Source organism: Centroberyx gerrardi, chromosome 10, assembly GCF_048128805.1.
Source record: "Centroberyx gerrardi isolate f3 chromosome 10, fCenGer3.hap1.cur.20231027, whole genome shotgun sequence".
NCBI lineage: Eukaryota > Metazoa > Chordata > Actinopteri > Beryciformes > Berycidae > Centroberyx > Centroberyx gerrardi.
The window spans coordinates 30974980-31030500 of NC_136006.1; the positions used below are offsets into that span (position 1 = coordinate 30974980).

At 40.3% G+C, this 55521-nt stretch overlaps 1 protein-coding gene across 1 annotated transcript; it reads left to right on the forward strand.

Moving 5' to 3' along the window:
* The first annotated feature begins 9961 nt into the window (after positions 1 to 9961).
* On the forward strand, positions 9962 to 43369 carry lypd6 (LY6/PLAUR domain containing 6). Its single transcript, XM_071912621.2, has 5 exons — positions 9962 to 10047; positions 31739 to 31915; positions 36864 to 36962; positions 37702 to 37832; positions 42065 to 43369. The coding sequence occupies exons 2-5, from the start codon at positions 31798 to 31800 to the stop codon at positions 42236 to 42238; spliced, it is 522 nt and encodes a 173-aa protein (XP_071768722.1). The 5' UTR covers positions 9962 to 10047; positions 31739 to 31797; the 3' UTR covers positions 42239 to 43369.
* Positions 43370 to 55521: the final 12152 nt, after the last annotated feature.

Here is a 55521-nt window from a genome sequence, read left to right on the forward strand (position 1 = left end):
GTAATAACTGATTTTACATTTTCCAGTAAGGGCCTGGACTTCACCGAATAATTAGGTTAGACTCAAATGGTGCTGTATTAAAATGGTCTAGACAAGATATCAGTGATGAATACATTCATAGTCAAGGCTTTCTGCTGTCCTGTGGCAAATTTGCCTATTTTCTCCTCTCTTTGAATTTCAGCACTCTAGTCTGAATGGATACTTCAGGGTTTTAAGATGCTCATTTGGTTTGGTGGTTCTGGGCTCAATGGATAGAGCATGGCACTGACGGATTGTGTGGTTTCATTCCCACAAGAGCCAACCATAATAAGAAATGTAGGCACTCATGGTACTGTATTGCACTTTTAATGAAAGCAACCACCAAATAGCATATGATCATGGTTTGCATAATTTATCATTAAGTGGGAAGGAATAATAATAAGAATTAATTATATTAAATGTTTTTGCCAGTGAGAAAATATAGCCTAAATGAGTAAATGAGGTGAATACTTTTACAAACTATTTTCATTTTTAGAACAATTTAGAACATTTTTCTGTAATTATAATTTTATACTTTCATATTTATGTTTAAGTTTATTTATTTATATAACGCAACTCAAACACAGAATGTAACTCAAAGTGCTTTACATAAAATGCATTGATTAATGGGTTAAAACCATTACATTGCATTACAATAACATTAAAATAAATTAAAAAATTAAAAAAAAAACATAGGAATGATGCTCTATGCCAATGGCAATCACATTTAAATTCTTAAATTTCCACTCCATTTTAATAGAAAATATTACTTTTGTATATTTTAGACTAAAAATCCCAAACAAATGTAGTCTGAACTAATTCTGCAGCACAAGAAAATGTACATAATGTCAATTGGGGTGAATACCATTTATAACCACTGTAAGAACATTTACTTGACAACATTTCTGAGTTAGAAAGCATTGGTTGCTGTGTCTACCCAACATGGGTTATTGTCCTGCTGTGTTGACACTTACTTACTTAATCCTCTTCGTTCCCTGTGGAACATAAGGCTGAGACTATCTGCTTCCTAGTATTTGCATTTGTCGTAGTTTCTGTAACAGGATGGTTTTTTACGGGGTGGAGTTGTTAGCCCCACGCCCAACCCCCAATCTGGAGGGCCAGGGGTTGCTTTTCTTCTGGCCTCTACCCTGAAACCTGCCCGGCTTGGTTGGACCTGCTGGGGGTATGGCCCCCGCCGGTAGAGCCTTCAGAGTCACGGAGGCACACAAGCCTCCCCACCGCGGCAAGGTAACAACACAAGGGGAGGGCTGTGTTGACACAGCAACAGCCAATCAGGGATTAACATTTCACTCCAAGGTCGGAGTTCACTGTGCTAATTGGCTGCACTATTTCAGAGAGAGATCCCAACACTTGGTTTGTAAAAGGGAATCTTAGTCCTTCAAATGTGGTTAAGCCTAGACTTCAAAGGAAGGCCAAAACCCAGCAGACCCCTTAACAAAGACAGGACAGGAATTCCAATAAAAAAAAGAAAAGGTCTGGTTGGTTTCAACCAAGAAGATTAACACCATAACGGTGTCAAAGCAAACTGTGTTGAATTCATCTGTCTATAAGTGGAGAACATATGTCGGATGTGTATGCTCTTATCTCTTCTGTGAACTATACAAGATTTGCAGAAATACACAGTCTGGGTTATAATGAAGCTTGACCAGTGGTATACTAATGTAACTTCCCTGTCTCTTCTTTATGTATTATTAATAGTAATGGTGGAAGACAGTGCTCTTTCAACCTAATGTGTTTTCCAATTCACGCCCCTCTCATTAAAGTTTGATTTGAGTATGAAGAATATGGGTCCATCAAAAATAAAGAAAGGCAGTCCCCCATTTCCACTACTGTACAGCCTGATACAAAATGCTATAGAAGTGATATTACAAGCTATGGGATGAATATCTGGCTTTTTGTATAGTCATTCCAGTAGAGTAAGGTTTTATATTTTGATTGATTGTACTTTTGGCTCGGTAAGTGTGAACATCTGTGTGGATACTCGGTAGATACACTTTACACGAATGAGTGTTCATGTGAAGTATGTGCAGTGAGCATTCAACTTACATGTTGGCACTCGGCATCAGTCAGGCCGACAGGACTAGCATGTTTGATCAGGTTTTACAGGTCTTCCCCACTGTCACCAGTCCCCTGCCAGGTGTGCATGCATGGTGTCTGGTTTAGTCATCAGCACTCACTTTGATCTCAGGCCTCAGACACAAGCGACTCTGAGAGACCCAGAGAGATCCAGTGAGACCCAGAGGGATCAAGAGAGATTCATAGAGATCCAGAGAGATCTATAAAGATCTAGAGAGATCTAATGAAACCCAGACAGAGATCCAGAGAGATCTAGAGAGATCCGAAGAAACCCAGAGAGATCCAGAAAGTTCCAGAGAGATCCAGGAAGATCCAAAGAGATCCAGGGAGAGCCAGAGAAATCCAAAGAGATCTAGAAAGATCTAGACCAATCCAATGAAACCCAGACAGAGATCCAGGGAGATCAAGAGAGACCCAATATTAAATATATCAGGAGAAATAAAAATAGGAAAAATACAGAACAATATAGAAACTCACACTTCATCAATAGAAAATCCAATGGAAAAGACGTCACAGTACTGGACACACTGATTGACAGGTGATCTCTGGGAAGTGCAATGCAGAAACACCACAGCAATGAGCGCTTAGCACCAAAGATGGAGACAAAATAAAATAAAATAAAATACAAGAAACTTGAGGATTACCTCTTTGAAGATGATGAGTACAATCTTAAAACCAATTCTTCACCCCACTGATAACCAGTGGAGAGATATTAAAATTGAGGATGTATGTCCTCTCTGTTGGGCACCAGTTAAAATCCTATAGCTGCTGCATTCTGCACAAGCTGGAGACGGAAGAGTAACTGGATGGCTTCCCTTGGAGTCAAAGGAAAACACTTTTTCTGGCCTGTGATCTGCTACACAACCTGCCATCCTGTCACAGCAGGGTACTCTTGTGGTGGTGAAAGGCCTGCTGGGATCTCACACCTCCAACTCTCCTGGGTTAGTGGTAAGAGTCTTTAAATTTCCATCAGTAAGTAATGGAACTAACAGGGTTGCTACTGGTCTGTCCCCTTCAAAGAGTACATTTGTCTCAACTGGCTTTCCCTTCATTTCTTAATTCTTAGGCATGGACAGATAGGCGGGCACGTAGTCTTCATCTCACAGACAAATAGCTGATTGAAAAATGGGATGGGGAGTGTTGAAGGATAAAGAATGAACTGCCATCAGTGTTCCTGTATGCCGACTTGCAGATGGTCCAAGGCAACTGGGTCCATCTCTCTTATAGCGTCTGAAAAAAACCTGATGGGGCGGAAGGCACATTTTTCTAAGAACAGTTGCTGATAGATCAACTGCACCCTCCAGCAGATTTATCTTCATCTTTCATGACTACATCCCACTTTCCCTCTCTCTATCTGTGTCTGGGTGTGTATGTGTGTTACATGAAGTGGCATAAAATGACTATCTCGAATCCCTATATATCAGACCGTAGAGTATGCTTTCTGCTACCCCTAGGCTCCAAAATTTGTTTTCAATCTTAAGTGGCTGAGCTCCGAGCCAAGAGATGCAGTCATTTATTAATCTGATCTTGTGACTAAAGGGGATTCTACAGCATAAATTTCACATGATTTGTTAGACAGCATTCTTGACTCTGAGACTTTCCTATTTGTCTATTTAAATTTTATTGTCTGTACATTATCCTTTAGCCATGAGCTATTTGATTTATCGATATGGTTCAAGTGGCATCAAAATTACGACCAAGGTGAATCGGAATTATGTCTCCTTCCATCTTCCGTCTGTGTCCAGCTCTCTCTCATGTCTCGGCACCCAACATGTCTTTGATGTACCCAGATGCTGGCCCCCCATGTTGAGACCAAAGGGTGGCATGACCCTCCTACTGATCCCGGTCACAAGACAGGTGGCTCGTACCATTCACAGTCCGGAGGCAGTGATTTGTTTTGACCTCCGGCTCTTGATCTTGTTTGTTCTCCCAAGATGTGACTGAAGTCTGGGAAGGTCACTAAGACATTAAAGTGCAATTCTCACTGTGAGTACTGACAGTTCAGTTTCTCCAGATGACTTTTATGCTATTTCTATCTTATTATATTCTATAATGACAGGAAAATTGAGAGTTAGGTGTGACAAAGGTTGTAAGCAAAGATTTTAACGCACAATGTAGCAAGTACATGGTACGTATCTTGTCAGTCATATTGGATTTACAGTGAATACGAGTTGCCAACAGGGAAAACTATTACAAGGGAAGTAACTATTACAAGTAATATGTGCAAATGTTTTTTTATAAATAAATATTTTCATATGGAGAGAAGTGTGCAACCTTCATAATTACTTATTCTGACTTTGGACCGTTGGTTTGAACCTTTTTATGGGTGTGCTCTCTACTGCTGAACTACTTGGAAAATACCTTATAACAAAAAGGAGTGCCACAACAATTGACCTTACCATTGCCATCTTTGGATGTGGGCATTCCAACACGTTAAACACGTGAATGCTGCATCTTCTGATATGACATGAATGCAGCATGAGCCTCAGGGTGCCCCCTCTTGTAGTTCATACAATGCACTATACTTTCCTTTACACCGTGTTATCAAAGAATTGGTTGTAAAATTCCATGAAAATTAGCCATTAGATTTCCCTATCGTTTGAGTTTGACATGCTAAAAGATGCATGCAGATAAAAGAGAGAGAAAGATATAGCAAATGTATATCTTTCAGTGTTTAGGATACAGAAGGCTGCATTTAGCTCAAACACGCTCAGCTTTTTGAAGTGTTGACAGACGAGGCTGGTGGTGAAGCAGCGGCCTCCTCGCCCGCAGCCTTCTAGCTGCAGCAACACTCTGATGTGTGGACAAAACACTTGTAGGTTGGATAACTATGTCGACACACAGGAAAAACACAGGCAAACACGCTCACATGTGAAAGAGTGCATTCACGCACACCCTCAAGATCAAATTTGTTTTTTGGTTGAAAAGATATGTCAGTGACAATACCTGTATTGTATTATACATTATGTTGAAACACAAAATTTGTGATCACAGACAGTTATGGGCGACAGAAATTGCTGGCAATGGTGAGAACCAAACTATACCCTGCAGAAGTATAGAAGCAAGACACCATCAAAATTCTGTTTCCTTGTGACGTATTTTTTAACCTGGAAGTCCCATTGAGATTAAGAATCTGTTTTTCAAGAGAGAAAGTAGCATTAGTATGTGCATAAACACTTGCCTTTCACCTGGGAATCCCAACAGCAAGTCAAGTGTCACCCCCCCTTCATACCAGCAGTTGTTCTCAGAGCGCTCTTCAAATGGGAAGGATGAGCTCATGTGTCCTGTGTTCTGATAATGGCTGTAATGTCTATACTGAAGACATCCAGAAAATGCACTCAGGTCCTGTCTTTAAGTGGAGGTTTGGACCTGAGTCTCAGTCTCTGCTGTATGACTGGAGTGTTGATGTCCACCGCCATGTGAATGGGCCCCTGTATGCGGTCCAGTCCTCCTCACTATCCCCATTGTCTCCTTTGATTGACAGGCAGGCCGCTGATAAAGCAAATGACCATGGTACCCTACACTACAGCCCTCCAAGAAGAGCACCAGCTATATTACTTTACCATATATTTGGATTTAGAAAAAAAATGAATGCGGCACTTGTGGCCTAAGCCACCTGTAAATGCTGCTTGGAAGTCGTTGAATAGAATTACGTTTTCATGGTCTAAAACTGAAATATTCAAGTGGTAATCATCTAAGTTAAAGGAAAACTCCCCTCAGATCCTCTTACACTGTTAGATCTTATCAATCTGTGATGTTCAGTACATTCCAGGAGTTATTTGGTGATGAAGTGTTGTAATTTAATATTTTGGTACACCCACTTTCCCTCATCTACTTCTATTTCAGTTAGTGATTTCCTACATTTCCCAGAATGCCTTACGACAACCCCCAGAGAATTGTGAACTTGTTGCTTTCACTCAAAGGTGGGCTATGATCATGGCTGCTTCGCCTACTCAAAATGCAACATGTCTTGGCTGCTTTGCATTCTGGTCTATTGAGGCTACTGTGGGTGGAGAAATTAGAGATGGATTTCTCCCTGTATGATTGTTGAACGTTGGTGCAAAATGGCGGCTCTAGAAAGAAGCCCTCGCTCTTTGATTGTGAGGGACTGACACCAAAACCTGACGTTTATCACTGATGTTTTAGATCGATGACACTCAACATTTCCTGCTATCAAACTCCATTGTAGCTGCTGGAAATCACCGCAACGTCACACTGTCTACATTTGGCCAGTTATCCATGGGAATAAGAAAAATACACCAAATAACAAAATGGACCCAGAAATGCAAGGTACATCACAATAGCTGTTAAAAAGTGTTAAAGGAGATTTATCTTTTAATCTGTAATTGTAGATAGTTTCATGTATAAAGTATTCTGGAATTCTGCAGATGCACTATCCTATAGTAAATTTGCTTAGGGACGCTGTGTTTGTAGTTAAGTGATGGGAGATTTTCCTTGCTCTTAGTCAAAATGACACAGCTGAGAAATCACTCTTTTCTGCTACTAGACAGTAGCCTATACAGTGGGGAACTAGTCGAATTCCTCACACAGCAGCCCACACTGCATGACCGTCTGCTATTGGTTTAAAATACCACCTGATTGGTTGTATTGCCTTGTAGAAAAGCGTCTCCATTTCCTTTTCCGGTTCATTGCCATTGTTTTCATCTCCATGCTAGCATCTCATGGTCAACTCTTTTGGTTTGTAGTGCTGAAATGATAAGTCGATTAATTGTTTTAGTCATTTATCAAGTAAAAATACCAAACATTTGCTGGTTACAGCTTCACAAATGCTAAGATTTGCTGCTTTTCTCTGGTTCATATCATTCAAAAATTAATACTTAGGGGTTTTTTGGCTGCTGGTCAGACTAAGTAAGCAATTTTAAGAATCACTTTGAGCTCCTTGTCTTTATTTTTGACATTTTATAGACTAAATTAAACGAACAATACAAAGCACAGCGAGTATACAAATTAAATTGTATAAAATCTGTTGTCATCCAGAATTAATAAGGCAAATGAATAAATGAATGAATGAAAGCTAAAAATTGATAGACAGATAGATAGATACATAGGCTACATACACACATTTGCATGCAGCAGCGTGTTTGACTGTGTTTCTATTTCAGGCAAGTTGGACTTTGTTAGTATCACTGCCTTAACTCATCCTCTCCTGCTCCTCACATGCATTATCTCTTCCTCTCCACTCCCCGAGCTCCCTCCCTATCTCTCTTCTCCCTCTTTTATCCTCAAGTGAAGTCATCCTTATCTGGAGGCAGGGGCCCTGCGACATCCTCAGTCCACCATTAGGTGCTACCTGATCCCCTTTGCCAGCGAGGTTGTAATTATGGGAAATGGCTGTTTTTAGATCTTAACTTCAAGTGCAATCCAGTCATGCTTGAAATCTGTACATAGATCCGATGATCCGTCCAACTACTGTCACATTCTGTGAAAGTGAACCAGCGCAGAAGCAGAAAAACAACTCTGTTTTTCAGCGTGAAATGATCTTTTGATTATAGTTGGGAACAATCCCTCTCTAATCTCAGCCGTGATGATCAGTTTTTTCTGCTAAGCACTCATTGCTGTGGTGTTGTCTCCATCTGAAGTTTGGGTTTCTGTAGGTGGCGCTCTTTTCTTTGTCTGTTCAGCCATGGTGGCTATCACTGCTCATGCTAACTACCCAGTTCTTCTTCTTCTGTTTATTCCAAACGAGCCGGAAACATAAAGCATATCACTTCCAGTGCGGCAGAGGAGTTTTCCCAGGAAAGAGCTACCAGACAGCGGCTGTTTAGAACAGCAAATGTAAAAGCTTTCATGAACTGGATATAGGTTGAATAACTATTGTGTTATAGCAATCAGTGATAGAGAGTAACACAGTGGACATTTATTTGTATGAAAATGTTACAGATTATTACTTTAAATTAAATTGCATAAAATCTGTTGTCATCCAGAATTAATAAGGCAAATGAATGAATGAATGAAAACTAAAAATTGATAGACAGATAGATAGATACATAGGCTATACATACATACATACATACATCCTTTATAACATGCATTGTGCAAGCACCCCACCTGAACCTATTGAATAAAATATGCAGCATCTTATTAAGCACATTACATCTCTAATATGCTGCAGATAGAAGGCATTTACAAGAGAACATCCTCCCTGCTCTTACGGCCATCTATCTATCAACGCTCCCACAAAATAACATGACTTTTACATTCAAGCAGTTCCGTTCCTCTGTCTCCAGTTGTATCTCCCCCTCGACACAAATCAAATCCAAATTCCGAGGTAGGCGCGTTCTTTTTGAAGTGTGTCTTCAGGCTCTGTGTTTTATCTGCCCCGTGATTTATTTATTCATCAAGGCATGGTGCCCTCCCTTTAATATCACTGAAGGAAACTGTTTAAAGATAAATTAACAGGCATGAAGTCACACCTCCAGCATGTTGCCGGTGGTAAAAGCTTTTCTGATGTTAAGATGGTTTGAGGTTCTGGATTCTATTCTATTCTATTCTATTCTATTCTATACACTTCGACACACACACACACACACACACACACACACACGCACACACACGCGCACTCACTCTTTTTACATGAAAGAAACACTATGACCAGCTGAGGGCGTACCACCTGAGTGAAAATTGCATCAGAACAACATTTTGTATTTTGCGTGTTTTCAAGTAACCTGATCACTGCCAGCATCAAATAAAACCACGTAAGAGAAAAAAAAACATCTAGATCAGTGGCTCCCAAACTGTGGTCCAGGGACCACCAGTGGTCCTTCAGGGGTTTCTAGAAGGTCCCCAGCAAAATGGAGAACAGTTTAATTTCACTCACTAGAAATAAGTACAATGAGAAAATTCATAAAGATGCTTTTTTTGTTCATAGGTTTCACTGTCCACTGTTACTCCCCGCCTACACTATAGACAATAATGTCATTCTGTATAAAGTCATATCTAACAAAAATGCTCTCAGATGGGGTCCCTCTTATCGAATGTAGGTTTGTGGTCAAAATCATATTTTTGGAGGTTCTTGACATGAAAAAAGTTTGGGAAAGCCTGATCTAGATCCAGGGATGTACTAACACCTAACCATGGGTGTCAGTTAGATATGACAAGGTGTTTCACTCGCCATATCTTAGCCTGATTGCAAATTTTGTATAGCTTTTGTCATTATAATGAAGAACAAAGATCAAGCAAGAAAAGACAGAAGCCATATCTATAAAAAAATAAATAAATAAATAAATAAATCTCCATCAGGGGAGCATTCAGGACCAATATCTGGTCAGTCTTACCATCTGATAATATTTAGTTTCTAGGCCTACATATATAGATATAGCCTAAATATAAAATGCAGGGACTTAAACATAAGTTATGGTTTAGTGAATTGACGTTTTTAGCCTGAAATAAATCTTTATGATATAACTTCATAGTATAGGCAACATCATGGTAAGTATATGAAACTGATATAAGTTACATGAAGATAGGGTCTTCCATAGGGAAAAAAACAAAAGCATAAATCAATGCTTTCCTGAGATTTTAATTAATATATGGGTCTATTGGTGGCTGCTTTCCTGAAAATTATCATAAACTGGAGTTGATCTTTAGCGGCCCTGTGGCCCCGGCAGTCCCTCATCCCAGATCCTGAGGTGAGACCGGCGGAGCCGCCCATCGGGACGGTCCCAGCCGGAGAGAACCCGCCTACCGCGACCTCTGATAGGCGCGGAGCCGCACTTCATCCTCCACAGCCGTCAATGTAACGTATTTCCATTTCCAAGACGCTCACAGGGTGATAGAGCCAATCCGCCGATGGGACAATAATCCTCAAAGCCGACGAACACGAGAAGTGAATGCGCGTTTCCAGGCTGGTGGACTATTCCTCAAGGCTTTCGGAACCTGAGCAAGTTTGACAGCTGGAGGATTTCTTTTAAAGTAAGTGCTTTTATTTGAGCCACTGACACAATACGGACAGGGATCAATAAGGCGACAAAACAAGGGACTGCGCGGTGGTAAACAGGCAAACGGAGCTTGTCTACATGGAAAATATCAGCCGGTGCTATTTCATAGATTGTTCTGAGGTAGAAAACGCTTCCTGGTGAAATCTGGAAAGCGATGTGTAATGTGATAGTATTCCGTGGTGCGCACCTTCTGTGAATTTCCTCGAAAATGCTGCTCTTTGCTTGACCCACTTTGACCCCCCATTTCAGCTCCATGAAAAAAATAACCCACAGGAATAAAGACATGAATAAATGGCTATAAGAAAATCACTGAAGAACCTTTTCTATTTTTTTTTTAAAGAAAAAAAAAAAGTTACATAAATTAGACGACTGTGGGTTTGTCTCAGTTTATTTGAACTGCATATGCAAATGATAAAAGATGTTTTCGTTTCAACATTAATAAATAAGACCGCAGACAAAGAAGGGATCTCCTGTTGTGAATATTGCTCATTAATTACTTATTTACTTCAGTGTATCAGGTGGCCTATCTCTTAATTTTTCTGGCACAATTGTTATTGTTTTTATTTAACATTTTTCTCTACTGTAATAAAATGTAAAGGAATCCAAGAGGACAAGCAGTGTTAGTCTACATCTGGATCACACCTCCTGTCACAGCTACTCCTGTTAGCTGTTAAGCATGTACATCAGTATGCTATGTATGCAGGTTGAGTTTCACACATTTGGACAGTGTTACAGGCCCTGATCCCCAGTGGAAACACAACATGGTGTGGTTGCTCAGGGTGTGAGCGTGAGTAGCAGGTGCGTCGTTCGTTCCCCCCCAACACACAGCAGACAAATGCATGGAGACAAGATGTTTTTGGGGATGGGTGCAGCCAGAAAAGGGGCAACACCCCCCCATCGGCGGGCTTTGTTCTAGTGGCACGCTGTTGCTATGTGGATTTTTAGTGCATCTGTTTGGGAGTGGTTGCTTCATATTTGCCAGAGGTTGCTCCGGGGGCAGAGGCTTGCCCCCCAGTCTCCTGCTGTCCTACTCCCTGGCATGGAGCTCCTCTCCGCTGGGTGAGGCTTGATCTGCAGAGCCCTTGTCACTTATACACACAGAAAAATAAAGGTGCAAACTGGAACCGAAAAATAGTTCTTTGGAGTGATGCCTTAGAAGAACCATTTCTGGTTCCACAAAGAAGAACCTTTCAAGAACCTTTTAATATCCCATAGAACTATATCTGGATCTTTGGGATATTAATATATTCTTAATTCTTAGTTAGATGGTGGGTGATGGCATAAATGTGGAAAACAACCAAACCCCTCCATAGTATATATTGAGGTTAAATGAGGCTATACAAGGGCAGATAAACAAAAACACAATGCGGGTATCTAAGCAAAGGAGTGCAGGTTCTTTGTGGAACCACAAATAGTTCTTCTATGGCATCACTCCGAAGAACCATCTTCGGATCCAGTTCGCACTTTTATTTTTCTGTGTGTAGGCTCAGATCCCAGACCAGTGCATTTGTGCCCATTCATCAGTTACGCATGGAATGGACTAGACATGATGGTCTGAGCTCTGCTGGTGACCACAGGCTCTGTCCAACTGTTACTGAGACATAACGCTGAAACAGCAGGATATGGCACCCGTGCAGCATTGGTCTGAAAGTCTGTATGTGTGTGTGTGTGTGTGTGTGTGTGTGAGCGCGTGTGCGTGATAAGCTCAAGACACAGATGGAAACGCGAAGAAGGCTATTGCCGTGCCATGACTTGGAAATCCCCCATAGCAGCTGACCTCACTTCTGAACTGCTCTCTGTGATTTGAATAGAAGAATAAGTGGCTTTAATTTGCTGTGAAGCCCATCTGTAGTCTAGGCTAATATTGATAATCAGATGTTTGAGTTTGCCCCTTTGTGTTCCGGGCCCCATCAGCATAACAATAGCAGAAGAAGAAAAATGAGTCTGTGGAGATTATGAAAGAAGAAAAGAGTGCGGCGGTAAACTATGTGGCGTCTGTGGGCAGCTCCACTGTTGCCTGGTGCCCACGCGTGGCACAAACAGCCAGTAGGTCCCCAGGGCCCCATGCGGGTGCGGGTGGAAGGGCCACTTCGCTGCTCATCTTCCCAAACAGAGGCTGCTGGAGCTCTCGGGAATGAATTCAGATGTATATTCAGCTTCTCAAAGGTTAAGAAACATAAATGTGGACCCCAGTCTTCTCGCTCTGTTAGATGGTTAACATAATAATCTGCAATATTTTCATATAATTAAGTGTCCTATCACAGATTGATGCAACACAATAGTGATTCATATATAGCCAGGTTATGAAAGCATTTACATTTGCTGTTCTGAACACCCGGTGTCTGGTAGGTCTTTCCTGGGAAAAATCTTCTGCCGCATAGGAAGTTATGCGTTTTTACATTTCCGGTTTGTTTTGGAATAAATAGAAGAAGAACGGGGTAGTTAGCATGAGCAGTGATAGCCACCATGGCTGAACAGACAAAGAAAAGAGCGCCACCTACAGAAACTCAAATTGCATCAACAGAAAATGCAAGCTCCGCCCACACTGTTTGATTGACAGGTGATCTGTGGGAAATGCAGTGCAGAAACACCACAGCAATGAGCACTTAGGACCAAAGATAGAGACAAAAGAAAAAAGAAAAAGAAAACGAGGATCGCAGATTACCATTTTAAATCAATAAAAGTAAAAAAAAGTTGGTTTTGTTTTAGGCTTGTGCAGTGAAAATCCTCTTAGTTGTCCATTTATGAATTCATCATACATATAATTTTATACAGCTATTTTAATACACCCCCTCCTCTAAAGCTGCATTAAAATTGTATTACCCCTGTATCGTTGATGGATAGGTGCTTAGTGCCACACGCCCCTGCTGTGTGATGGATGATGTCTGCAGCTGTGACCGGACTGAGAAATGGTCTGTCGCCTGTGTGAAGAAAACTCTATTCCCCTTCATTAGCTTTAGACACTTTCCATTATGTGGCTCTGTGAAGGAAAGCGCTCCCACATCTGTGACTGTGGTTGGCCCAACGCTGTGGGATCGGACACATCCAGGTGTGTCATCAAATAGCAAGGACAAGGATGCCGGCATACGGGCCATTATACTCAGTCACAGTAGGAGCAAATAGGGGAGGATGGGGGTAACTTGCATGATGATGGTATGAGCATGAAAGGAATACAGTTAGAAAATATTAAGATTCTGTGACCGTATTTCCTGCATTCTTGTGACTTTTTATGTATATAAAAATGAAAATATAGAATGAATCACACATTTTTTAATTATTAGTTATTTTATTTACAAAATGTAAGTCAGTTCATAAAATGAAATATCATTGCACTATTTACATATAACATAAAGTTCTATACATATGCGCCTGTAAGTTGTATATTTGGCTCCAACCACCACTGAACTAATAACAAAGATCATGAAGAAGGAAGGAATTTATCTCGCCCATGCGTATAACTGTCTAAAATTGCAATATTACCATACTACACATCTGCTAAACAAAATAGTGTTTTTACCATTTTAAAGACCCATCTGGATCTCATACTGCTATCCGTAGCTTAAACATGATGCTGTTTTACCTAAATTAAATAAGCTTCTTGCAGAAAAAAGATAGTGGTCTAAGAGAAACCCAAAAATTCCTGATGGGATTTTCACCTGTATAGTGTCTGCTAATAACGTAACCATGGAGACTGCATTTTTGCTGTAACGTTGCCTGTTTTGTTGATGTTTAGAAACAGCATTGATAGTATAGGGCCTAGATTTTTTTTGTTACTGGTTTTAACAAATATAGTAAATAGACAGATTGTGGAATTTGATCAAAATATGTGAGAAAATCATGGGATCAGGGGAGAACACCAGGAGAGCGGTGTGAAAACCAGGAGTCTCCTGGAAAAATCAGTCAGAATCAGAATCAATCACAATACAGTGTGAAAAAAATCACATACGAAAACCAACATGTGTCCAAAAAGCAGTGGGTTTTCACATGTGACTTTTTTGTAAGGGATAATATTTCATTTTTTTACATTTATTCTACAGGCAAAAACAAGTAAAAACCAACAACTTTTTATTACTTAAAAGGTCACTCTTCTTTTTTGGATAATGCTAGTTGCCTACTATCACTCAACATAGTGTATGCTAAAGTGTTAGCATGGACGCTACAATCACTCACTAGCATGGAGCACTGCAGCAAACAATCTACCTGGGACACATGGATGATTTTGGTGTCTATGTTCTCATCACTCAGTGGGGAAGTTAAAGGGACAATCTGCCAAAAACCTAGTAAATTCCTTTAAGATGCAACTTGTCCCTGGCGTATTGGGCCACCCATCAGGTGCCTCCCTGCTAGGTTTGATAGATGTCCTGTGTGGTGCACCTGTCTGTCCTCACTCCATAGATTTTACATGCTAGCATTTGACAAATGAGTCCTGTTAGGGTGTAAGTGCTTTGAGCTCAGTGAAGTAACAAGAAGTAACAAAAACCTGCCTGGAAAGTAAAGCTGGAGCAGAATAGTGATAGTGCAGTCACTGTGTTTTTTTAATCCCTATCTTTTCCTGTCACACACACAAGTGCACACACACACACACACACACACACACACACACACACACACACACACACACACAAGGTCTTGTTATGGAACCGGCTGTCCCCCTGGTTTCCTGACAAAACTGGAGAGCAGACCAGAGCATGTCTGCTAGTTAATCAGCAGGGTCACATGAGCTTTTTTGCAAAAACACAAAATGGTTTTCTGAGATTCCACTGAAAAACATATCCGATTTTACTGTATAGTCTTTAAAATGTTATATGTCTTTGTCTTTTACATCAAAAGAAAAAAAAGCTCCTTTTGAAATTGCCTCTCAAACCTCCTTTTTTAGGTTCATGTTCAACTTTGACACAAGGTTCTGTTTTTTGTCTGTTTGCCTTTTAAAGCCACTTTCTGGTTTTTGTTCTGTGTTTTCCTCAGACTTTCTGGCCTGTTGAGAACATTAAAGGGAAATACCCCGCATTTTTATAAGGAGCCTCAGAAGCCCACACAGCTGCCCTCGGTCTGCTCTCACAAATCACTGTCGCGCCCTTGTCATCGCTAGACTGTTCAAGTGGGTCACTGATGGTGGGTGAGCTTGGGTGGCGATGTTTCAAACCAGTCTGAACCAGTTGAAACCCTCAGACCAGAGAGCATCTAGTCCTGGTGACGCATTCCTTTACCTCAGAGAAGGGTTATCCAATTTGTATTGAAATTGCAATATTAAAGGATCAATATCTACAACACAGAAACTGCAACACAGAAAAGTCTCTGCCAAATGGAGCTCCTTCAGGCTAGTCAGTGATATTAGATAACGTCCAGAGAGAGATATTCCCAAATCTATGTTTGTAGAGCTACTGAAAGTGTTAAAAACTCCTTCAAAAATGCATACTCAAAGCTAGAATTATTATAAAATGTATATCAAGTGCATAATAGTGAGTTTCCCCACTGGGGTTTAATAAAGCTGTCTAATCTAATCTAATCTAATCTAATATGTCAAAATAATCACAGTTTAGTATTTTATCCATATTATGCCACCATATTCTAGTCCCTTATGATGCAGGATATCCCAACATAGAACTAGAGTTATAATACGTAACTGTTGTTCTTTATAAAACCTCAGGTTGACGTGGAAACAGTCGCAGCTCTATATCTGGTTTACATTTGATATTCCCATATTAAGTATCCTAAAAATATGAATGGTGTCGATATCATTCTTCAAATTGAATCAGAAGTCTTCACAACTTTGTAATGAGAGGCCAATTATTGGTAGTGTGTAGAAACGTAAATTGAGGCAAGAGGAATGTTGGATCCATTATCAGCTTATTAGCTCCATTTTAGTCTGCTGTACTAATCACAAATGAGACGGCTTGACTATCACAATTTCACAAGCTCTTCATCCAAATTATATTATCTACACTTTGTAATGACATTTTAAAATTGTTTACATGCTAGCAAGCCAATGCCATCGCTAGAAAGATCTGTGTCTCAGAAACAAACATAATTCTGCACAGTCACTGAACTTTTATTTATTACATCGTATGGTGCTTGCATTGAATCGTGAATCCTATATTGCGTATCAAATCATATCATGAGATAAGCATATCATCCCATCCCTAATATATTCCACGGGTGTATGGCAGAGGTATGCTACTTTAAACAAACATACACAGCTTTATTCAGTCTCAGATAGTTTTTATAAATCAGGCGTAAGCACAACTTGAAAAATGATCTTAAGGTTACATTAAAGAGTAGATCCAAGTGCTGGGCTGTGGATGGTTTGGCACTGAGGAGACCCTGTCAGGAGGATAAAGGCCATGGCCTGATACCTCCTGTATCCATGCCTTAGTTGTTTTAACCCCCGGGGCATGTCGCATCATTCATAACTGCATTGAACTGGGACGACAGAGATGTGGCTTCCTATGTTTTGTTAAGAAATCGATGTAACTTGGGGGCAACTTGGTGATATGAGGGGGTTTCCCTGTCTGACATACTTCTAATGCTCACTGTGAATTATTCAGCAAAGTTTGCGCAAGCTTAAACGCATGGATGACTTCGGTAAGATCTTTATGTTCGGTCAGTGCATTAACACTGAAAAGGCACTGCTTAGCTGTCAAAGTCTCATAGCTTTAGACAGGGGGCTGGGCGTGTGCAGTGTAATGTAAGCAGAGTGACGTTCAACTGGGCTTTTGCAGCTATAATGAGAGAGGGAAGACCTTACAGAAAGATTCGGTGACTTATATAGTCCTTTATGTTGCCTTTATTAAGCTATTTTTCTGACTTGCTGGTTTAGTGAGTAAATATATTTGATTTGTCTACACTGCAGGACACATGCTTCTCCATGCCAGAGGCTTGTATCCTGTCCCTTCTGTTGCTTTTTTGTCCTGAAATATTGGGGTTAAATGCTTGATTTGCATAATCTGCTGAGCCACTGGGTGGCATATCCGAAATATCCCACTTATTTGAATATTTATTTTGTGTTGCTATGTCAGGCTGAAAGCTTCTTATTATGGAGCCTAGATTGAATTTTCATTGATGTTGCGTGCTGTGTTGTGCTCACAGTGTTCATTGTTGAGATTCCGTCGACCTACAAACACAGATCAAAGCAAAGAGAATGTTCACCCTACGGAAAATGAAGGCAAATGTTTAACACTGAAAACCCTTTGAATGTTTTTCCTGAGGAAATTTAGATTTTCAAATGTATAAAATACTAGAAATCCCTTAAAATACCCTTACATTTACATGAATTCACCCCTTCATGCAAAATCCCCTTAAAATGAGTTACGGGAGTTATTAATTGAGGAGACCCCATCAAAACCACCTTAAACACCCCTTAGGTGTTTGAGTGCTTACTTTCTAATTTAGAGTAACACGAATCAACCCATGAATAAATCCCTTGAAAACCCATGATACTAACCTTACTTTTTAAAAGCTATGTTATTTTTAATGGATAATTAATGTTTATGTAATGAGAAAGTAAGGACATTTCAGGGATAAAATTAAGGCGTTTGGTTTCGTAGCGATAAGAGATATTCGACTGAATCCTCTATTAATCCTTTCAGAAATGTCCTTGGCATAGTTGAATTCAGACACATACAACACACACACACACACACAACATATTTCTCTCTCTTCCTCTATGTGTCTAGGCTATATCCCGCTCCTCGGTGCACTGTACGCCCCTGCATATCTTCAAGTTGGCACCCTGAAGATTTACATGCTGTAGTGACCTTTTCTATTTTAGTATGCAGCCGAGGTCCTCACCCTGCTCGCCTCTGACTGGCAGAGGGCACAGAGGCTCAGCCCAGGCTCTCTACAAGCCTCTGGAGATTTCTCGTTTGATCATCTCCTTTGATGTTCAGCACTTTTACTCCATGCTTGTGATTGGATAGCTGGCGATGAATAATTCATGTTTTAGTAGTAAACGTAGCAGTACTAGCAGTTTTCCCCTATCAATGTTGTGGCACACACTGATTCATTTATCTTCAATAGTATTTTTCTGTATCTTATTTTTCCTGAATTCTTAAGCATAGATTTAGTGCAATAATAATCCAGATGTTTCTTCCGGATACATAGGTGTACCTCAGCATTTTGCAGTAATAAATATTGCCTTACATTTTTGCTTTTAATTGACAGCTTCCACCTTTTTCCACCTTCCACCTGAATGTGAATCGATCAGACCAATTTTCCTCAGGTTACATGGTCGTTCTCTTTGTAGTGAAGCAACCGCTCTGTTGACTTTGAAGTTGGGACTTTACAGGGCAAACGCTTTAAACTTTATGCAGCGTGTCTAATTGTGCTTTTTTTTTTTTTTTTGACAGACTTTGGTGTTGGGAAGAAAGGACCAAAAAAATGGCCCTAAACCTCTCAGATTTCCTCAGGGAAATGAGTTCTGGGAGGTTAAGGTCTTCTGTAGCTACAGTAGTTTCAGAGACAGCAGGGGCTAACAGAAGAAAACCTGAGACTTTAAGTTTTTTTAGGTATACCCAATCTGTTTCTACCCAGCCAACCAAATTAAAGGGACTAGCTGCTCAGTTAACTGTCTGACTGTGAATGGAAGAATTTATTAGTACTGCAAAGAAGTTAATATTTTGGGCCCTGCTCAGAACCTGCAGCCTTATTAAGTTTTGGCGTGATAGAGACAGCACTATATAGCAAAGAACATCATACAGTTCATGCAGACTGTCATTCTACATGACTGTCCTCCGCTGTTGAAATGATGAAATCTGATATCATTCCACATGCATCAGAAGGCCTATACCTACAGTATGTTCTCTGTAAATGTGTAATGCACATATCTCCACAAAATGTTATATTGCGATACTGTCCCGCCAAAATATCGTGATATACAATATTACCGTGTGTGTATTTCGAATATTATAATATTATAATATATTTTCGATAAAATCGAATATCGGCCCAAGTCTACACCAAAGTGGACAAACACAAGTCGCCTGTGTGCATGTGGTGTGAGAAGGTTTGATCACTGAAACAAAAAGGGGTCAAAAACACCACTCGGCCCCCCAACTCCCAATTAGCTCCTATAGCCTTTTAGCTGGGCCGCGGTGTTGGTCGCTATCAAGTTCAAGGGGATTGGATCTACCCTTGCAGCTGTCACAGGGATGCATTATCCCCACACTGATCCCCGCATAGCGCACCCCTCCCCACAGGCCCGCACCAGGAAATTCACACGTCCCAGACACCCTTCAAAGGGATTTGGTGTACATCCTCTGTTTCACATGCGGGGTTTTAGGCCCCTTGCTGCCAAACAATGTGGGAGAGCTGGTATGTGCCCACGGCAGGAGCCTGCCTGCCCCCCAACCCACTCACTAAAGCATTATATGTAAAACACAAACAAAAGTGCTTGCACATCGCCACTGGGTGTAAAAATGGCTGCATAGAGGATCCTTATGGGCCGAAGCTATGAAAAATTTGGAATTTTTGAAGGAGTACTGGTATGTGGAAGAGCGAGGGGAGTAATGGAGAGAGAGAGAGAGAGAGAGAGAGAGAGAAAGAGAAAGAGGAGCAAGAGGAAGAGCAAGAGGAAGGAAGGGAGAGCGTGTGACAGTGAAAGTCAAGTGTTGTCTGTGTGGGGAGAGAGGCCCATTGCAAAATCAATGGCCTTCAATAGAGTTCTTGCTTTCAGCTCCAGTAGCCCAGCATTGTGTGAGAAAATAAACCAGCTCATGTATTAGGGATCTGTCCAAATAATTGATTGCTTTATCAATCGCTTTGGGATTTTGGGGGATAACTGAGAACTTTGTGACTGACTTTCAAAATGAATCTTATTTTTAAGACATTCTAGACATTCAAACTTTTAGCTGTGCAGACAAAAGTAATTTTTTATTTAAGTAAATACAGGTAGCTATTAATGTATTCCTCGATTGTACAGTAGGACTATGCTGAAGATCTATGCCTATACATAGCTGATGTGGCCAAACACCAAATAATTTATCATTTGGTCATGGGAATTGTAGCATGCCAACAAGAAGAGAATTATTGACAACCGTCATGTGTATAAAAAGGAATATGGCATTTTCACTGCTCCTACACCACGTTTTTGGGAGACAGGCCCCTAACAGGAGTCATCTGTCAAATGCTAGCATGTAAAATCTGTGGAGTGAGGACAGGTGCACCACACGGGACATCTATCAAACTTAGCAGGGAGGCACCTAAAGGCTGTCCCATTACATCAGGGACATTTCTGGGTCAGTAATGATCAAGCAGCGCGGTGCGATTTTGGTGTCAAGGATTACCGGGATTTGCACTTGTGTCGCCTGCCTGCTCAGACCAGGTCAAAGGCGCACGGCGCAAAAAGTAGAACCCTTAGTGTTAGAGCTGCTACAAGTTCTTATTTTCTCACTTTTGAGATAATGCTAGTGGCCTACTATCACTCAACACAGTGTATACTAAAGTTAGCATCAAGGCTAATATCACTCAACATAGTCTATGCTTAAGTGTTAGCATGGAGCCTATCAATATAGGGTATGCTAAAGTGTTAGCATGGAAATACTATCACTCGACATAGTGTAATCCATACATTATGATTGAATGTATTTGTTTAACTGTCTTTTATTTTATAAACTCTCTTAGAAATGGAATTTCATGGAATTCCAATTCAATTCCAATTCTGTTTCCAGTCATTCCAATTCAATTCTAATTCTGTTTCCTCAGAGCTGCGTGCAATTCCAATTCCAACTCCAACTCCAGGAATTGAATTGGAATTTACCATGCATTCTCAATTCAGTTCATGAATGGCCCCAACTCTGGTCTCATTAATTACTAAATTGACAAATGGGACTCAGCTACCAAAAACTCACTGTATTCCTTTAAGCAGTAGTGAAAGTGTTAATCCCATTTCTGCACACTTTGACTTTCTTTGACTGTGCCCTTGATTGAGAGGGACTCTAGGCCAAGAAATTCATATTTAGACAGGATTAATAGCTCATGTAGGATGTTCATGTGGATTATAGAAACCTCAGTTCAAGGGATGCTTAAATTATATTATATTTATAATAGACTTCAGCAGGTGAAACATAGACATTCAGTTAATATGAGAGCAAAGCGTAGCACTAGTAATTATGCGATATCAAGGACCAGGTAAGAATTAGGTTAAAGAGCTTTCATCAAACATGTAAATTATAGATTACCTGATTATGGATCTATGGATTACCTGAAGATACCAGGGTCATGTCTTTAAGGACTTTTAAAAAAAGTATTAAATTGAATTTGTTTTAGTTTTGTTGGTTTGTCTGTTGTTGTTTTTAAGGATTATTGACATGTTATTGTACTGGTATGACATTTTAGAATTACTGAAAACGTGATGTGATGCGTGTGTGTATGAGTGTGTGTGTGTGTGTGTGTGTGTGTGTGTGTGTATGTATGTTCTGTTCTCGTTTCTGATTAAACCGATGATTTTTATTGGACTAGACTCTTGGAAGAACAGCCCTCTGGGCTAAAAGAGATCCTAATAAAATCAAATCAAATCAAACACCAGGATTTCAGTGACTTATGGATGCATCCTGATCATGTTTTAACTGGATAATTGTTACTAAAGTAAACTCAAATGTAACTGTGTTAAATACTTAGCAGACAACATATTTCCTTTGTGGCTACATAAATCAGAGCCACATGATCACAGAAACACAGAAAACAGTATCAGCTCAGGAGTTAACCCACACTATGGCATCTCCAGCTCCAATCATGATAGTATGTATTGCATCTCTTTAGGTTGGAGAATTCCTCTGAAGGGTGAACATACAATATATCTTTGGTTGTGGCTTTTTCTGTGTTTACTTCCAATCTGAGGCAACAGTTTTGGTCGGAAAACAAAACCCTCAGCGCTCGGTGCAGAGAACATTCCAGTACAGTTTCTTACAGTAGACATCCTTTCTCCCGGCTATGGTATTTTTGGCATCCATTACCAATCTGTCCCGCTTATATGTGGGATCTACACAGTTAATCCTTTAGATCTTCCAATGTGCCGAGTGGTCGGGATGAGGATTAAAAAATTATACAGCTGACTTGCAGCACTTCAAAAGAAATCGTCTGGATTAGGGAGGGTAAGCATGCAGATTTTCAATTAACCAGCCTCTGATACAGATCCATACTGACTCCCCAGCTTTGTGGAATACCAGAGAGCCTCAGCCATGGCAAGTGACAGGAGGGGATGGCCTGTTACAGTTATACACATTGTCCTATATCGTTCCGCCACTTTTGGCTCAATGAAAAGGCTGGAGATTTCGGCTGCGGTTGTCAAACCTACATAATCAGCTTTAGCTTGTTTCTCTGGAATTTTCCTGTGAACATGCTAATTGGATTTGTTCGGGGACAATAGGTCTGCATACTGTATTGATTTGGGGGGCTTTTCAGTAGACCAGACAAGTAATGGCCAAGTAATCTTACTGGAGGTAAGCGTATTACAATTAGTGCAGTCCTTGTTTAAAGAGTGATCCACTCTCACGATTAACTGTCTGCCCCGCACTGCATGGAAGCCAACGAATAAGGCTGAAACAAACCTCTCCCTGTGCACAACTGGAAAAGGCCCACAGACAGAAAAGCTCGCAGTGTCTCTACCTCACCCCTCTTTTCTCCCTCCCTCCCACTAACCCTCTGAATCTGGTCGGACCAGTTCTCAGAGTCACAAGACGGTCGATTTGCATTTCTCCCCCTCGGATGGGAGGAACCACTATTCACAGGTTGTTGCGCGGCCCAGAATATCGAGTTGCCGGGAGCTGCGGATCACTTTCTCCAGCTGGCAACTGTTCAGAGAGGGACTCCTGGTGCTTTGACCCACAAGGACACACATGCCTTGAATCATCACATCTTAGGTTTGGTTTTTGATTCCAAATCTCTGATATTGGCTGTGTGATAAGGTGGCTGTGTCATCTTCCCTCCAGCCCACATGGTAATATACTTAGTAAAACACAGTAAAAGTGTGCATCACTTTGTGAAATGCTGGAGACGTTCCTCACTGCTAGAGACATCCTCATCCTCAACATTAGCCAATTTATAAATGTCATTTGTTGAAATATAATCAGTTTGGTTAGTCTCCCATGCAGTCACATATAAAAAATTATGTTTCCTCTGTTACCTCTGCCTCTCACAAACAAGGAAATGTAGGAAATGAGATTTTAATGATTTGAAGGTTAGCATAATAGAACTCCACGTGTGTTTCCAGCGATTACGAGTGTCTTCAAAATGGGTTTAGAAATATGCGTGTAGCACAATGACTTTCACTGTGTATGAGAAATTTGTGCTTACGCAGCTAATCGGCCTGGTTAATATATGTATGTAAGATAAAAAGTTCCTGCGGTGTTGTGTGCAGTTGCTGTTGGTTGGAAATCATATCATTGAAATATGTTATTAGCGGGTTATTTATATTATTTCAAGAGGAGAAAAGGGGGAAAACAAGAGTAATGAGAGCCATGAGTGTGAGAATCAATGAGCAAACAGTGGATGATGAATAGGAGTCATTTTAGCCCACCTACAACATCTGCAACTGCATGGTGTTACTGTTCACCTGGGGCCATGCTGCTGGAACACAGCTAAATGAGAAAGCACTTGGTTGCTGCCCTTATGGCTTGACTCATACACATACACACACACTCTCTCTCTGATATACACTCAAGGCCACACACTCGCACACACGTACACACCACACACACACTTTCTAATTAACCTTAAACACTCCCAGATGAACTAATTTTTCTGTTTATTTGCATGTATCATGGAGTAAACCTGTTCCTCAAAAAGACAATCCCACAGCGTTTTTGGTGGAGTTGATAAAAAAAAGAAAAAGCATGTGAAAGTCACAATGAAATTGCATTTTGAGAGCATATTGCTTGCATAATTAGTCATATTTCCAGGATGTTGGGGACATAACACAGAGAGGAACTGTTCAAAAGTGGCCAAACCAATAGGATGTCTGTTAGGGTGAGAAAGGCGGTTTTATTTTATGGGGGGTTTCTACTTGTTTCTCAACAGATATGCCAGCAGTCTGTCAATCGTCTTGCAGGCCATTATACAAAATGGGAATAATGGCCTACAAGACGATACCATAGCTTCTGTTTACTGGGTTGCCAGTGAGCAATGAGGCTTTGATGACATGTGTTGCTCATGGCATACATCCTGACTACAGTTAAAGGGTCTGCATGATTGAAGTTCCACAACAAGCATTTCCTGACTTAATACGGCTTAAGCTTAATGTGGATTTGAAGTTGCGCTGCAAAGCCATCAATCAATTATGTCTTGGCTTTAATGTTGTCATTAGTTGGTTTGTATCCATGCCTAGGTCTGGGAATAATACTTACTTTAGGTGTGTTACTTTGTGTTGTTAGAAATGCCTGGTTTACACTCACAAATTCTGACAAAAGATATCAAATTCCTATGCAGAAATCCGGTGTTTGTAACACGGTCAGATGTTACTGGTGTTAAATTGATTTTGAGCTCATTGGCCAGCTCTAAATAACTTGGTTATCTATTTGACGCCTGCATATTTTTGGAGTTAGTCACCCTCCAACCTCTAACGCCATTTTGTTCTGCTGGATTTCAATCATAATGTGCCCTCAATATCGTTACACTAAAGCTGTCAGTAGCCATACAATGAAATCAAGCTTTTCCGAAATGGAAACACTATTAGGAAGCGAGGGACTGTATGTGATCTGGTCAGGACAGGGATGTTCGCAGTGGGGTGTCAAGCAAAGACGGTAGACAGGCTGCAACAAACACATTTGATCACTCTGTAACATACAAATAATAATAAACCTTATTCATATCGCTTTTCTAAGCAACTGTTACAAAGTGCTTTACAAAGCAAATGAGACAAATGAATAAATACAAAGGGAGTGATGGAGAAGAGTGTAAGTAGGTCTTGGCAAACTTTACAGCTAAAAATGGACCTAACTTTCATCAACTGTTGTAAATAACTTCCGATAATGATAATGTCATGGTATATATACACAAATAAAGAGTACACAGTAAACAGTACTACAAAAAAAAAAAAAAAAAAAGCTGATAAACTGTGTTATAAATGTGTTATAAATCAGTTGTATAGTAGTAGTGGCTCACATAATTATAGAGTTCTGGACTGAAGACACTGTCTATGTCATTATTATTATGTCATAATTATTCATATATAACAATGTAACTGAATGAGGCTAAAATATGTTATGCTACATAGTTGAAGTCTACATGTTTTACAGGGTTAGATGTAGCTTTCCCCTAAATTTTCCCTTAACTCGTGAATAAAAAGCTGTGAATCGTAAACCAGCCTTGTGATTCTTTCCTCATAATAATAAAGAGATCTCATAATACTGAGGCATGATCTCATAAGAACAAGGCAAGATCTCAGAATTATGAGATCCTTTTCTCATAATAATGAGAAAAGATCACATAATAATGAGAAAAGACCTCATAATAATGAGAAATGATCTTACAATAACAAGAAAAGAGCTCATAATAACAAGAAAAGACCTTACAGAAAGGCATTAGTGAACATGTGCCCTTTTGGCTCAAATCAATACACACATTTTTGAGTTAAGGCTATAAGGTTTTGTATTTTTATTCAAAATGATTCCATGTTGTACTTTTGTTTCCTTACATTACTAAATAGATCTCTTCAAGAGCTTTTATTTTGATATACCATATTTCAGTGCCAGTTACCCCCTTCTGGTTCCAAGCCCTTGATTGGCTACCTCTCCATGCATAGAGTAACCCAACTAGTGTCCATACTTATTCAGGCCATGAATAAACCAGTTAACAGAATTTTGAAGCATTGCATATAACGAACATTCTATTGCAGCCATCTCATGTGTACCAGCCAAATCTCTAAACTGGATTCCCCATTCTATCCATTTCTATCCATTTTGTTGCTGGAGGTAAAGTGATGCTAGTAATAGTAGTAGTAGTTTAGTGACTTTATCTGCAAGTAAAAAACAAATGGAGGAAAAGCTGATATGGTTACTTATCATTTGGTTGAGTAAAACATTGTCTGATGCTGTCTTTCTGATTTGGTAGTCCAGTGTTAGGACACCTGTAGCGTTGAAACCAGACCCTGGTGTCCATGTCAATGGGATGACTGTTTGTGTCTTCTAGCTCTCTCCTCTTATAGAAGCTATTCTTTTTTTTTGTTCTCTTGAATTGAAAAGGCTGTGGCAAAGGTGATACAGCTATCAGAGCTGATCCTTCTCATGAGTTCCCCGGCAAGTCAGTTCAGTTTTCCTACTGAGAAAGTATTCGTATTTGTGATAAGACTGAAAGATGGCATTATTTTCTAGATACAGTGATTATACAGAATATTTGGACCACCTGCTCTTTCCGCGAAATGGGCTGATGAGTGAATCCTGGTGAAAGCTGTGACCCCATATTGATTTCACTCACTAAATCCACTGCAGTCATGAAGGGGAAATGCAGATGAGAGGGGGAAGGGGGGGAAGAAAGATTTTTATTACCTTGCAAGAACTCAGACAAAGGGGTACAAGTCAATGTTGTGTCCCCAATGTTTTGTACACTGATGGTAGAAAAGATGATTGTTGGGATTCAGTCAGGAGTTTTTAGCACAATACTGAACTTATATTTGGTGAATGCAATTGACAACTTCTTCATTGTATGTTCTATTTACATGTGATTTTACTGTAATGCATAGTCTTCCAACAAATGATGCAGTACACCTCTTACACCCATATTTTTAGGCTACTTATATTATAAGACTGTATATAAGGGTGATATGGACACAGCTAATATCACACTAATAATAAGTAATTATTTTGATATCGATACATAACGAATGCTGACATATGCAAAATCACATTAAATAATCAAATTGATTTCATTGCCGTAAACTGCATGGTAATAGCATGAAAAAATACCAATCTTAATAAGTCATTTACTCTAGTATTGAGTCTTAAAAACTTATTTTTCTGAAAATAAGTGAAAAAATATGCCAATGGGGTGAGGTAATTCCACTTGTTTCCAATGTAAAATCAACTTCTTTCAAGGATTTTTTGAATCCAGTGGCATTATCTTGATACTAGTGGAGTGGTTTACCTTATTTCAAGATATAGTCACTTGTTTCAAGAACATTCTCGAAACAGGGATTGTTAAGGGATGTTAGGAAGGATATTTTTGCAGTGAAAATATCAAAGCTACATCTTAACGTTTCCAGGCATAACAAGAAGTAAATCTGTCAGCTCATTATGATATATTAATTCAGTGTTATTCCCCACAGAGACCAAAGTCGTTTCATAAATTTTCTGCTCCTCTGCAAACTTTCATTTTCTAGCCCCGTGGGCTAATGGTGGCAGGAAACAGGAAATGGGTGAGGAATCCCCCCCTCTGGTTGATATGTACACCTCTGGTCTTGGTCTTTGACTGAATACATTGCAGACCTTTAGCTGTGATAAGGATCTCACTGAGGAAACTCAATGCAGTGCAGCATGGTCGCAGAGTGCCGGGGTGCATTGTGCACAGGGTCAAAAGGTAGTGCGTTACAAGAGGCCATGACTCGGCAGCCCGCTGGTATGTTGCAGTTTTTGTCACCGATCAGTTTGCACCTTAAACGGATGTAGGTGTTAGCTTTCCTTACATTATGTAAGCTTTAATTCGCTGTGTATTGGATCAGCATGGTGCGGAAAATGCTTGAAGAAAGTAGAAGCAAAAATATGGTCAAGCACAGGTTAAAGGTGCAGAAGGCACAAATTCCTTCCTTTGTATAACAGAATCACTGCTATGTTTTCTTGTGATTTGACATGGGAAAATCACTGAAAAATATGTTATCATTAACTCTATTACCTTAACACACTGTGAGCAACTTGGTCGGGGGGTTGCCCTATTTGGACCAATTGTGGGCGGAGCCAGAGACTCGGATTTAATCTATGTAGTGGTCAGCATTTTGAAGAGGTAAATTATGTATTTTTACTGCTCTGGTATTGCCTGTCATACCGTTATGTTGTTTTAACTAGGCATTGCTAGCTGACAAGCACTAATTAAGTAGCATTCATTGAAAATAAACTCTAAAATTGCTACAGAGCTTACCATCGACCCCAACAATGGATGCTACAGTTCTCCAAGCATCATTTTTGATACGTTTTTTCCTGTAGTCTTTCAAATAAAAGTTGTAGAGAACTGGGAAGCTTTGAATGCCTGTAATCAACATCTCCATTTTACACTTGCCAGACAGAACTATTGTTCATGGAACAAAATCACATTGTTAGGGAAACAAGGGAATGCAGAAATCTGATTGGCTGCCATGGCCAACTCTTCCACACATCAGCTGATGTTCCCCGGTTGCTCAGCTCCATACGAAATGAATGGACTTCCGCTGACTTGTTGCTCATGTTGCTCATAGTGAACACACAGTAAAGACAGAGCTTTTATCCCATTTGCATAAAAAAGTCAGCAGTTTAACGTTAAATTGCTGACTTACCTTCTCAAGCAACAGCAGCAGCAGGTTAAAGCCAAAGCAGAAAAAACATACACTATGAATCTGAGCACAGAACGTGGAGGATGTTTTGTTTTGGCTCACTGAAAATCAGTCAGTGTGTCAGTCTAGCTACACAAAGATCATTACTCAGCCTTTCTGAAGTTTTGGCCCATGATGCCACTAAGCTCTTGCTGCCTTAAACACCATTTATCCACTTAAATGCCTGCCAGTATTATTTGATACTAACAGAAAGATAATGAGTGCAAGCCACGGCATAAATCTCTGATTTGCACTCTTCTTAATTGCACTTGTTTTTGTGCATTTAAGTGATTTACAGTACTTAAAATCAAATACTTCCCAACGGCAGCGATCGCCTAGGGTGATGGAGATTGTAATTGGCTACATGCGCTTATCCTTAACAACATTACCAGCCAGCTACAGAAGGCCCATACAAAAGATGCCTTAGAGCAGGTTTAAACTTCAAGGAAATGCAATTTGTGAATAATATTGGATTTGGCTTGCAGGGCCCTTTCTGAGTCAATACATTCACACTCCTCAGTTTGGGTCAGCTGACATTTGGAAGCTAATCCTAAAATTACCCAGGGAGCTTCAGAGGTAAATGCCCCTTTAATGCCAGTAAATATGTTCGACTTATAAGTGTGGGTGTCAGGTTTTGCCTGCAGAAACTGAACTGAGCATGAACTTCAGTGGAATGTTTAGATGGCTCTTTGTGAGTTGCGTTTAGCTCATTGATAACGAGTCGGTCCAAATTGCAGCAGGGCCCTCGCTGTATCTTGCTGTGCTAGAGCAGAGTGCACAAAGGACTCGAGTCAAGTGCATGTGACAAATGTGCGAACGGGCTCTCATTTTTCTAAAACTGTCAAAGCTGTTTCTTGTCCGTGTGACAGGCTGTCCTGTGTATCCCTGTCAGAGCCTGCTGACGGAACGGGCCAATGTTCACACTGGGTTTGCGGAGAACACAATCACACCGTAGGCTGGCCTTACTTTACCCGCGGGGTGATGGACGAGACTTGTCTCAGTCAGCGGTCTGTTCCCCCCCTGTCTTTACCCTGGACGGTGCCAGGGGAGGCTAGCGGTCTGAATGGAGGCAGTCAGACCATTCTCCTATTCTCTGGAGTAAACAAGGATGGGGAAGTCTCCTTCCGTGGGACTGCGGTCGTTCTTTGACTTGAAGAAGCCCAAATGTTCCTAGAATACCTGAGTGGAGCGGCAAGAATGACCTTGGAGATGGTGAGAATCTTTAAAGTGGTCCTCTGTATTTTGGCTGATCAATTCCAAACATTGTGTATTTCGTCTCGGTAAAGCATATTTACTGTAATGGACGTACTGTATGTATATTGACTGTCATGTGTATTTCCTGAGGGAGTTTTGGGCAAATCTTCACCCACTCTTGTCTGGTGTATTGAAAAGAGACAAAACAATTGTTTCCTGTGGTGCTGTAAACGCCTCAACCTAATGGATTGCCCTATGGAGACTTGAGAACGCAGTCATAGAAAGGTAACAAATAGGGATGGGACGATATATTGAAATTCAATATTTCGCAATACAAAAAAGTGACGATGTGCATCGTGGGGCAGAAAAATGAATTGTGATATCAGCTCCATTTTATTCTGCTTTAGTAATCACAAATGAGACGGCTTGACCATCACAGTTTCACAAGCTCTCCATACAAATTATATTATCATATTGTGAGTAGAGCTTTACTAAAACAAGTCAGAGAACATTATACAGTATGTTAAAGTCATTATTTTAGCCATCCTGTTTTTGTCAGCCTCAGACTGAATTGTGGTATCAGTGTGGAACTCTTGGCAGGTTTCTCTCTTTGGTGACACATCACTCTACTGGCACTCACCCAGTGACACATTCCCTCAGGTTGTTAGCACAGTAGACTAACGTTTGACTAACTCTGTCTTCTGTGAAGTCAATAGTGATTTTCTCAATGGTGGCATGACAAAGGTTTTGACTTGTTTCTGTTTGCAATCTTGTGCCCTTTTTGCATGTTCCCTTTTAAGGGAAATTGACAGAGGTGGGAACTCGAGTCACATGACTTGGACTCGAATCACATGACTTGGGCTCGAGTCAGACTTGAGTCACAATTTTAATTACTGGAGACTTGACTTGACTTGGGCTCTGGTGACTTGGGACTTGACTTTGACTTGCCCTTTGAAGACTTTAAAAGGTTTCTAAAGTCTTGACAAAAGCTTGTGTGTTTGTGTAAATGACTTGGATTGAAAGTGATGAGATTTGTTCCACCAGACAACTGAATTTAAGTTCTCTTTTCTCAATTTCTACGGAATGATTGCATTTATTGAAGTTGAAACTGATTATAGAAATTAAACTCATGATGCTCTTACCAAGTTTTTATCCTATTAAAACCACATTGCATTGAAATGTCCTAGATATTTAGTTTTCTTTAAGAAAACTAAATGATTGATTTGTTCTGACTTGACTTGGTGTTCTACATTTAGACTTGAGACTTGACTTGAGATTTGTGCCTCAAGACTTGAGACTGACTTGGGACTCAAGCAAAGTTAAGCAGTATGTCACTGCTTAGAGACCTAACATTTTGTCCAGTTTTTGCACAAAGACAGATCTGAACCACAGTCAGGGGGGTAAAAGGGCCAGTGATGCATTACAGTCTGAACTCCAACTAATGACACTGATATCATTAGGAAATGCTTGACTTGGGGATGGTTGTGTTAATGATGAATGCAGCTCAATCTTTTTATTGTCTGTTGGCCATCTGGAAGGGATCCCAATCCTCCTCCAAGTAATAGGACTGGAAACACTCATAGTTACTGTTCAATGGAGTTGGCATCATAGACTCTTGCTTTGAATTATTACAGGTTCCTCCTGTGAGAAAGGAGTTTTCCTTGGAATGATAATACTAACAGAAAGGGATATACAATTAGATTTAAAGTAATCTGCAATGTGTTCATGTAAATAAATGTCTGTTTTGCTATTCTCTATCACTGATTGATATAACACAAAAGTGATTCAACCTGCTGTATATCCAGTTCATGAAACCTTTTACATTTGCTGTTCTAAGCACCCGGTCTCTTGTAGGTCTTTCCTGTGAAAAATCTTCTGCCGCACAGGAAGTGATGCATTTTGTGTTTCCACTTTGTTTGGAATAAATTACATTCATGCACAAAACAGTCATAACCAAGGATCTCTGTTTGTATGTTTTACCCAACAGGTATACGGTTGAGATTCTCTAGTCAGAAACCTGCATGTGTGAAGCCACAGCAGCCAGCAATGGAGCCCTGGCCTGCAGTGGCCTGGGTCCTACTGCTGACCATCATCTCTGATCTGCTGAAAACCGCCCAGACAAGGGACTTCACCGAACAAGACATCATCTACCTCCATCCCTCGAGTGAGTGTCAAATCTGACTTTCAAACAGCATAGCGTTATTGTCTTCCAAATGGAGGTAGACTAAGGTAACAGAGGTTAGTTGGAGGAGGCATCTGTATTTGTTTGTTCTTCATTATTATTACTAAGTGAAGTTCTTCAGAATAAAGACTTGTCAATCAAGCATTAGACTAATTTGACTAAAAGTCATGAAACAAACTAAATTCATGAGATCCTAACCTTACAATTAATACTTAAAAGTTTATTTGTATAGGCCTTAATCACAGTCTCAAATAAATGAGGCCGTAAATGATGATAATAAATAATGATAATACATAAACAATAAATGCTAATAAATACTACTAATACTACTACTAGTTGTACTACTAATAATAATCATATAAATCTTTATAGTAATAATAATACACTTTATTTATATAACAGTTGTCTAAAAGCAGAGTTTACAGGGTGGTTTACAGGAAGGAATAAAAACAAGAATAGTAAAATACATAATGGGGAGATAAAAATAGGAATCACAGTCAAGAAAAAAATTGGTTAAAAGAAGAATAAATAAATACTGTATGTAAGATGGAATGAGATTTAAAAGAAAACAAAACATAAGAAACAACACAAGATTAAAAAAAAAACAATTCCGTAAAAACTAGTCTATAAAAGTAAGAAATTACTTAACAGGCAGTCTAAATTCCTCAAAATCACATTAAGTCTTAAGAATTTGCAGCTAAGCAGCAACAGCGACAACAACAATGGTAATAATCATTAAAAATTAATTCTAGATAGCCTGTCTTTGAGTGTAAACAAAAGATGCTCTTGAAGGGAGTCACCTTACTGTGTCTGGAGAGAAATGAGTGACCATTAGCAAGAGAACAAGACACCTCTTTAGTCTGTGAACATGATAGGATAATCGCTCCTGTCACGTGACTGGACTTCAAACCAGTCACTGTGTGTGGAGCTCCCCGAATTGAATCTCATCAGTCCCATCAATCTTTTGCTTGTGCACACATTCCTGTCTTACCTTACTGTTAGGGATGGCACGGTTTTCTAACCGTAAGCATTTTGGAAGCTATGGTATCACTGTCTAAACAGCCTCAAGTTCGCATGAGACTGCACCTGTCAAAACTTCTCATGAGTGAATTCAACCTCTACCAGGGTTTCATACGCAAGCGGGAAACCCTGTTATATCTCTATTTCACACAAAAGGGGAGCAAAAAGCAAAGAAAATGGATGACAAATCAGAATCGAGTAAAGGAGTTTCCGTAGCCTGCAGAAATGCTAACACAATGCTAACAGCTTCTGTAAAGGCTTCCTCTCTGTAATATGATGTTAGCACAAACTTGAGGCATGACAGAGTCTAAAACTGACATTTTAATAACAAACTCAACTGGACTGTTCTTCTCCCCGCTGGAAAGTTTAACACAAAACAAAAATGGCGCTAGTGGTGACATAGTCTCCTCGTGACTGGTGTCGCTGACTGACATTCTGTAGCCAATGAAAATACAAGTGCGCAAAATGGTGAGTCTACAAAGAAGCCCTTAGTCTTTGATTCTGAGGCACTCACACCAAAACCTGATGTTTCCCGATGATGTTTTAGATAGCTGGAACATTTTCTGCTAGCAAACTCCATTGTAGCTGTGCTGGACATCATCCACATTTGGCCAGTTATCCAGAGGAATAAGACAAATACACCACCAAAGAACAAAATGGGCCCAGAAATGCAGGGAAACATTGCCGATAGCTGTTAGTGATTAAGTGTTTTAGGGTGGATTTTCTGTAATCTCGCGGCCTGGTGTCAGTGTATGCGGTGTCTGATCCCTGGGAAGCTGTAAACCAAGGTTCCCTCAGACTCTCAGCCTCGTGTAAGAGCCGTCATTAGTCAGCCAGCGTTATTACAGAGCAGCACTAACGGGCCCATGGAGAGGTTACTCTATCTCTGTCATCTATCTCTCTTTCTCACACTCACTCACGCACGTATTAAGCAATTATATTGCTTACACCACACAACATTACTAGACCGCCTCGTTCAAAAATGGAACTGACAGCTATGGGCTATGAAGATAGCTGTGGCTGGAGTACCCACTGATCCCTTCACTGCCAGCCAGCCAGACAAAGCCACAGCTGGTGCAGCAACTGTCTGCATCCCCTCCCCTCCAACACACACACGCACACACATACACTCTCTCCGAGCCTGGGTCTTTGAAGTACGGTGTGCCGTCATGTGAATCCATGGATAGCCAGCCATTACAGTTAACCTCACCCATGTTCGTTTGCCTTCTGGCTTCTAACCCCTTTTGTCTTGTTCACACATCAGCCCAAGCCTGAGGCCTCTACAGAGTAGAACGATCCCCTACAACACTGGAAACAGCCTGAACTGTCCTCATACTTTGATTTGAGGACTGATTGAGACATTGAAGCACTAGGCAATTGGCCTGTGGAGTTGCTGTAGCCAGCGAAGTGGTAATGTGATAATCACCAAAAGGCTAATTGATTGTTGTCCCATGGCTGTCCCTGGGACTCAGACAAAATGTTCTGACAAGCGACCAACACTAATTGGACCTCAGTGTCAATTAGATCATTTTCCAGAGGAATGGCAGATTTCCATGTTTTTCTTTTTTTCTCTCACCCTATTTGGTGCTCTAGTCAACTCGGCAATCACCATCACAATTCCTGTTAAGTGCCAAATACCTGTCAGTGCTGGTAAATTGTTACTTTGCACCTCAAAGGTTTGGTTGCTTCTTTATCGTTTCTGTTTGTGTAGTTCGCTGTTTCTTAGACCATGGGTCAGGACAGGACCCAGACTGGGCCACCAATTCTGGTGGGTCCTTAACAGGGTTCAGGCTAAATTTCTCATTTGGGTCTTTGGCTAGACTAGTTTAAGAGTGTGTGATGTAGACAGAACCTCTACTTTCTCCCTCAGTTGGGGATAAGAGTAGGTTGGTTAACTCCTGCCTCTGAGAGGGGGCATACTGCTGTTGTTAGATGAAAACCTACTAACTAAACTACTACTAACTAAATTTTCATGACCATAAGACCTTTGAAATCCAATCAAAACATCTTGTTTAACAAAAAATTTGTATTCCCTAATCTGTAAACAAGACTATGTTTCTAATTCCTGCAAAGCTGTTTTTTAAGATGCAAGGTTTTCATTTGACAGCTGTGATATGGTTGGTAAACCCCCCAGATTAAGTGACTTGAATCAACACAACTCTCTCCAGGAAGCAGACATGTTAGAGGTCAAAGTCAGCCTTCAAAAACAAGCCCCCATATAGCCAGGAAGAAAATCACTTAAGATCCCTCATCAAACAAAGGCAGAATTCTTGGGATCAGGTTTGGCTTTCTGGAATAGTCCGGGAGATATCCATGGCAGGTCAAGGCCACCCTTCTGGTCCCACTGGGGATTTGCGATTTGTATGCGTGGTGTGCTGATTAGTGTGCACTTGTGTGTGTGCAGCATGCATGTGTGCGTCTACATGTTTGCCTATCTGTGTATGCATTAGGGCTCAACCAATATGGGTTTTTGAAGTCACTGATATTTTGTGCCGATATTCAATATCAAAGAAAATAAAATTCAGGACGGAGTCTCCATCATATTGGAAATGGACGACCCTGACTGCTTGATATCTGATATTTCATTAAAGGCCAATATAACCCTAACCCTATGTGTGTATGTACACCAGAGGCATGCATTGGTAAGTTGCATATTAAGTATGCCCATACATGTCTGGTCACCCTCATGGCCATGTGGGCTGGTGCTGGCTTACATTTTGTGTCTTTTGTATAGACTGTAGTGTTTGTGTAACTTTCAGTGTTTGTATGGAGGGGCCAACAGTGAGCCACTAGCCAGAAATCCTGGGAGGTAAAGGGAGGGGTCGTGGTCTGGCCAAGGAGAGATCATGCTGATTGGCAGGCTTTGTTTTGCTGAATGAAGTTTGCTTGACCTACAGACCTGCAGCTGTCACAGGGGTAGAGGCGGTGTGGAGGAGGGGGCCAATCAGATTAATGTAATGGTGCGAAATTGGAAAGGCTAACAGCGTCGCCGTTTGATCCCAACAGATGGTCACCATGGACATTATCCATCCTCTCAAGGGACCCTGCATTGAGAAAGCCAGGGTGTAACTGTTGCATGCTCACAGTTTGTAGCAGCATTAGCAGTGTTGTAAACCGTAGCCTAGACATGAATCACTATCAAAAGAAGTGATGTACTACACCTGTAGAAAGACTCTTTTACACATAGGTTGTCATGGCTAATTATTAAATACGGTGGCCTGTAACTGACATAAATAATAATGTCACATTTTCAAAACGCTAGCTAATTAGAACAGAGATCCAGCAGAAACGTCTATTGAAGAGGTAGTATATCACCATTCAATATACTGTAATACTGCTTTGTCATCAAAGTGACTTTTGAAAGCCAGAAATCTCAGCACCTAGTAAAGAAATCGTTGAGTCATTAGCTGCATTTACATGGAGCCTTTTATTCCACTAATAATCAGAATAATAGCTCAATCATAATAAATCAGCCCATTCCGAATTAAACTTCATTCTGTTTGAGAGGGGTGGTATAAACCTTTTATAATCTTTTAATATCTATGCTCTTTCTGCGCATACTCGCCCATTTCAGGCAAGTGACATCAGTGACGTTTACTAGTTTCTGGGAGAATCTGAATCACGACGGGTGCCAAACAAAACTGGGAAACATTCAGAATGCGATACTACTTGCACTATACAGGACCTGATATGCTACCATCCATTACTGTTTGACTCTGAGGAGTTTGATTCTGAGCGTTGAAACGTCAGTCCCTAGACAGACTTTCACCTGCACCTTTGAACCATCTCAAGCTCCTACATGCTAATGCTCGAAACCAAACACATTTTTGAAGAACTGCTCCCAGTATTCTATCTACATGTTTAATGCTAAGTTTTGTTCATTGCATGTGATTCATTTGTCTTTCCCCAGCCACTCCATTCCCTGGTGGATTCAAGTGCTTCACCTGTGAAGATGCAACAGACAACTTTGAGTGCAATCGCTGGGCACCAGACCTGTACTGCCCACGAGGTAAGACTATCCTGGCAAGATAAATCCATATAGAGATTGCTGACAATTATGGGGTTAAGTCTAGAGTTTTCTTTCATCTATTTCTGTGAAGTAATGCCATTGGCTTACGTGCATTTTCTGTTACCTACTCATGTTTAATAATGTCAATACATGCATTCTCTGTTCTTCCTCACCTCCCAAAAGCTTGTCTCTGTATTTAGATTTGGCATTCTTGCTTTCAGGGAGGTTGTAAATTATTGCACTGTTTGTTCTTCAGAGGCCTCTGTACCTGTGCATTACTGAACATATTTCACTAGCTGTGGACATATTTAGGTCATAAATAGTTGCCCTGTTAAAATTAACTAGCCCTCCTTGACCGCTGCTGGACAGATTTACAGTACTCTCTTAATGACTAAGTATTTCTATGCCTAGCTCATAAAATGTACATTCTTTGTTTGAAAAACTCTGTCTTAGATTGAGATACAGAGCCTAACCAAAATCCTGTGGAATGCATTTTGTAATGTGGTGCGATCTGCAGTACCCTCAGGTTTCAGTGGTTTGCAGCATGACAAAAGTGACATTCAAGGCATGGACATGGAGCTTTTTTGATATTATATAGCAAAGAACAACTCAATCCAACTCAAATCCTTTGAGACTTTGCAAAAGAATAACATTCTCTCTCACTCTCATAAAGGTAGTATTACAGCCGCTGTGGTTATTTGTGACAATGTTTGTGACTGACTTTTCATTTGTTCTTCAGAGGCCAGATATTGCTACACACGCCACAAGATGAATGTGGAGGGAGACAGTGTCTCAGTGACAAAACGCTGTGTGGCCCTGGAGGACTGTCTTTCCACGGGATGCACCGAAATGGATCATGAAGGAAACAAGGTGAGAATTATCTTTACTGGCCAAGAATATTACATGTGTGAGGGAGTTGGCTTGGTGTATTTTTACACCCATAGTTACATTGGGTAACACAAGACCTCATACATTACACAAAATTCATAGCTGGACAGGACCTCACATAAAGTGCAAGAAGGAGAAGTGGTCAGGTACTAGTACAATGATTAAGGATGTAGTTCACAGCATACAAATCAACATAGAGACAAACACACTGTTATCAGTGTAGTACTACAGTTCAATGAGAGTGTCAATAGCAACCTCACCTAATGTTACGAATGTTACAGTGAAATGGGTCAGAGGTATAGATCCAGTACATGCATAAAGCTTTAGTATAGGCTTACAGGTAGCATACAGTTGGATAGTATAACATAACAAAAAGTCAGTTTGGCCATTGTAATGTGTTAGTAGACTGGTTGGAGGTCAAACTACTTAGTTGTGGCCTGAGTTTCCCTAAAGGTGATCATGTTCCCAAATATTCTGGAGAGAAAAGAACATCTTTATTCCACAGGCTTATATAGAACAGAGGTGATCTTGGTGCTAAGTTATAGTGTTTCCCTTATATTCACTCAACAGCTGCCAGAGAGGAGCTGTCAGAATTTGAATCTGCCACTGCTGCTAAAATAAATAAGAAAATATAATTCAAGGAGCATTACACAATCTATGACCTCAATAGGACTAGTAGGAATTGCAGCACACCAGACCTTACCAGCACACATCTATTGTAGCCGTACTGACCAAATGATGGATAGAGTACAGTACACTAAAGCAGTGAAAGAAAGTATGTTATAGGTTGAGGATCCTTCCCAGTCCCAGTCAGCACCACTTAACTGGGTTGTGTAGTTAATCCGGAGATCATCCAAAGTGCTCAGTGTAGATAAGACGTAGACTGGAGTTTAATAGGCCTCTCCCTGGGCACTGTCACTCTAATCCCTGCTGAAAGATGTGTGTTTCTTCTCTACATCGGAAGTCTGTCTTACAGAGACAGGGAGGAAATTGGAGGTGAAGAACATAGAATAGGGGAGCTTAGGGAAAAAAAATCTTAGAATCGCCTTTATTTGCCAAGTAGGACTAATTGGACTTGCTTAACAACACATTACAAAGACAAGATCCATAGTTGGACAGGACCTCACATGCAGCCCAGTGGATAAACACTAGCGCTTTTAAAGGAAAAATTTGGATAGCATCATGACATACAGTATATGACCTCTTCACAAGATGTTTCTGTTGAATCTGTGCTCTAATTAGCTACCCCTCTCTATTGTGAAAATGTGACTTTATTATTTGTGTGAATTACAGACCACTGTAGTTCAAGGGGATGGGAGAGGTTTGAGAGTTGGGGAGCTGTAGCAGATTTTAGAAATAATCTCATTGGTTAAATTAAACCTCAATGGGAAGTGGTAAAAAACACAGTTTTTCTGGCTAACTAACGTTTGTACTGAAGCCCAGTCAAAAAGGCAATGCTAAGAGAAGAGGTAGCCTAGCACTCGGCCATACTAGGTTAGCTAGCCTAGCTAAATTCAAACTAACCATACTAGCTATCTACATTTGCTATATTAACTAGCCTGCTGACCTTCCGAGATCATGAATATCATGGTCTATCATGGCCAATATCTAGCCTGGTAAGACCATCCTGATCACGTGACCTCACATTCTGTTTCGCTCCACGGATCAGTCTGGACTTCTAGCCGCCCACATCGATTTCCTGAAATTACAATGTAACCGGGCCAATCAGGGACTGCGTCGTAGTTGATGACGTGAAATACAGGCCGCTGCTGGCAAAACAGTAATGGCGTCTCCCGAAGCAACGAGTAACGTTAACGTTAGTAGAGTAAACACAGCCATAAGTGCAGTTATTGCAGAAATAGACTCAATAACAACAATTAAACAAGAACAAGAGTATGCACTAGCAGAGTTTCTCGGCGGAAAAGACGTTTTTGCCATTCTTCCGACTTGAATTTGGATTCGCTGATTGGCTGAAGGAGTTTGTCTGTCAAGGCAAGTACTCCCGCCCACTGAAATCGATGTGGGCGGCTAGAAGTCCAGACTGATCCGTGGAGCGAAACAGAATGTGAGGTCACGTGATCAGGATGGTCTTACCAGGCTAGTCAATATCATGGTCTTGAATGAATGAAAAGAAGAAACATTGCCATTTATATTTAGGGGTCCCAGCACCGAAGGTGCTGGAACCCTATTGTATTTGTAAGGATTCTTCTTATTATTTTTCTCCGCTAAAAGTATGTGCAGCTCAGAAACCGTAAGTCCCAGAGCAAGCACATTTGGCAGGTGGGTTCCTATGGCCCCCTGCTACTCAGGCAAGGCCAGTCACCCATGTCGACCAGATGGTGGCACTGTAACAAGCAACTTTACATTTTGGCCTATAACTTCTGAATCGTAGGTTGTAGAATCAAAATTCCTTGGGTCATTCCGCATCTATCTGCATAGGCCATGCCCATTTCCGTCTGACTAGATTTTCCGCCATTTTGAATTTTGTCCGAAACTCTTTTTTCGCTACTCCTCCTAGGCCGTTCATCCGATTCACACGAAACTTGTGTGTGCAGAATCTTGGGACCATCCTCTTTCAAATTTGCGTAAAGGTTATTGAAAGGTCAAATGGTTTGGCTTTTATCGACCAATAAACTTTTAACGAAACACACCATAACACTAAATTGCCCATAACTCATTATCCATTCATCTAATTAAGCCAAAATTTGTAACACATGTTGAGAAGTGTTGCTTGAGCATGCCCCCAAAAGCATTTGGAGTTTCATCACTAGTGGGCGCTATAAATGCAAAAAGTTTATATCTCGTAATCAGCTACATGGATTCGTACAAAATTTGGTTTGCACCATCTAGGGTCATGATTCAGTCGATGCATAAAATTTGGTAATGATTGATTAAAGTGGTCGTGGCTTATTACAACAAATCTAAATTTCTAGACATTTCACATTCCAAAATTTAAAAAATCTAAATAAATCACCCGTACGTCCTACAGAGCTGACATTTTTTCAGCACATCCACTTAATTGTGACAAACGTTTGCCTCACTGCAACCTATGGTCAATTCAAAAGTCCGTCACTCTATATTTTTCAAAATATGCAAAATCAATTAACATCTATATCTCCACAAGTCTTCATTCATATGCTACCAAAATTGACACAGACATTCTCTAGATGGTAGATATCAAGTGTGTCAAAGGGTGTTCAGATCGGTCAAACTGTGAGTCCGCAGTGATATACAAAATATATACGATGTATTGCACATGTTAATTGTATGGTGAGGTGGGAGATGTTGGTGTTGCAGGAACAACAGTGCATTTGTGTGTGTGTGTGTGTGCGTGCGTGCGCGCGTGTGTGTGTGTGTGTTTGATCTTCACAACATGTCAGTTTTTGTGTGTCTTTCTACCTTCTGTAATGTTTTGTCTATCTGTCTGTCTGTGCTTGGACCCCTCAATCGCCGCTTGCGGCTATATTTTTTATTTATATTTTGAGTTCCTTCTTTGCCTTTCCAGTTTGCCAGTTAGCTAACTTGCACTCTGAAAAACTGTGGTTCTCTTTGGTTCTCTGACAGCAATGAATCAATTCAACCCCAGCTCATTTGATTCACTCCCACCCCCTGCTCCAACATGATGAACGAAGGCTGAACGATACAGCAAGTCGAGCTACTAACTCTTACACTAGCAACTGAACTGCTGAACCAACTGACCGAACACTGTACTGTTTCTTTCATTCAGTCTGAGCAACTGAACGGTTTGTTCAGTTAAGATGTCAATTCGGCAACTGAGCTACTGACCCATACACTAGAAACTGAACTGTTGGACGAACTGAATGAATTGTACAGCTGCTCTTCCGCCTTGAAGTATTTTGTTGTTTGGGTGTCATGTAAAGACAACAATGAATGAATGAACAAGGAAGTTTGAGAATCTGTGAGTTTGTTGCATCTTAGGTTGATTAAGCCCATTTTAGAGAGTAGCCAGCCAGCACTGAAGTCATTAGGTAGGCCGCTAACTGTCTTTGTCCTGAATGCTTATGTGTTTTGTGACTCGCTTAGGCAGTCCAACCACAGACCACTGAACCATTCACTAAAGTATTGTTCAAATGAACGACTGATTCATGAATTGATCCATCACTAGTGTTGTGGCAATTCCTATTGTTCTGATACAGGTTATAAATTACTAAATACCCCTTTAATTGTTTTTAATGCTTACTCTTTTTGTCAAGGTGTGCACAGCCTGCTGCGAGGGGAACATCTGTAACCTTCCGCTGCCGTGCAATGAAACAGACGCCATCTTCGCCACCACCTCCCCTCTCAGTGGCACTGGACAATTTTCAAAAAGCTACGCACTGACTTTCTGCCTTCTCATGCTCACCTTTCTCATCTCAAGTGGTGTTTGAAAAGTGGAGAGACAATCAAAGTTAGATATTGGACGTGGGAACCAAGGAACCTGTAAATCAGTGGACCTGCTCAACTCTTCCTGGCTGGATTCCACACTGGCATAATGGAATTTGGCCTGTTTCTCTAAAGGGATTCAAGAACTGTGACAACCCTTCAACTTTAAGTAGGTTATCAAGAGAATGAGCACTAAGCACTGCACAGTGGTACTCACTTTGAAAACACTGGCATTATCACTGTTGATCTTGAAGGATAAAACACCATAACAATGACTGTATAATGTTACATCACTCTGCTCAGTCCCTCTAGGCTGACTGAGGGAAAAGCTGTAAACATAGAAATTTGTCTCGCCAAGTTGGGACTTGTCAGTCTGTGGGCTTCAGCATTTTAGAGTGGTAAAGAAAGAAGTGAAGAACATTGCCCTAGCCAGTGTAGGGATTTGTGTCTGGTTTAAATTTAGGATTTTTTAAGTTTAGGATTTGATGTTACATTTGCGAGTCAATATTCCATGTTCTATGTTGTTGAACACATATGTAAATATACATAGTATTTATTTTTATATCAAAAGTGGACTAGAAAAGTGGACATGTGTGAAATGTTACCTGTAGTTTACAGCATGGATCTGAAGTGTGAAACTCAAGAAGAGAAGATTTCAAGAAGAGGTGTTTTTCATGAAGAGAGTTTATTGGTTGGTATGGCAACAAGACACCTGTGAGAACCAATACCCAGGTGTAATTTGAGAAATTATTTAAAATATCAATAACATAATTAACAAATACATCTAATTCTTTTTCATTTATCTTGATGTTTAGAATTATCCTTGGCATTTATGTCAGTCCAGTTAAACTAATTAGAGGGATCTGACCAGAGATGCCAAGCCAGTACTTTGAGAAACTTGATACATAAAGGCATATCTGTTTTCCAGTTTGAACATACAACTGTTTTGTTTCTTTCCTTTTCTGACTGATGTGGAAAGTATGTCTATCACCATGGAAACGGAAGCTTGGCATGGATCTTGACTCTTTGTATGAGGTGGTGGAACACAGTGTTTGGGATTTATTTCTTTGAAAAACGAAAATAGTTCAAAGGAAAGTACAGAGATATTTTTATTATTTTCCAGGGATGCAAAATAGACTCGACTTTCCATACAGTAGGCTGCCCCATATCTGAGCACAGCAATATCTTTAGTCTGTTGTGTTGGAATTTATTTTTATGGAATGAAAACATGAGGGCTTCCTACAGCACACTAAATTTAGTGAGAGGCACCAAAAGTTAAACCTGTGGATGCGCATAAATAGTTACTGACATACACACCATACAAGCCTTTTCCTCCCACCATTTAAAGGAAAAATCCCCCCCACTTTTTCACCCCGCATTTCTGGGTCCATTTTCTTGTTTGGTAGTGTATTTTTCTTATTCCCATGGATAACTGGCCAAACATAGACAATGTGACATGACATTGACGTATTTCCAGCTACAATGGACTTGGCAGAAAACTTTTCAGCGTTCGAAAACAACAGTAGACGTCAAGTTTTGGTGTCAGTCCCTCAAAATCAAAGAGGGAGGGCTTCTTTGTAGAGCCGCCATTTTGCACCCTTCAACAATCAGAGAAATCCATCGTAGAAGAGAGAGACCAATTACTCCACCCACAGTAGCCTCAATAGACCAGAATGCAATGCAGCTATAAGACATGGTGCGTTTTGCTAGCTAGATATATTTATATGCCCATACGCCCACCTTTGACTGAAAACAACAAGTTCATGCCCCTTCTCTGGGGTTTATTGAAAGGCATTCTGGGAAACGTAGGAAATCACTAACTGAATTAGAAGTAGAGTTGAACATCGCAGATTCAACATATTTAACAGGATAAGAGTATCCAAGGGGGGATATTTTTCCTTTAAACCTTTTTTCCGCTGCTGTGCCTCGGTTCTCTGGTGTTTGCATTGTCTATGACACGTTTTTCATCCATCACTCGGTGTTTGGCAGCGGGGCCAGGGAGAAAGTGCAGCGTTTGCAATTACAGTGTTATTGTTCTCAAGGCTTTAGGATTTACTTAGGCTGGTGGCCCGAGACACAGAGGAGACTGGTCACTTCCCTTCTCTCGCTCTCTGTCTCCGTCTGCATCTCTCTTTCGTTCTTGTCTCACTCTTTTTCACCAGGACTCCAGCCAAAGGCCAGGAGGAAAACAGTTCATCAGTATGATTTACAGAGACAAATTGCTTTACCCATGTGCAGTTTGCTCCGTCAACAGTTGTAAATGATTTTTGTTAGAATAGTTCAAGGGCTAGAAAGTGTTGTAATTTTTTTGAAACAGGCAATATTTGGTTTTGATATGACAACTTGAGGCTTTTGTTTTGTAACCTAAGAGCCAAACTATTTTTTCACGTTGCCTTCACTGATTCTAGCAAACTTTTATACAATGTGAAATAAGCGCTTGTGCATGAACGTACCTTCAGTGAAAACCAGACAGTTGCATGCCAGTTTTGTGCCAACTTGTGTTAACGTGGATTTGTTTTGATATGTGCCACTTCTATGTAAATATTTGTATATATAGATGTGAAATACTTTGGTCCTATTAAAAATGAAGACATATCCGTTTATGATTAAACATTTTTTCATCGACTAAAACTATTCACAGTCTGAAAAAGCATACCAGCTATTTATGTCACTATTTCACTATTATCTTTCTGTTTTTCAGTCAGTGCCAATTTTCCCCCGAATGTGGAGTTTCCATATAGCAGGCTAAGCATGGCGCCAATAAATCTGCCATGTTATTCCACTAGTTGACCTCTGAGTATTCATAAATGTTAAAGTGAACAATGTTTACAACAGAGTTACTCATCTGAATTATGTTAACCTATTTCATCAGTAGAGGCAGCCATATTTCTAGATGAGACTTTCCTGGAGAACAATGTTGCTGATCTCCCCTGTCTTATTCTGAAGGGGGGGAATGAAAACAAATGAGCCTTTACTATTGACTGCAGTTAAGGTCCTACGGAAGAAGATTAGGGCCACATGTGAAAAATGTATTTGAGTTCTGAGTTTAAAGTCAGAAGTTTAAAGTGAGAATTCTGACTTTTTCCTCAGAATTCTGACTTTAATCTCTGAATTCTGACTTTAAAATCTCAGAACTCAAATAATTTTTTCACGTGGCCCTAATCCTCTTCCGTAAGGTCCCCCTCTTTTAGAAGAATAGTTGATATGCTGATCCATGTGGCAAGAGCCCTGCTGCAGCTGAAGCCAGTAGGCACAGTCAAAATGTACATATGCCCCCCAAAAAATCAGATTTTCTGATCATATACGGCACAGATCTGATCACTGATCATTGCTGCTCAAACACATGCAACAACACATTTTTGGCACCAGATTTCTCATGAATATGCCTGTATCCATGAAAGACATAAAATAAAATTCAGACTTGGAAACGCACTTAGCACACACCATGAACACTAACAGTTAACAGGATAAGGTGTACACGCCTCAGTATCCTGGCTAATAATAGTCTATCACAGCTGTGGAAATATCTGACCAGAGATTGATCCTATGTGATGATGTCCCACTGCTGATTTTGCATTGACAGTCAGAGAAATACGTTGTGGTTTAGTGTTAAAAGATGAGTCGAATATAACAAGAGCTGTTGCAATCTGGCCAGATCCCAAAAAGCAAAAGCAAATTTCCTGTGTGCTGATGATCAAAGGCAGCGTGAGTCAAATGATCATTTGCATAAGAGACCACTTTCTTTCTCAAAAACAATCAGAATGAGCCCTGAGGATTAATTGTTAGACATCAAGGGTGACTAAACAGTAATGACTCACTTACTTTTAGATTTAAGCTGCCGATAGTTGAGATTTTGTGCTGATATGCAACATCTTTCAATTTGACCATTTTTATGTTTAAAATACTCTAGTATTTCCTCCAAATATTTTTGTTAGACCTCTGACCTCTGACCTCTAAAACTCTCCATTGGAACCCAGACTAATGAAATGTTTTAAGGTTAACCACTCTTTCAGGCAGGGTGACCCCCCATCTATTCAATGGTAGGGAAACTCTGGGATACATCACTGCCTTCAATTGGAGAATTAACTCACAAAACAGAATTGAACAATTAAATGAATAAATAAAATTTGTTTTTCTGTAGCTGTGGTCAGAGGTGGATGGCATGACTGGCCCATATCTGATATTTAATAAAAGCCCAATATCACTCTGATCTAACCTAGTCCATATTGTATAAAGGTGAGACTGTGGTAGGGTGGAAGGATGACAGACTCTCATCACATATGGAGATCTAATTAAGTACTGATTATTCACACTAAACCTGTACCAGTCATAACTGAGTCACAAGATAAAATGAACAATGGGTCAACACATCCACCATCAGGCTTAACAGAACTGCTCTGTGTGATTAAATATAGATTCCTATATATGATAGCAGTCAAGTGTTCAAAAATCCACAGGACTGGCCTGCTGCCTCCAGTGCACATACAAGCTATTTCAACAGGCTTCAGTCTGGACAAAAAAAATATGATCCATCCATGCTGCGTTTAAAACAATGTGTGAACAGCCTCGCCAAATCATCACATGTGGTAAGAAGATCTGATTTTGCAATTTATTTCTGCAGCCTATGAGGCACAGATAATCTAGTAGACACTGGTCCGTAAAGGTAAGTCACTTGTATGAAATGGGTGCCGATGTTTCAAATTAAATTTAAAGCTACTACCAGAGGAATTAAAAACTTTGGCGACCCCCTGAGTCATTAGCGGTAGTATTTTCAGCTGTGGCAAAGAGATTTGCCACTCGTCCTCCCTCTGCAGACTGCAGAGAGAAGACAAATATGTATGCAGAAACGGTGACATAAAATTGTCATAATGTAAACTGAATAATGAACTGAATAATAATAATCCTGCACTTTTTGCACCAAATCCTACCCGGGGACAAATAGAATAAACACATAGAGAGCAACACATAGAATTAACCACCTTTCACTGGAATGGTCACATTTTTCTACAGCCATTACACTATGGTATTAAAATTAATTTGAGAATGATGTATTTAGGTAAATATTCTACACACAGAGGCTTTAAAATAGTTAAGTGGGGAAACTGTGCATCTACAACAAGATCAATATACTGAAAATGTCAGGATTGTATGCCGTTTACTTTGATTGAGTAGACATCAGAAAAATAAAAGTAGAGTAACAGGGCTTGACGTAAAAAGGCACTGTGGGCCTGATGTAAAATTCCATGACTTTTCCATGACTTTCCATAACTAAGTTGGAGCGCTTCCATAAAAAGCTGTTCTTTCATCCTGGTTTGTTCGTGTTTTTTTAGTCTGCTATGAATGCGTGAAACAAGTTGGAAAATACGTTCTGCTGTTCTGCATTCCTGGAAAATGACCCATTGGTAAAATCCCCTGATATTCCCTGACTTACCCAGAAATCAAATCAAATTCTCTGCCTCTCCATGTCTGCAAAACACCTCTCAAAATTCCATGATGTTCCAGAAATGACAAGACCAGTGAGAAGCCTGGAGAAAAAATTAGCAATAATGCTGTGCAATTTGAGCTACAGTAACATTAACCGCTCTCAGAAAACAGCAGCACTGTGATACTAAACTACAGTATATATTGAATGCAGCATGTTGAAATGTTATTTTTCCACATACTGCCTGCTACATCTTGCTTTATGGTTAGAGTGGATGGTACGAACAATCTAATAAACCATATTCAACATTGACATTGAAAGTAACACATTTGGGTCTGAGTTTTTTACCTTTTAAGTACAAATCCTAAGTGAGCAATGCCTTGAGGATAATTTCCTGGCTTTTCAGTGGATCTTACAACTCCCCCGTCGAGGTGTATTGTGGGAACATGAGCCCATTTCAATGTAACTCTTGGGGTCAGAGGTTAATATCCTGGCCTCTTTTGTCCATTATATGTCACAGATGGACTCCGCGGCACAAAACGAAGTGGAGTTTGTTGAATTTCGGCATTTGGTTTCACAGTGCGTCGGCGTCAGCGGCGGCTTCGGTCCTTAGGTAACCATTCTAATCTTGAAATAACCTCAATATGTGGGAGAAAAAAAAGCCTCTCGCCTTCTCTCTTACCTTCTCCTCTTTCCAGGACAGCCAAAACGGCAACAGTTTTCTCAGGCTTTCTGCCCCGAAGTGTAATTTCTAATCCTTTTTCCAAGGGAGGGATTATCTTCCCTTGATGACCTTAGGACCCGTGATGGTTTTCATTTAAAGGTGACCTGTTGTTCATCCATATGCTGCCCACAGCCACATGCTTTCTACCTTGAGGGTTTCAATGGGAGTTTGGTAATTCTCAGAGATTCCAGCTGACTTACATGGGGGGCAAATGATAACACCTTTATTTCTGGGGATATGTAGTTATTAGAATAAATTCCAGTCAAAAAATCAACCTTAAATGAAATAGTAGAATTCCACAAAGTCACTATCATTTACTATGGATGACTAGCTTTTCACAAGCCATAACATGTTGATCATGACTGAGTGGGGGACTGTTTCAGGACTGTTTTTTTACTGTACTGCCAGAGTTCAAAGAACGACCCCTATTGCAGGAGGGCCATGGCGGCATATCCTGCTCAGTGTGGCCACGCTGAGATTTTAATTACCCCGACTGCAGACAGCGAGAACCGCAATGGAAACAAAATGAAGTCTCTCTCTCATGGCTAAACCAGAAGAATTTCAATATAGCACGGTTTCCACCGGCCATTTGAAACAGTGATACAATTAAGCCGTTGCACCTGGAGAGCTGGCTGCGCCGTGAACTGCGGCGATCAGAGAGAACGGAGTGTGTGCACAACCATGACAGAGGTTTCACGGCTGGCTGGGGATTCAGGGGGGAGGGCGGACAGGAAAGTGTGTCGGGGAGGGGTGGGGGGGGGACGTCCTGGTGACTGGCTGAGTCAGCTGCCCCCCCATCCCCCCCTCCCGTTATCTCCCTGGAATGTCAGGGGAAAAGGATTAGAGATGGATCAGGGGCACAGGCCAGGTGAGATTACATGGGCCTCTGATTGTGAGCTGGTGCATGTGTGAGCTGATCTGGGTGAGCCCGTATATGCATATATTTTACGTATGTAAGGGTATGTGTGTATGTATCTGTAATCATGTGTATACACTTACAGTATGCTCTCCTGTGGGTGAGCATATGATGGGCAGTGTATGAGCATACACTGCCCATCAAAAGTGTGGGGACACCTGATTGAATGTATTATGTTTTTCATTTCATTCATCTTAAAGCCATTTTGATATAAAGGCTTATGCTTAAATGCTTGAAATTAGTTTCTTAGACAAATATAAATAGTGAAGTTGATGCCTATGTATGAATTTCTTTCCAAAGACTTGGAAAGATAGTTTTGATTTGTTTAACACTTTTTTGGTCACTGCATCATTCCATTTGTGTTATTTCAGAGTTTTGATGTCTTTACTATTATTCTAAAATGTGGAAAATAGCAAAAATAAAGAAAAATGTGGTGTCCCCAAACTTTTGACAGACAGTGTATGTACATACATGCGTGAGCGTATATGTAAGATCTGGCATACTGTATTATCCAGGCATTGACTGGTTCCAGTTCTGTGCCTCTGTGGCAGCCGGAGGAAACATTATCAGCTCTACATTACAATGACTGACATGCTGCTGGGAGGCCAACATAGTCGCACCAAAGTTTTCCCTTAACACCTTCACATAGTCCTATAATTGCTGTAATTACCAACTGACATCCTAATCATTTTAGGATACATGCAACAGCAAGCCTCTCAAAGGAGACAGCGGTGAGTGTTGCCACAGTGTAAAAACACTGCCTTCCATCCAAGGCTGTTGGCACATGAGAGGCACTTTCCGCTCACGCAGCAGTCTTTGAGGTGCTGTTGAGCAAGGCAACTTAACCCTATCCGCTCTGGAGGAGGTGCTCAGTGGCTAACTGTGTAGAAGTACATGGCTGTGCTGGGCGGTTCCCAAATTTGTGGATATCTGTAACTGTGTGACTGTGAAGCCGGGATGCTGAGAGGAAGCAAAAGTCCTCAGTCAACCTTAAAGCAATATTCCACTTAGTTTTAACATGGGGGTTATTCGGCACTTGACCGCCATGAAAACCAGAATATAAACTAATCACCGAGATCAGATGCAGCTGGGATGAGTTTGTAGCATTCAGATTTTTACTTCCCATTCATTTGAATGCGGCCACGAAAATAGCCTGAAAACTGACATTTAACACATTTGTGAACAGATTCAACAACAGATCCCACTACTGTGATTTTCAACTGACTGTGGGTCCAACGTTTTAGAACATAATTTTGCCAAATAGCATTTTTATTGATAGAAGAGAACATAGCGGAGGGATACCATTTAGGAGAGATAATTCCTGTTTGGGAGACCGGATCTACTTTTATTTTTAAATACTAATTTTAGTGTAAACCAAGAACAAAAATGCTAAATGATGAAGGACCCAGGACTGCTTTGTTGTCTTAAAAGCAGAATCTGTTGTTGAATATATTCACAAACGTGTTACATGTCAGTTTTCAGGCTATTTTCATGCCTCATTCAAATGAATGGGAAGTAAAAATCCGAACACTACAAACTCGTCCAGCTGCATCCGATCTTGGTGAGTAGTTTATATTCTGGTTTTCATGGCGGTCAAGTGCCAAATAACCCCCATGTTAAAACTAAGTGGAATATTGCTTTAAATGGGTAAAGAAGGGTAAAACAAGACAGAGAACTTACCCTGCATGAAATAGTTTGGATAGAAAGATACTGTATGTAGTGCTTGCAATCAGAATGGTAAAGTCTATAGAAGAAGAACTCCAAACAGCAGCGATCACTGACTTCAACTTTTGGTCCATACAAAAGTGATGGCCACATAATATGGCAGGCTAAATAACCTTGAATCTAAAAACGGTGGATGCATCAACGTGGCAGCGCATTAGAATATGATTAATGAATGATGCTGTCTATACATGATGAGCTGTTATGAGACCCCCGGGGGCCTCTGGTGATAAGGCTGTCTATAAATGAAGCTGTCACTGTGGGAACAAGGGGGAAAGGCCTGGGCGTAACAGAGGAAACGCAACAGTGGACAGTGATCTAAGTGTGAATGTTTCTCAAGAGGAAGCCACTGACAGTAAGGAAAGGATACTCTGGGAAAATCTAGAAATATTTATGGAAGCTGTCTATGGTTTGGGAGCTGTTTCGGGAAGTGAGTCTCATTTAGGTGCATCTAGGGATACTGATTCTTGACAAGACAAAAGAGAGATACTGACAAACTTGTGCTGATCCTGTGCTGATTCGCAGTAAAAGTGACTGATACTGACAACAGCACATCCTAACTCACTGAAACATTGCTGTGAAAATACGAGACAAGAGCACTGCAAAAAATCTCCATTGTAACAAGTCATTTAGTCTATTAGTTCTCGTCATTTTCTTAAAATAAGTGAAAAAATCTGCCAGTGAGGTTAGATAGTAACTTATCCCCAATGCAAATCAACTTCTTTCAAGAATTTTGTAGAAGTGATTTTCTTGATAGTGGTGCAGTGCCTTATTCTGACTTGTTTCAAGATACACTAATTTCTAGAAAATTCCTGAAACAAGTGAAGCTGCGTGGAGTTATCTCACCTCACTGGCAGAATGTTTCTCTTGGTTTAAGAAAAATACGATTTGAAGGCTGAATATGAGACTAAATGACTTGGACATTTTTTTGCAATGAGAGCATAAGTTGGCCTAGAATCCTTTGCACCCTTTTGTTTCCCCAATGCAAATAAAATTACTTATTATTGTACTGATCAAAGTAACAATTTCTCCCAATTTTCAATCCAGAATAAAAGCAAGAGTAATAATAAGACAAAAACTGGGACCTAAACATGGGCATGTGTTGAACCAAAGGCAAAATTACTCCCGAGCACTACAGAAGATATAGTGTGTGGAAAACACTGGTTTGCAGACCCCATCCAACTGTATCCCACTATAACTCCATTATAAACCCATGTGATATCTCTCAGCATTCAGCGGCTGCCTTCCCCTGACCAGCCCCAGTCTGTTTCTGCTTTTGTCTGCCCATGGACAACGTTGTGTGGCTCATTACAAATCCCAGAGCTAATCTGAGTCTTAATTGAATGAAATTCCTGGTGTGAAGGGCTAACAGGATTACTAGATGTGGGGATGTGAATGAACAGGGGCACCCAGCGTGGTCAGCCATGGGATTACACCGACTACATTGTGTCTGAATCTGAAGAGGAGTAATGTGGCTTTAATCAGTAACAGGGAAAACAGGGAAGGGAGCGTGGCTCGTTCACACCCAAAGACCCCTATTTTTGGTTTTAAATTTGTTATTTCAGTATTGCAGAAAACACTGCACTGACTGTTTTTTTTTTCTTCTGCATTGAAAAAAATAATTCCTGTACTCATATTGTGACATGCCGAGTATCATTTTAGGTTCTGGAAACAGGAAAGCGCAGAGTGAATCATGAGTAATGGCTGGTTATGGTAAGGTCTACTCTTCCATTGTTCTTTGAAGAAACAAAGGTTCATCAGCAACATCCTGATAATCATTTACTCTGACTCGTGAATTTGAAACAATGGCCATCAATACACATGGCAAGCTGCTGCTGTACAACTGAATCCTTTGTATTGTTGACAGCATTAATCATTAGGCCTGGATGCCCATTTATAATAATTCAATGACATTTTCATTTTCATAGTTTTTGTACTATGGTGAAATTATTATTATATTATATGGATGAATTCATTTTGAATAAATTTATTATTTTATTCATTTTAATTCTTTTAACACTGATGCACTGATGAAAGCATGTAGCTGAACCGTTTGCTCCTTAGTTCCTTTTCACTTACACCTTTAAGTTGGGCACTTACACAATAAATTTGTTTTTCTGAACTAAAGAAACTTTTTTGTCCAAGCCTTTTATTTGCAGTGTGCAGAATTATTTTCCCATTTTTCCCATGAATTAATTCAAAAATTGAACTTGCCAGGCACAATTTGAAATTGAATGCAATGGCTTGAAATTGAATGTAGTTTTTTATTGAATTTAACTTTTAGCTATAAATTTCAAATTCAGTTTTCCCAATTCAAATTCAGTTTTCTTAATTGAGATTCAGATTCCAAAGAGACACACATCCAGGCACACGGGACTTTGATTGAGTCTTATTCTCCCCACTTGGTATAAGAGACATGACATTCAATTACAAATTCAATTTTAGAATGCATTCAACAAATCCAGTTTTTGAATTCAGCGGTTCAATATGAGCATGACAAATTTAAATTTCTGCAATTCAAATACAAGCTCTGCAGGCATAATCTCTTCCCATAAAATTCCTTGATGGAGAATATTCTCGGGAGCCAGCTATGTTAATAATTCATCCTTCATGCAAACTAATAAGTCTGACCTAGATATCAACCCTGATTAAAAATGTATGCCGTCTATTTCCCCCCCTACAATATCAACACTTTTGACTGCAAGCATGTACACAGTCACAACTTCCATTGGAACTTTCTTGCGTTTGGAGGGTTTCCAGTTCAGAACATATCAGGACCAACAGACCTCTTTCTCTCTTCCTCTCCCTTCCCAAGAAAGTCATTCCATGAATTACACTCAAGGAAATGATAACAATCTACCACTTCACACACTGACCTCCTCCAATTCAACTCCTCAGACAGGAAACTTCAACTAACACACTAATGATATGTACATCCTCTCGCGATTGTATCTAATATTTAGTCAGTGATTCTCAGTGATAAAGAAGGAAGGGTTAGGTAAATATGCACAGACAAAGGTAGAAGTGGGGCTGAGCCAACATCAAAGCCTCGTACAAAGCTTCATCTACCCGACCGCAGCGCTCCACGAAACCACAGGCGAGGTGAGAGACGTGACTCTGGCATGCAACACTTCAACTGGGTTACAGTACGAGTGGCATTCTTTGGCTTTGAGATCAGAGAGACACTTTGAACTGAAACTCGGAGATGGAGAAAACGGAGAGTGAGAGACTGACAGGCATGATAGCATTCGCTAAAGAAGAGAAGTAGATTGGAGTTGTGGTTCTACAGACATTTCTCAGAGGCAGAGCTGCTTCGGAGGCAGAAGTAATCTGATTGGTTGAGTTAAATATCAATGAGCAGAGCCAAAGAACTAGTGCCTATGTGCTTACATTTGTTATTCCTGTGAATTGTTTATTTTGTTTCCGCATAAGGTAAGATAAGATAAGATAAGATAAGATAAGATAAGATATGATAAGATAAGATAGCACTTCCCTTGGGGAAATTCAGGTGCCACAGCAGCAACTGGCGGACAATGCCAAGGAAGTCAAGTATTGTCAAGTACAGGAAGGTAATAAAAGAAAATAGGTACTAAAATAAAATAAAGGTAATGTATATAATATACAACTATAGATTTCAATTTCCTAATAATTCCCTGGAAAGGATCTGTTCATTTCTTAGGAATTTTCTTGGAAAGAACCATGACATAGGGCAAATAGAGGAAGAGTTCGATGGTGGAGTTGATAAAGGAAATTGCGAACCCGGAAAATAAAGCGTTACCGATTATTTCTGCCTCCAAGAAGTGTCTGTGGAACTAAAACTCCAATCTGTGGAAGGCACCGTGCCAGACACATCATCATGATCATTTGACACATTTGACAGCAAAACACTTGAAAGACGTTGCATGATTTTTGGATTGTTTAGTTAGATGAACTTGTTTACTTGACATTTGGCTGCTATCCCACACCTCAATTGGTCTTGAAGTCGGGGGATGGTGGCTAATTGATATTTACCTCATGGGCCTGTCTGTCAAGACTGCCTGCTTTGTCATTTAACCTGTGGCAGACAGAAAAATATGTGAACACCACATAACAGACAACAACATTCCAGTGCCATAGTCAGATATTGTATCCATGGAGATTAGAAATGTTTGAATAGAGATATGTGTGAGTATGTGCTATGTATGTGCATATTTATGCTGGCTTTACATTTAATGTATGTATGTATGATTGCATCTGTGAATGTAAATGTGGGAACTGGGAACATCATTTTTGAGTATGACCTATTTATCTTTGTGATTATTTTGACTGTTGCGTATTTTTTGGTGAATTATTTTATAAGCCCATGCAAGTTGGGCATGTGGGGTGTGTGACACTAAAATAGAATAAAATCTTTCCATACCACGAGATTATAGCATTTGGATTTTAAATGTTGAAATGTGTGATCCTTCTTTTCTCATGGCTCTGGAAGTATACTGGCTAGGGATGGGACGATATATCGAAATTC

Excerpts from the sequence above, each read along its gene's own strand:
- lypd6 (XM_071912621.2), top strand. The coding sequence starts at position 31,798 with ATGGAGCCCTGGCCTGCAGTGGCCTGGGTCCTACTGCTGACCATCATC. Across the intron at positions 31,916-36,863 it reads CATCTACCTCCATCCCTCGA|CCACTCCATTCCCTGGTGGA; the intron begins GTGAGTGTCAAA and ends GTCTTTCCCCAG. Across the intron at positions 36,963-37,701 it reads AGACCTGTACTGCCCACGAG|AGGCCAGATATTGCTACACA; the intron begins GTAAGACTATCC and ends TTTGTTCTTCAG.